We start from the raw sequence: 72,089 nt of genomic DNA on the forward strand, positions 1-72,089 counted from the left end.
TCTGGTCTCCATCTGGTAGTATATGTATGCTGCCACTACCACTGCTGGACTCAGAATGCCTGACCTTGAGGTTAAGCTCTTTTAGACTGAGTTCATGAGCCTGAACTAGTTTACGTTCTGCTACAGCTCTTTCAGCTTTTCTTTCCTCAGCCTCCATTTTTAATTTTGCTAACTGCAGCTGGAATTCCCTCTTCTTTCCTCTAGGATCAAGCCATGACTGGAAACACTGCTTCCTGTGCCCACAGGTAGCTTAGATCCAGCGGTGTCCCCCCTAACTGGTGCAGGTAGATCCTCGGAAGAGCCATTCATGTGCCCTCCCAACTCATCATCCTCTTGGAAGTGGGACTCTGCCCAGGACCTCAGCACCGTTTGAAACTCCACCTTCTTGGTGACTCCTCTGGCAGGTACTCCCTATCCCTTTGCAAAAGCTTTTCAACTGGTTAATAGTATATTCTTTCAGCTCAGCGAGCTCAAGCTCCATGGCTCCACTTGTAGAACCATCCAGTGACATGATGTATAGGGTGTATTAAAAATGCAAAGCAGTGAAAATTGCAGAAGAAAAAATGTGAAATGATCTTTAAATGTGGATAGGTAGTGTGCACATAGCTATTGTATGGCACTGCACAAACACAAGTCCTATTCCACTGCTGCCACCAATGTTAGAAATTGGGTCTCTAGTTGGCAGAGGTATGCACCCTGTCCAAGTAGGGATCACAATCCAAGTCAGGGTAAGTCACAACATAGCCTAAATTATCCTGTGGTTACCCTCTGGTATCTTGCCACTGAGCAGGCAGGCTTAGCTTAGAAGGCAAAGTGTAAAGTATTTGTTGTAATAATTCATACAGTAACACAGTGAAAACACCACAAAAAGACTACACACTAGCTTAGGAAAAAAAAGTAGGATTTTATAAATAAAACAAGACCAAAATACAAAAAATTGAAAATGTAGATCCTGAGATTTGCAATTTGAAAGATTTAGGTGAAAATAGCACCTAGAAGCACAAAGCGCCAACTGTGGTTATTTGGTCCAGCTGGACCAGGACAAAGTCGTAAGTTCAGGACGACAGTGATGGAGCATGGCCCAGCAACTGGGACCAACTTGGGCCTGCTGAACACAGTACCTTAAATCCTGGTGGGCGGTCTGAGCGGCATTGCTTTGACAGGCTTTGCATTGTCTGGCATCGGTTCCAAGAAGCTGTGCAGCATGACTTTGCAGGGATTGGTGTCACTTTGCGTTGATCCTAGGATGCTGTGTGGTGAGGATTTGCAGGACTTGGTGTTGCTTTGCATCAATCCTTTGGAGCCGTGCGGCAAGGCTTTGCAGGGCTTGGCATCACAGTCTGTTCTGATGGGCTGGCAGCTGCACAGCAAAGCTTTGTGGGGCTTTGTGTCACCCGGTGTGGAGTCCGGTGAGGCTGTCAGCTGCATGGGGAGCCTTTATATTGCTTCACAGAAGTTCCAATGAACTCCACAAAAGTAGAGCACCTTAGGTCCACTTCCAAGGCAGGACAGACTCACAGCTTGTAGAGTTCAGTTGCAGAGGGTTCAAGTCTTTCATGTCCCTGAGACGTGGGAACAGGAGGCAAGCTAACAAGTCCTTGGAGATCACTTGTGGTGGGAAGGCAGAGTCCTTCCAGAGGAGCCAGGGAAGCAGCAAGCAGCAGGGCAACAAGCAGTCAAGTTGAGTCATTTGAGGAGCACTGCAGTCCTTCTGACAGTGTCCAGTTGTGTGTCCAGAAGTGTCTAATTTTAAGTGGGAGAGAATTAGAGTTCTAGTACTTATACCCAAATGTGCCTTTGAAGTGGGGGAGACTTCAAAGAGTGGTTTTGAAGTGCACCAGTTCCTCTTTCAGCCCAGACTGCCTGTTAGGAGATCTGTGGGGGGGTTATCAGTCCTTTGTGTGGAGTCAGGCTACTACCCTTTGAAGTGTAAGTGGGAGCCCATTCACCCTTTCTCCCCAAGAAGAGCCATCAGTATGCAGATGAATGCAGGTGCATCTGAGTGTCCTGTGTTTATGGCTACCAGGATGGAATGCACAAGGGGAGCCGTCACCCAGGACAGACCAGACATGGATTGTACACAGGCTGTAAGGCACAGAGAGTGGTAAGAGCAGAGAAATGCCTACTTTCTAAAGTGGCATTTCTAAAATAGTAATGTTAAATTCCAACTTTACCAGTAAGCAGGATTTCTCACAACTGTTCCAACCATACCAAACACAACAATGCCACTCCTTTCGGATTGATTGCAAATTACCAATTAAAGGTTATATGAGGGAATTTCCAATGCTGGTCCAGGAGAGGAGCAGGCTTCACAAATCATGAAAAATGGCTTTGAGAGTTTCTCACTACCAGGGCATGTAAAACGTACAAGTACATGTTCTGTATTTTAGATACACGGAACCCTGCCCTGTGGGTCACATAGGGTCTACCTTAGGGGTCACATATGAAATAAAAGAGGAGTTTAAGGCTTGGCAACGGGTTTTAAATGCCAAGTCGAGGTGGCAGTAAACCTGCACACACAGGCCTTGCAATGGCAGGCCTGAGACATTATTAAGGGGCTACTTATGTGGGTGGCACAAACAGTGCTGCAGGCCTACTAGTAGCATTTACTTTACAGGCCCTGAACACATATAGTGCACTTTACTAGGGATTTATAGGTAAATTAAATATGCCAATTGGTTAGGAGCCAATGTTACCATGTTTAGGGGAGAGAGCACAAGTACTTTAGCACTTCTCAGCAGTGGTAAAATGTGCAGAGTCCTAAATCCACCAAAAACAAGATCAGAAAAATTGAGGGAGGCAGGCAAACCATTGGGGGAAGACCACCATAAGGCTGTCAGGTCTAACAGTAGGAATCACAAGGTTGTTGTGGAACTTGTGATCAAGGATGGGTTCTTGGGCGTAGATGCTTAAAAACCTGTGGTTCTGGTATGATGTTTGATCTAGGCATGGGGTTTCTATGGTTCGAGGAGAGTTGCTTCCCAGGTCTTGCGGGAACAAGTGGCCTAGCCTATGTCAGAAGAGGCATGCTGGAGTGATAAAAGCTCACAGATGTGGTTGTCTCAAGAGTGGTACTGGAGAGATGCCATCTTCAGGATCAATTGTGGCAGGAAGCATAAGCACCAGGCCAGCAGAGTGCCCAGGGTGTTGAGAGGCTATACAGGAATGTGGTGAAGAGGTGACAAGAGTCCCTAAGGTGGGTCCGGTAGAAATGTAGCATGTATGCCATAGACTTGTTCAGTACATCATTGTGCTTATGTTACCTTGCAATGGGGATCGGTCTGACAAGTGGGCATTAGGACACCATAGCAAAACAATCTTTGCAGTGCACTATTATGGACAAGGATAGGCAAATCATTCCAGTCTTGTACAGGGCTCTATCTTCAGGCTGTGGGTCTGCATCGCACTACTTCACAAAAGATGAAGCACGTCATTTTTCAGAGGAGTGCAGACAGGTTCCCAGCTTGCATGACGGATTACTCCATCATCTTCAAATGCAAGCAACAGCAGGGTGTTCTTTGTCAGTCTTGGGAGTCTACTGTAGACTCCTATGGTGGGTCAATTGCTTAATTTTAGCCAGTGGTTGCTGGTGCTCAACACCGGCACTTAATGCTCTTGTGGCTGTCCAATGCATTGTGGCACTGTTATCTAACTTTGAGATGAGACAACAACAATGTTTTATAAGTCAGTATGCATTAAGAATTAATAATACCTGCTGCTCATGTCATTAATATAGCTTTGGGAGCCTGGAGCCTGGAGCCTGGAATAGTCTGAATTGCCACACTTGTATGAGTGTGATAGTTAGTAGTTGTATTTGTACTGTCATTGGAAGTGCTGGCAGGGGCAATCGGTGGGGCAGACTGCACTGTCCTCCTGAGAAAGGCTCTGGCATTTACCTTGTTACAAATTAAGCACTGGTTTGGACAGAGAAGCTTCCCGACTTGGGGCAAATCTTTTCCCTGGTGTTGATGCACAGATCTACACTGAACTAGTGGATCAAATGATATTCTTGCTTATAGCTAGAGTTGACAGGTGTGGTTCCAGACCTACCAGCCACTCAGTGTTTGTGCAGGGATCCAATCAAGCCCAATTACATTTACCTTTAGTTCACTCTCCTGGTTATGAACATCATATAATGATCAAAGTCACTCTGGCTTCATGGTGATGACAGGCATCTCACGATGTAAGCAAGGAATTCTTGTTGAAAAAGTCACTCATCTAATCAGTTGTTGTTGCTTGGGCACTAGCTCTTTGCCAGAGTTGAACACAGGATGTGAGAACGGCCAGGTAACTCATCCCTTTTATTCAGATCATAGCAGTTTCTTTTTCTTTGGCCACAGTCTTTTCTCAGGAGTTTCTTCGCTCATACCCAGGCTGGTCTAGGTCATCCAGTGAGCAGTTCTCTGCTCCACTGAATGCTTATTTATCCAAACCAGGCATTTGAATCTGGCTAAAATGCTTTGTGCCGGGAGAGGAGAAGAGAAATATGAAGCGCAGCATTATACAGAGGGGACAATGGAAGAATGTTTAACATTGCCATCCACCATTTACTTGGGGAACCCCAGCCGAGGGTCAGCCAACTGCTTATTTACACAACATGCCACACTTACCTCATACATCTCTCACAGTCAGTGGGATGCGAGGAAGTCCATTTATGAGAATCTGACAAGATTTACAAGGGAAAGACAGTACGCAGACTCCTCAACCCAGGCGGTATACTATGACTATCAACTTGATGACTGCCTAGTGCTGTGCACTATGATCATCACTCAACTAGCACCAACCATGGGTGAGGTCAAGGCCCGGGCACAGAACAGCAGTAACTCATGTTCAAAGGCAGTTCCAGCTTAGGTTGATTCCAACCTGTAGTAAACACATGTAGAGCAACTGCAATGAGTCTCATCTCACAAGTCTCTTATGCAGGAAATTGTACTAGGTCGGTGAGAACGATGAAATGTGAAGCAGTGCAGCACATCACTGCAGCACTTAAGACTGAGCCCGCAACCGGATTATGGTTTATCAATCACATTACTATATAAAATTAAAGTAGAACCTGCTTAGGCTACTTTGTTGCAATTGATTTCTAAGACATACATTCGCCAATTGCCTGGCCTCTTGGCACTTCTGATTCAATATGTGGGCTTTGTGTTGCACCCACATGCAGATTAGAAATTGGTGCACTAATTAATGTTAATTTAGGGTATATAGGTAATTGAAGATTATCCCTGTAGTCCGGGTTACAGTTTTTCAAAAGGTATTTAAGGTGAAAAAGTGGCTGAAATAAGTTGAGTGCCAGTTAAATGGCTCCTGGGCCATAAAAACTTATCTTTCTTGAGAATAAAAATATTTTTACACCTAGAAATTGCATGGTTTCTTCTTTTAGTGGTAAACAAATTTACATGCAACCTGCCCGTATCCACATGCTCAGGATGGATGCCCAATACGCACCGATCAGAAGAGTCACCAACAGTGGAAGGTGAGAGGTTCAGAGCACCAACTACGCACTATACAGCGACAAAAAAAATAAAACATTTATTTAAACGGAAACAAGAGGAACATTTGGTTTAAAGTGTCAATATTGAGAAATGTCTTAGCAATCTTTTAGGCCATGGTTCTTATTTTCGTCATTTTGAACTATACTCGGATAGTTCCCCCCATTAATAGAGCAGAGTAATTGGGAGCAGAAATGCAGAAAAGGGGTTGTTTTTTATCCGTACAGAAAGTGCTGCGTGTAGGAGTTCTTGATGGCTAAATAGAACTTTGGGCTTCATTTTATATTCAAATATGTAAAATGAGGAATTTAGCATACTGCTACTTTCTAGTCAGCAATATAATGTCCTCTGCTCCTGATTATAGTTGTTGACACAAGTGGCTTAAATATTGTCTTGAGGAAAAAGTTTTAGAATTGCCATTGGCAGGGAGGACCAAGTTAAACAGAAGTTCAGAACTAAACATACACTGCACCAGCCTCGGGACAGGAGCAGCTTAAAGAATGAGCACAAACTTAACGAAAATTCAAAACAGTCTTCTTTTTACTTCAGCCCATTATGACTATTTTGAACCAGCTCTTTTTGGCCACTGGCAATATATAAATATTTGTCAATTTTCCTGTTCTTCGTAGCGTTTAAAACATTCCCGACAAAACTGCTGACTTTCTAAAATAGGGTAGATGTTTTTGCAATAAAGAACACTAATCAATATACAACTGAGTGAAAACTGAAACAGATGTGAGTAATGGGACCACAGGACCCTGCCTTTGCCCAGAAAATTTTATTTTAACTGTTCTATATGTCGGGCTATGGCTTTTGTGGGAGATGCATTCTTGGCACTGAAAATAAGTTTCAATTTGTTGCAGCGTTTTTTTTTTTAAAAGGATTATTAATCAAACCCAGCTTTTTTGGGGGGGCTAGGGGTGATGCAACAGTTTGAGGAATAACTATTGCAGTGGACCTAAACAATGCATTTATTCATAACTCACTTCGATTAAGTTTTTCCCCCGCATCTTTTCGACCTTTCTACTGGTAATTGTAACTACACTTGTAAGACCTGCATACAATTACACATATAAAGCAAAAGTATTCTGTAATCTGCAAAGGTTGAGGTGAATTGTGGGATTTATATGGTTTTCATTCATACATTTGCTTTTTTTTCTAACCACACTTTTGGTGTACAGTCATCCCTTTAATTTTTAACTACTCAAAACAGTACAAATAAAACAAATACAAAAATAAAGCAAGTGCCTTCTCTCACAATAGTATATAACCTAAGCAATCTGCCCCTTGCTAGCATCTGTTGAGTCTGAACAATTTGCCTAATGTTTTGTGGCACATAATGTGTATTTAAGTGGTTACACATGTTGCTTTTCACATAAAGGATCTGATATAGCAGAGTTCAAACTCTTCTGGGGAGCACGTTCATCCAACAGTATCGGCACCGTAGCAGGCTCGAACTTTGCGTGTTCCAAAACTTGACTGACAAGAGCAAAACAAGCAAACTCACTTCCCAATTACAACTGACTTTTTATTTTATATTTTATCTTCCATTGTGGCCGATGCCACTCATCTCTTTAAAGGTTGTGTTTGTAACCAGTGAAATATACAAAACAAAGAAATATGTACATTAAATGTACAGAATAAAACAGAAAAGAACATAGAAGATTTACATATCTGGGTGACAAGTAAATTATTTTACATTAAATATTTTCCTCTTAGTATCCAGGTTGTTGTCGCAGCGGGTTTAAAATGTGCAGCCACTGAATAATAATGAACCAACATCTGGAAATGGATGTCGGCCATTTTGCTTGTAGGACAAAGAATGGACATGTTACCATTTCCGAACTAGTGCTTACAGGTCCAATCCCAGGTTTGTTTTAGCTGTGCTGCACACAGAACTCGGTATAGAACTTGGGTTGTAAAATAAATTAAAAAGCAATTAAAAAGTGTAATCTTTTTAGGAACACTGTTTCTTTAAAAAAAACAAAAAAAACAATTGAACTAAAATTAATCAATGCAATAGCTTCACATGAAAAAAAAAACACGAAGAAGGGGTTGAAGTCTTAAATGTGCCAAATGATACTGGTTATGGTGAAAATCCCTGCCAAACAAAAAGTCTAAACAGAGCACTCACAGACATACTCAACCGCATAAGTAGGTGCTGAGAGCCCCCCCGAGATTGAGAGAAAAGAGGTTAAGTGTTCAAAGTGTGCTGGTGAGGTGAGACTTTAAGTGTCTATATTTAACCCAACAATCATTGGTAATGCCCTTATTATTAAAAAAAAAAAAAAATAGGAATAAGAAGAATTTAGATTTTAAGTGCATTGTAACCCGGTGTGACCGCAACCCACTCCGGTCAAAATCATGGTCAAATCACTGTTGCTCATATTTGATTACGAACGACCGTGGTTTGTCAATGACACGAGAAAGGTGTAAGCCTCTGAGCACGAGTCTGTGCTTATAATATCCAGAACAACCACTTTGAGACAGGACTCTTAGGTTTATGCCACAAGATTTTAGAAGGTTGTGATACAAAATAATCCCAATCCAGTAATATTTCCTAATGCAATAAAATTAGAAAATTGATCCCTAACTACATTTGTAAATAAACACAGTTTTAATCTCTTTCATTGCCTGTAATGGTATGTGTGTGTAATATATATATATATATATATATTACACACACCCACATAATTTACCAGAAACCAGCAGACCACGTTGTTCCCCTATATGTAACTGTTCACATAATGCACGAACAGTTTAGTGTATAGCTATATGTAAAGCGTGAGTATTATGAGAAGTTAGTACACAGGATACATTGTGCTGATGCAGGGTTCTGTAAAATGTAGCCAGGCTGCTGTTTTAAAATATGAAGCTCTATTGTCACAGCAGTTAACAGAACTTACACGCAGAGAATTGAGTTGTGATCCACTCCTTGCCTCCCTGCAACCCACATGGCCACCAGATACAAAAGCCTAGCAATTAGGAGAAATTGAGCACATTTAATTTGGCACGGCAAGGGGCCAATTGCTTTCTTTTCTAAAATGATCAACAAAAATATAGCACAGTCCTCCCATTTCAAAATGGCAGCAAAATGAAATCAAGTGGCCGATGTCGTGTGCTCTGGAACATCAAGTGCATAATAAAACCTCACCCTGGATTTCACCAGTTTATGGCATTTAGATGCATAGTACTTGCAGGTCCTAGAACGTAAAGGCCTTTACCTGGCCGTGGTGCTATTGTTCAATGTAATAAGCTTTCACCCTTTGACCCCAAAGCTACTAGGTAATAGTTATTTTTGTAACACACAAAACAAACTTTTTGCTTTCAACATTCATCCATCACTAAATTCTATCCCTGTCACCAAATTTCAATATACAACCTCTCCACAAAGAGCATCACTTAGACAGCTGACCAAATGCAGTGACATTTTTAAGCAGCAGGAGTGTGCATGTGCGTTTTACTTGGTCTGCAGATCAATTATGCACTTGTGCATGATTGTCATTCTGTTCAGATGGAGTTGTGCATCCTCCTGTTATTGGCTATTACACATGCACCTGGCAGCCTGTGTCCTTAGATCCTAGTTACTTTCTTTACTTTGAAGCAAGCCAAGAACGTCTTTTTTCCAAATAAATAGCTTTGTTCAGGTTCTGTCACCATCTCTGCTATACAGCAGTTCTCAAACAGGCGAATATAAAGTTCCTGTCTCCCAGTCCGTCCAGCCTTGCATTGCCTGAGCTCCATAAATAAAGTGGATATACAATTGTCCCGGGTTTTGTATACAAACACTACTTACACACAAACTGGTCCACAATCTCAGTGCACTTTTTGCACTTGACATAGCAACACCAGTGGAACTTGCAGTGGCAGCGCTCAGTCTGCACGGTCTTAAACTGGTCATAGCCCCGTCCACAGCACATTAGTTCGCAACCGTCCATGCCCTCTGAGGTCTTGTTGCAAAGCCGGCCCTGGGTGCCCATTGATCCTGTGCTCTCGTTGCGCACACAGTAGTCAGGGCTTGGGTCCACATAAACCAGATCGTTCGTGGTGGGTGGGTTGAACCTGCTATTCACCTGCACCAGCTTCCCCCGGCTGTTCAGCTTCATAGAGGCAGCACTGTCGTACTTTTCCTTCAGGAAGTCCCCCACCTTGCGGAAGTCAGCTAACTGCAGCCAGCAGGTCTTCAGGCTGCAAGAGCCAGAAACCCCATGGCACTTGCAAGCCACATCAGCCAAATTATAGACTGTCTAAAGAAGTGAGAGACAAACATTAGTGAGGATCCGAACAGTAAATTTATGACCACTTCATATTATCATAAATGTTATAAAGTAAGAGTTGAGTCACTAGCTAGAACAAAAACATTCGATTAAACTGGAATTATTTTGTGACTTGCAAAATCTGAACTCCAGATAAATCCAAACTCAAAGAAAGATGGGGCATGAGCAGCACCACAAAGAAGTGCATAATTGTAGGACGTCAACACACTGACATCATTCATCTTTAAGAACTGTGACTTTAAATGAGAATAAGAAACTGGTATTTACTAGGGAAAGGGAATTGTGAAATATAATGTAGTAATTGTTAAGAAAAGTGAAGGGAGCTGAAGAGAAGATGAAATTTGCTAAAATACAAGAGGATTAAATCCATAGTTGGACGTTGTATGTGCTTTACTGAGGAAGTGGGCATTGATAGTTAACTAAAGTCTAATTGCCACATACATGATAGATAATGCTAGATGGTCTATCATGAATAGATTTTAAAATTGATGTTAGTTAATAGTTGATTAGGGAGGGATATAACTTAAGTTATCTTTTATATTTACGTGTGTAGTGTTGTTTCGTTTATCCGTAAGAATGAACTTGTAATGTTTGTGTGCCCATTTTGGCTAAAAACTATAAATAAATAAAATTTATAAAATGAAAAAATGTAAATCAAGTTTTGGTCCTGCATTGCTTTTTCACAATATCAGATGTATTCCATTTATCACTGTCTCTATTTGTGATGACAGTACTTCTTAGTACAGGTAGACCACTTTAGGCAAGGAAAAGCGTGGGCCTTCTTTAAGGACCTCCAAAATGATTCAATAACAATGCATAAAAGTACATTCCAATCAGGATACAAATAAAGAGACTATCCAAAAATATTTTCTATGTATCAAGAATATACTGCCCATCACGTCATATCTACATCCTCAAATTTAGCACAGTGTACATTTATTAATCAAACAACTAAATAGTACAACCACATCACTTTATTTAGTGTGCCTACAGTCCGAAAAGCGTCAGAGTTAGAAGCAACTCTGGCACTCTCTTGGGTATATATTCTTAAATGATCAGAGTTGTAAAAGTTAAATGGGGAATACATTTTACCTCTGCAAACGAAAACCATCCCGAGGCCAACAGAGTAAGCTTTCTAAAGCTTCGCCTACCTGGGAAATACCACTGTTCTCATGTGGAACTTCCCACAAAAACAAAACCATCTTTAAACGTACTTATTTATAAAGTCCTTCAATGTGACTGCCCAACAAAATCAACTTTAATAATCAACTAAGAATACTTAATCCAATCTTTTGCATTCGGTCTCAGATTAAAAAAAATATATATTTTTTTTTATTTCAAGGGTAACATTTTCTGAATGCTCTCTATTTTACGTGTAGCTTTGTGTAAATGAGCAGGGCTCACTCTTCCTCCACACCTCAGACTTATCTGTGGTAGCTTGACTACTTCTCTGCAGTTTCTTTCTGATACAGAGCTGCACTGCATCTAATAGCAGATTGTTCCCCTAAATTACTGCACAGGTCACGGTCCTGTTTACCGCACCTCTTTGTTGAACTAAGTCCCAAAGCAAAAGCTATTAATTGACAACAGTTAGTGCCCTTGCATGCACATGTCCAGTGCGAGGTTAAAGCTGAACACTAAATATGGTCTGTAATTTAAAAGATGGCTGGGGGCTGGGCTGCTGGGTGGCCGCCATTACATGCCTGCTAGCCTATTCCATTACACAATGCACCACCTGTATTGGTTTACAAGGAATGACGTTAACAGAGCCATCACATGCTAATCCACTCACATTTTTATCCTCGCCTCACAGTATTAAATATGAATTAAGCTGCCGTGTTAGTGGATTTAAATGTGATATTATCCTGTCCACAAACCACAACGTTAATGCAATTTGCAAAGTGCAACGCAAGATCACCACCATTCTGATGCACTGTTTAGAAGTCTTTCCAGAATGAAAGACAAGTAAGGTTTGCATTTTTTAAACGGATGATATTTTAACTAATAATTGTTGCGATTTTTTGGCTGGGGAAATGGCCACTCTAGCAATGGGCGTTTCATTCCCTTCCACGCTTCAAATAAAGAGGCCATTATTCAATGCTGAAATCTTGACTGGCAGTGATGTCAGAGAAATAATGGAATGTTTTTATTGCTAAAGTAAATAATCCGCAAGATAACGCCTTTAAGGGTTCCTTCCACGTGTGAACACAACTCTTTGTGTTAATCCTATCGCTGGAAGCCCATCAAGATTGCATTATGTGCGTATTCGCCGTATCAATACCTGATGACATCTTTATGAAAAGTCAACATGGCTGATTAACTTCGAAAGCTAGAATATTTAGAGAAACGTTAGTTACCTGAGCCCCTGGCACAAAGCTTTAAATGGGCCACTGCCTCAACACGGAAGCCCAAGTTACAAGGCCTTCTTGGTCACAACGTTGCTGTGTAGTAAGGTGGTGCAATGCTTTTGAATGGTCAGGGATTTCATTCAGTGCCTTTGGTACCATTATAGAAATTAGCTACAGCTTTTGAACCTATAGTTCACTGCTTTAAGTGGAGCATGGTGCTGCAGTCTGAACCCACGGTAAATGAATTTAAAAGGTCATGACTTGTAGAGTAGGTCAATGGGCTGGTATTTATTCGGGCCTCTGCATAACATGATGAGACCCCAGGCACAATGTTTTTAAGATGCCACTGCCTTTCAGTGTGAGACCATGGGACAGTGCTTTTAAAAGGGATGCAACCTTAAAGTAGGGACCCAGGAGGCAATTCTTTAAATAGCCAGCTACACACAGCACGAAACTGTAGCACAGTGGTTTAATGCTTTCATTGGGTAACAGCATTGACAAGAGACTCCGCGCCATATTGCTTTTAATTAAATGCTTTACATTAATCACAGGCGTAGCACAGAAAACCAATGCTTAAATAGTTACTGACAAGAGTGTGCGCCTGTGGCACAGTGCCAACCATAGATCCTACCTTCAGGTGGAAGCCCCCCTAGTACAATAATTTAAATAATCTTATACATGCAGCATGGTCCTGCGGCACAGTGCTACAGGTTGGTCCCTATTTGAACAAGAACAGAAGTCCCCATCTTAACATGGAAGCCCCAGGGTACCATGCTCCAGATCATCTGCTACATACATGAAGCCTTACAATGTGACCACACTTTAACACGGATGTCCCATGGCACTGTGCTTCAGAGAATAACTACAAACAGCGTGAACCATGCAGCCTTACAGTGTGTCCCCACCTTAACACGGATGCCCGTGGGACCATGTTTCAGACAATCTACTACATACTACATGAGTCACGCAGCCTTACAGTGTGTCCCCACCTTAACAAGGAAGCCCTGGTAACATGCTCCAGATAGTCTACTACATACAGTGTGAGCCATGATGCAGCCTTAGTGTGCCCACGCCTTAACACGGAAGTCCCAGGGTACCGTGCTTCAGATAACTACTACATACAGTGCAAGCCATGCAGCCTTACAGTGTGTCCCCACCATAACAAGGAAGCCCCAATAACATGCTCCAGATAGTCTACTACATACAGTGTGAGCCATGATGCAGCCTTACAGTGTGAAGCTAAATAACATTAGTTATTTATTAGTCCTTTTTAGGTGGCGTGTGCATCTTGCTTCATTGTGCCCATACTTACTCTTCTTCCGGCTTCATTGTTATGAAGATTCATTAATGTCCGTGAACTCTCGTAGGACCCTTTCTGGTGTATTTTTTCTCTTTCTCTGGCATCAACAAATTCCTTTGCGAAGCGGTAGCCATAGTCCAGGTTGTCCCCGCAGCCCCCCCAGAGCCAGTCCCTTTGCAGGTCCTTGGGTCGAGCAGCCCTGCTGCAGCCACATGTGGAGAGCTCCCCCTCTCGGCAGGCACGGCTTACTGCATTCACAACCCCCGCTGCACTGATGGAGTAGGTGAAGGCAGTCTCCCTGCTACCTGTATGAGGAGAATTGAACAAGTTAGACACCGATCTAAAACTAGAGGGCAGTATACCTTTTTATCAAAGACTGTAATCTACTTTTAAACGCTAGTACTGAGTAACTGAACAGTGAAACCTTTGTCAGATCAAATACAATTTATGTACAATCTCCAGGTTAGCGTGTTGGCATTAACAACTATTGGATGGCAACGAGCGATTCTGGGAAATTGAACGGAACTAAATGATGCAAATGTATGTAAAGTAAGTGCCTGTATTCAATCTTCATCATTAAAATACCACACCTCAAAACCCAAAAAATCACAGACGAGCACACTAAGTGCACCAACACAACATACTAATACAAAAACAGAGTGTATATAATAAATACACACAAAACACTCAGGGGGTTATTCTAACTTTGGAGGAGGTGTTAATCCGTCCCAAAAGTGACGGAAAAGTGACGGATTTACCACCAGCCGTATTACGAGTCCATTATATCCTATGGAACTCGTAATACGGCTGGTGGTATATCCGTCACTTTACCGTCACTTTTGGGACGGATTAACACTCCTCCAAAGTTAGAATAACCCCCTCAATGCCTACAGCACAACTCAAAGGTACAAATGGCATCAATATAATCATTATTTATTGCCCACCGAAGCCTATGTACATTTGGAACTTGAACTTTCCAAACGTACACCTATCACCATCCTAGATATATCACTATAATGCAGTCAACTCAGTTTCGAGGGTAAGGTGTCACCCATCAACATACCCCATAACTAGGGTACCTCAATACATAGACGAAAACTATGAACTCAACACAATTGGCACTAAAGACAACCTAAAACCCAGGAATTATAAATTTTGACTCTTTAGAAACAGCAGTATAATCCAGAAGCACCAAGACAAGATTCTCATGCAGTCAACACAACACTGGGGCATACAAATGGCAAGATGTCACTCTAAGAGCAATAAATGGAATCAGAGCATTTGCTAAAAGTTACGTAGGATCACACACACACCAGAAGATGACATAGGATCAAAATACACAGACTTCAGATGTACCAGTTCAGGATTTACTCTACCACCTATAACCAACGCATGCCCATTTCCTTTCTTTCAATTTACCATAGTATTAAGGGGTCTAAAAGAATGGCAATGTTAATTTCTCAACAGAACACCTACTGTTCTCCTCAACACAGCAGTATTTTGCCTCACCAAGACAAACCTAACCTTCCTCTGCATTCATGCATGCATGCCCAAATACACAGCTGGATCAAGGGTCAGCCAGTTGGAAATGTGCCACTTTAGACACAGCAAATACATCTTGCCTCATAAACCCTGCCCCACTAGAAACTCTACCTTTTTATGAGACTACATTCTAACACAACTAAACTCAAGATTAACAAGTCACTTGTACTCCAGTCACCAAACATCTAAGCACAGAAAATAAAGCACATACTTTGAAAGGGATTCAATGGTGGGAATGCACTTAGTAAATGCAACATTCTGCCTATCCAATTGAAAACCTACTATCAATAACATGTCATGCATGGTCACATATGCATGAGATAACCAACATACCCCAGGTTCCTGTGACTGGATTTTAAGCCTTTCAGAATGATGCAGTAACACACTCAAACATCCTACAAAGAGCAAGTATGCATTCAGGCCATCATCACAACACATGCTACTAGGCCACACTAGTGGAAGAAACAAATACCAGATGCAATTGAACATAACTTGTAATATTCTTTGGGACAAAATGAAAAACTATAGGAAAAAGAACATTCACTTCCTATATCTTCTTTGAATCCTCCTGTGCAGGCAGTGCTTTTTAGGTCTGGCATTAAGAGAGCTTTAGCTGTCGTGCTAGCCTTGTGATTTCCAGATAACATCAAACAAGAATGCATGCATATATGGGGTACTTAACTGACGCTCTTTCACTGTTAATCTTCTCAGAGGTCACTGAAATTATGTTTCCCACAACTAAAAGTATGTGTCAGACCAGCCCACTTTAGCCATTTTGTGCTCTCCCTTTGAGTGACAGCATTTTGGCCTTGCACGTGTATACATCCACTGTACCACTAGCCACTATGTAAAGTAGGGTGTCATCACCCGTTCCATAACACTCAAGATATTAAATGTACGTTGTAATGTTGACCGATTACTATAAATTAGCTTTAGTATATTTATTTATCTTACAGAACATAACATTGACAGACTTGCTAGGGACCTTTAATAATGACTTTTGGAGCTGCAACGTTGCAAAATAATTGTAATGCTTTTACATCTGGCTGGGTGGGGGGGGTGTCTAGTAATGCCTTGTGATACTACAACTCTGTGAACCAGCTTCGAAGATTTTTATCTGACTGAGAAGACTTCTAATAACAACTTGAGTAAGCGCAATTTCATGAAAGAATTTTAGTGCTTTTGCATGGGACTGGAGAGGCTCCTTTAGTAATGACTTCAGAAAATGCAGGATTGCGAGTGTGTACATATATGTATGCAAGAAAGGAAGCAAGGAACTCTGGGTATTTCTCAAGTTAAAGTGGAGAGCAGCTCTTTTATATGGAACACCCTACAACACCACTGGAACTGAATCTACTCACCTCAAATGTCTGTTTTTCCAGCAGAGTTTTTGAGCATATGATTGGCTCAGTGCCAGCCATGCAGATCTAGAGAGTGACAAAGCCTATTGCCATATTTACAGTAGTCATTAAGAATAGAAATAGCAAGGGCCATTCAGGCTGAGCTGAACTATATACTTCAGCTCAGTAAATCAGAAACGACCAATATTCCATCTACAATGGTCACTTGTAGCCATCCTGCAATTGACCTTCACCATCGTATGACACTTCACAGCATGAGGGATATATCAGAATGATTTGGATTCCGTCTGAAATGAAACCTTTGAACAGTGCACATTTCCATCACAGTCATAGTAATACAAGACTACTCCAATGATAGTTTTGCATTAGCATAACTTTGTGACTTGGAATTGTGAAAATACGTTGTATGTACGCCACTTGAAACGAGGTGTGGGTGCTCTTGCAGTATTTGAATACAACTTTTATTAGGTCCCTAATACATCAGTAGGCAAAATATGGCCACTTTGCAAAGGAAAATGCAACAATAAACAGGAGTTTACAACTGAAGTTACCTCTTTTTTTTACCAGCTGAGTAGAATTGACAAAGGCTATCCTGGCAGGTGTAAATGGTTTTACAGATTTCACTATGAGTGTGGAAAAATGTTCTAGCTATATACTGTTTCTAGTCAGCAAATTAAAAAAAAAATTGTGTATATTGCACACAAACTTTAATTGTACAAAGATGGTTTCCATTCTTACCTTTTGCATTGTCAAGTACTATTTCATGGATTAAACTACACAATGGGCATGGTTTGTGTTGTGTTGGTTACTGGCTGAGTTTTCATGAAGAATATCATTAATAGTGGTGAAAATGTAAGGTTACAGGCAGAAGTCGAAGTGGATGAATTAGATCGGAGAGGAAGGAGGTGACATTTTTTTCATTTAAAAAAAAAAACAAAAAAACAGCTCCAATATTTTTTGTTAAAACACATCAATCCCAAAACCATTTATTCCAACAGTTGGGCTAACGTTGGTTGAAAGGGAAAGAGGGGCTCCTGTGCTGTGGAGCCAAGGGAGGGACAGAGAGCTAAATAAGAAATAAATCTTCTCACCAGGATACCTGCAACCTGAAAGAAATGTCAATTGATTAATCTGTTAAGGGCTTCTCAGGAGCCAATGTAGGCTTTAATTGATGGTCATGTTATGATTCAGGGTGACAAAGATTTATTCTTTTTGAGAGCTAATATAAAAAGGTGTTACAAGCGGAGCTATGGAGTGCCTGCTTTTAATAGATTATTATTAAAAATGCTTGCTCTAGGTACATTCTGATCGTGTATTACTAAAAACCATATTCTGAAAGCACGTTTTTAGCTTAACCCTAAATCTTTTTGTGCATTTTGGGGCAATCTCTCTTATACTGTCTGTGGTGTAAGTTTAACTTACTGACTTACATATTCCTAGTGGTTTCTCTCACAAGCTGGGACCTCATAGCAATAAAAATACACAAGTCACTATTCTCCACTGCACCAATCAGGATTCAGTTCTATGTCTCTCTCGTTATACACACATGTAGCGATTGTATTAACCAATAAAGGTTTCATAACAAACTAGTGCATTCCCATCTGATTTCTCTACCTTGCATTTATTTTTCATTAAAGTGTGTTTTATTTTATATGCTGTTACCTGAAAGTGAAATACCAACAAAGTACTTATTTATTATGCTGTTTTTTATCAGCCATGCCTTTGAGCCCCCCCCACACTCTCACATCACATCCATTGCACTCAGGATCATAGTTCCCATACCTCTTTTTAATTGCCATCGACTTCTGAGTGTATCTTTTATTCATAAACGACCTCTGCTGAGGTGCTTCGTTAAAAAATGCTCATCTTTGGAATTACTCATACAAGAATCACCAAGAAGTGACTGTGCAAAGGGAAGAGAAAAAAAGTCCACCCAAAAAAAGTATTTGGCCTTGTTATGCATTGCTCTAAACATTTTTCTGGAGGCAATTTTAAAAAAGCGTTGGGTTCTGTGCCAGAGCATAGGTGACCTACCGCTTTGTGTACTTCAAATTGTAGTGAATCCTAGTTTGTTTTAATGGGATAACAGGAGTTAGCTTAGCCATAGGCTTGTAAACTCGTGCCCCCGTCACCCAGTGACTTTTAACCTACTTAGCTTGCTCTGTCTTAGCCCATTTAATTATTTATTTCCTTTAAAATGGCGGCCTTGTTTATAGTTAGGCCACTTGTTATGGGTTCTATTATCGGTGTCACTGCGCCAAGGTGTCAAGATCAAGCACGAAAGACAAACATACAGTAGACATTCACACTTAGGGATTTTCCCTCTCTATACTTTCGAGGGATTGTTGATATTAATTGCCGTCCCAAGCATGCCTGTTATCTATTGTTATGAATAACACTTATATCAGGGGACCTTGTAGATCTGTATAAATACAACACACTTTTAGACAGATAATTAGAGGGATTCCGACCAGAGGGCATCGCCACCATCGCTGATACCGATGCTGCAATCATCTTGACGCTGACCCAGTCTTCGTGTCCCTGCGGAGTCTGAGATAGAGACCTCATTCCAAGGTAACGAGGGTTGGGGGCTCCTCTCATGGACACGGCTTTGGCAGATTAGGTTTAACGAACCCAGCTCTCCTTTTTTTAGGTAGGAGGTTAGACCTACTCTCCTTAAGGTATTAGGGCTTATTCCATTTTTTAAATATACATATATTTCTTTCATATATTGCATAATGGTGGGGGTCTTTATAACAATGACTCTCCTCTTCACAATACTGTTGCTTGGTATATTCATTATCCTAATCATTGCAGTTCATGCAACTTATCACAAATAGTTTTTATTCAACATAACTGCAATTATAACTTCACTGCATCTGTGTTATTGCCTTTGTTTGTATGAGACATAATAAATCTGTGAGAAAAGGGTAATTTCCGTTTAACCACGACAACCCTGAGATATCTTATTTTGAGTCCATGCGTAAGCGACTGCTACAAATCACCTTTTACTATTGTGTTTCTGGTGAGGTACTGCTAGTAAGCCGGTAAGGTTTGGACAACAGTTACAACTAGTTGTAGGAAGAAACTTAGTCACCTACAAACGAAAGTACTGTCATCCTGAGACCCGCAGTCTTGCTCAGAGCAAGAGTCCAAACTACGAAAAAATAGTCTAGAAGGTACAGCCTAACCACTACACCACCCCACCCCGCTATTCATATTTGTAATCACCTGAACACTTATTTTGAGTGGTTAAAAACCAGCCGGTCACACTGACGGAGGCATCAGATTGTTTTGGTAGTTCCAACTGGCCGCCTTCCAAAACCTGCCCATGGGACCAGCAGTCAGTCTTACCTGACTTAGCAACCTACCTGAAAAGGTTAGGCACAAGAATAGGAAAAGAAGCTGGAATTGGAATTTAGGAGTATGGCAATTACAGACTTCCCATATTCATGCTCACAAAAGACATTTAGGCTAGGAGTGTTCGCCGTCTGAATTTCTGAAAGTTGAACCAGTTTCATTTTCCAGTAGGGCCTTTAAATCCCCTTATCAGACTGTTTATTCATTTCAAATCAGGCTTTCGATTAGCCTCTTTTGTCTTGAATACAATAGTTATGGTCTCTGTACCTCTACGTAAATTACAGTAGACTCCTGGCATCGAAACTCTGGAATACGTTGCCTCTTAATAGAAATATTTCTCAATAGTTCATTAGAAAGTATATTCTGTTGTCCTATGCCAAGTGATTTGTGTTAAAATGTTCAAATATACCTAAATAAATTAAATACATAACATTGCTTTCAGGGGAAAAAATCATTTTTTCTCATATATATGCTAGCAACGCTACCCCTGAAAAGTCAGATTTCACCAAGTTGCAAATGCAGTCCATACATGACTCATAAGCATGGCAGGACATCTCTGTATTTAGCTCCAGTTCCGAGCTCCACCCTCTGACCCACAAAGCTGCAACAAGCAAACTGCCAATTCAACCATGTAATTACATCTCAAACGTTTCTCCCAAGTACCCTGAAACCGGACCTCTGGGCCCCTGCCACAGGCCCTGCACTGGGACAGACCATCTACTCTCTCCGCCAAACTCAGTATTTGCTGCTCTCTGTAGTTCATCTCAAAGGTCATTGGCCGTGAATTTTAGAGGTCATGTGAGCTTATCATTTATAGGGGCTACCAGTACAGCCAATTAGAATTCAAAATCTATCTTATAGTCTCATAGATCAAGAGAAGCTGTCCAATAACCGAGGATACCTGTTCTATGAGCTTGAAGGAAGTTGAGACATTTTACTTCACTATCAAACAAATTCGAGTTGGAAAGGTGCGTCAAGGATCTGAATATCAGGATGCATATCTTGCAATCCTGCCAGACAGGTTAAAATGCATAGTGGCACAGCCACACACCAGACAGAAAATCCTGGTACACAATGGGTGAAACAACAAGAAATGCTGGTGCACAACCCAAAAAAGGCTAGCCCAGAAAACATCAAGACACAGCACACCATTTCCTATTAGGGAACTGCACCGAGGATGAGCTTACTCATGCCTGGGGATATACCTCCATACAATGGGCACAGCGTGTAACATTCACAGACACTACTAGACAAACGTTAGGGTAGCTCAGTTAACAACAAGGCACCAGATAACATGCCCTGTTTAATAACAAGATGCAATACAATATCATGGTGCATAACTTCAAGACATGATTAAAAAAATCTTTGACTCACAACTCAACACATGATATACCCTCCCGGTGCTCAGCCACACATGGTGTAATGCACCTTCCTACACAAGAAGACAACTGTTGCGTGTAAAGAATCCCGCTTCACAGCTAACATAGTGTAGGATCAACTGCTGCATGATTTTAGGGGCAAGTTCAAAGCACGCCGTCCCCTAATGTAATCTCTCTGTGGGCTTCTAACCATGCCCATGTCACGTCAGTCCCTTACATTGGTTTGTGGGCTTGCCTTTTAAAATCCGCTTTCTTTCATTAGTGTAAGGCATGCATACGTCATGCCTTTTCTGGTGTTTAGCCCTCCTTGAGTGCACCGACCAGCTACTGGAAACATACAAGGCTCCATGTTTTCCATATGGTTTCTGGACTTCTTTATTTCTCAGCACGATCATTTTTTTCTCCATTTGATGTGGCAAGAACAGTCTGATTAGGAGTTTACAACACTGATAGCTCTAACTCAACGAAACGGGAGACCTGTTGCATTGCAAATGCTTGTTGATCTTTCCTTCTACATATATTCCCAATGCAGATGACGGCACTAAGATTGGGATAAAAGGTAGAACCGTATACATGTTCTGTAAATGAATGTGTTACTGTGGAGAATATATACAACTTGTCTTCGATCTCATCAAACATTAAAAAAAACTCCAGAAACCTAGCAGAACGTAAAACAAGTTGTATTCCTGTTCAAACTGCATACAAAATATGCCCTAAGGACTCCCATTCCTCGTCGATGAAGGTAGTACACAGCAAATCTAATTTTCTCCATAGCAATCAAAGCAAAAATATAATAATATAGTTCTCAATTTACAAACTAATTTGTGCAGCCTTGATTTACTTTAAAAAGTAAGTGGCCATAGGTTTCCATCACTAAACGTCATGAGCCAGTCTTTCAGTACTGCAACAATCTATTAATGGTCTAGGACACTTTGGAAGAAGTTTCTTTCAAGTTGAGCCCAAACTAGAATAGAGTGTTGCATTTGAAACCAGAGAGAACGTTTGAAGATGTCAAATGTAATGAACCTAGGCCTGGTGAATTTTACTGGAAGGTATCCTCTTACTGTCGCAGTAAAGGTGAGACTGGTTATTGCATAGTATTTATTCCCTACCATGATTGGCACATTCTACCGATCCCATAACATTTCTTAGTTTTTATTGTTTAATTGTAATGAATCTTTTCATGATTATCTTGACCCGGTAAACTTATTTGCCAATTGTTATTTTGCATTTACTAATTCAAGAACAAAAATAAAATTATTGTTTTAAAGCAGCTGGCGAAAAATCGAACAGCGACTAACACTGGTATTTTACAAGTACAAGGATAAACATTTCAATTATTTTATGCGGTTTGACTTTGGGACTGTTTTAGGTACGGATGACAGTTTAAACGTGGCTAATGGCCGATTCTTTCAGCGCAGGCTTTAGCAGCAACCTCTTATTTGGGTGGAGGGGGCGAGGGCTGTGCGGCCATCTTAGGTCATGTTTGGCACTTATCAACGACTGCACAGCAATCAGGGAGTTGAGTTTGCTGGAGAAATATGTGCCTCCGTGTGAAATAAGTTGCATTTCATGGACTAGCAGAGCATTTTATGTCACTTCGAATGATGCCTATTTTAGGCCTACACCAGTGGCGCAAGAAACCTTGAGAAGGGAGGGCCTGCGAGGTATTTGGAGGGAGCCCCCCCTACCCCTGGACCTATTCAGGGGCCTGCCCCTCGTGCACAGTCTACTGTGCTGAGGTGGCCTCCTGGAGCTGCCTCCCTCCCCTACTCCTCCTCCCCACCCATCCCGCGGGGGCCTTTGTTAGGCCACTGGCCTACACTTGGGATGAATGCGAGGTTCTATATGTCACACATTAAAGGTGCAACCCCACATTAACAGGGTAACAGACTAGCTACCTGTAGACAGACCTTTTTGTTGAGGGGAGGTGGCAATGCATAGGAGGAACCACAAATGGGGTGGTGGAAACTATTGAAACCTTAAAAATGATAGTATACATTAAAAAAATGGGGAAAATAATGGGATTAATGCATGAATCATTTTAACAGGTACAAAAAGTGAGGCAAAACTGGTCTTAAACATTGCTGCTATCTTCACAATTAAGAGTCAGTGACAGGTAGCAGCACCTCCTGAAATGTAGGCTACCATATTAAAATAAGGTTTGAAAACAGCAAACAAAATGAGCAATGTAGTACCATCAGCGTTGTTGTTTTACATATGCAAGAATGGATACAATGTATTGCTCCACATTTCAAACGTGAAAAGGGGACTGAAAATGTCCTAAAGTACATTTCCTAACATTCAGGATATCGAAGTTTGAAAAAAAAAGTTGCTGGATTTTTTTTTAACCTCATGTATATATTTTTACAGATTCGTTTTTATCTTAAGCATCCTTACATAAAAAAACTGCTATAAAAATTAAAGTATTAAAGTATTAATAAGCAAATTGGTGTATCATGTTGCAAAGGTTTTACAAACTGCATTCTTTAACTCTTTTGCACAAATATATCATAGGAGGGAAAACTGCTCGCCCTATCCTTTATCACGAGTAGCAGAATGGATTTTCTATTTTTTTTTAACCTTTCCAGATATTCATAATATGCTTCTAAGAGGGGGAGCAACACAGCTAGATGGGAGAGGGAGGGCTACACAGTTAGATGGGAAGCAATATAGTTAGATGTGGAAACAATCTGGGGGGGGCAACATTTCCAACAGGTTAAGGGGGTGGGCCAGGAAGCATTACTGAATTGCAAACAAATAGCAGATGTAAAATGACCATAACGGCCCCAGATGTATCAGTGCATCTCTCAGCATCGGCCTAGGATACTTAAAAATAATTCTGGTGCACTGGCTCTTACCTATCTGCATAACTCTGCCAAACACAGAGATGTTGTCCACCGTGCTGCAGTTCCATCTTCTGTGCCTGAACTGGTACTGGCACTCCTTGATGCCGGTCTTAGCCCCTTCCCCAATGTACTGCATGTGGTCTTGGTACAGCTGGCACAGCTTCTTCTGCCCAGGGGATAGGCCTGCCAGCTGACTGCAGAGGGGCTGTGCCCCCACAATGTAGGCCTCTGGAATCTGCACGGGGTTCATGGCCAGAGACCTGTGGCAGAAATACACGGTGTTACATACACACCAGTATATGCCACTATTACCGTGCTACAGTCACTCCAGTACTGCATTACATTCAACTTTATTTTGTAAAGTAGTACGCAAGCGTCACAGTACATTCACACTAGTAATATCTTATAAAAAGCTCTAGTACTACTTCAAATTCACACTCCTTTTTCACAATCACACTGTTATCTTACAATCTCCCCAGCAGTACATTCCATGTACAGCAGTACTACGATAGAATTTCACTAGTGTGAGCTTAAAATCAAACTAGTACTCTCTTATATTTTAATAGTACTGCGTTACATTCACACTAGTACATTATTAGCACATAAACAAATACCTTAGTAGTTGTATTCACACTAATGCGATTAAAAAATTACACTACTACATTACACGTCGTATTACGTTACATTCAAACCTGTAATACATAATAAATTACATCAGTATTACATTCACACTATTACCACATTCCGTTTCACGTGTTACAATCGCACTAGTGCCACATAATATTTACACTGCTGCAATGACACTTTCCCAATAGCACTGCATTGTGATCACACTGGTACATGTACTGGAAGGCAAGCACATTGTAAATACTACAAGAGTACGGAAAACAACATATTTCAGTGATCTAGGGGAAAGAAAAAAAACAAGAAGATGAAAGATTCTTTCTACAAGGTCTCAATTTTAGAAAACGTCACAGGGAGGTCGGTTGACTCCAAAATGTTGAAAATTATTTTTTCCTGTACACATAAAATATATTTTCCAATGAAGTGTGCCCGATATAGACGCCAATGGCCGCACCTAAACGGTGGAGTCCTAAGGGGCAGAGTGCATACACTGAGGTAGGTGCACAAATCACACACAAAAAAAAAAAACTTTCACAAAAATGTATTCGTCAACAAAAAACGACAATATTGTGGTGCAATAAATAAAACAGCCTTTTCGATTCCATATCCTCGTCTCTATTAAAAGGAGAAACGAATGTGGTTCAGGAAACTGGGAAACCACCTTAAAATTGTTTAAAAGTATAAATCATTTTGTTTTCCTTTTCCTGAAAAAGGTGGCTATAATATTCTAAACATTACACAATTTATGAATTCTAACTGCTGACCTGCCGCTGGTATTAAAAAAAACGTTTTTTTAAGGATACGTGACAAAATGGTACTGTCAAAATATTTCTTAATAAACCCCAAAACTCGGATTTGTTTCGACAATATATAAGGAATGCTATTGTCAAAGTATTTGTTGCTCAAACCCAAAACATTCAACTAGGTACTTAATAAAATTCAACTTAACACATCTGTCGTTCTACAAGCTAGTTCACGGATAAATTAATCTTACAAAATAATGACAAAAAAAAAAAAAAAAAAAACGGCAAAACTGATAAATCTAAGCTTCATAAATATAATGAAATGGAAAGTTTTCTGATTAAGTAAAATCTATGTAAATAAACATAAGTTCGAAAAGTCATAAAAAGTCCTAAAAACGTGTGTTCTAAAATTTGGGAGACAAGCGATTATTTTTGTCCAGTTGATAAATACCATAGTGCTGATAAAATAAGCCGATTACCTATTTATACACACAGGACTCTGAAGAACTAGAAGATAACAATCACTAATACATAAATTACAACTGCACACACACAACACATAGACATCGAGCGCTGCTTGCGGCCGGCACAGTTTGCAACAGAAATCAGAGGTCGTGCTTACCACCAGGAGTTGGCTTCAATGTCCACCTGCAGGAAGGAGGCGAGCAGCGCGGCGGCGAGGGTCAGGTACCTGGAGGCCATCCCGGGGCGGCGGCAGGAACCTGAAACAAGACGAGGCGCTCAGTGTCTGCTCGAAGAGCCGTCCCCCCCTGAAGTCTGCCGTGTCTGCCCCCCGCCCTGCGCCTTTCTTCCCTGCGAGATTCCGCCTACTCCTAACAACAAACACGTTTCACCGGCATCTGAAGGGTTACCCGCCTCGGCTGACCATGCTTCCTGCCATAGCGCTCTGCTTTTATAGCGCCTTACGCACTAGAATGTGCCTGCGCCACAACTTCACATTAAACCACACAATTACTATTCATTACAAAAATCAATACTGGTCTTTGGCAGTGGCTTTTCGTTTACAAATCCTATCAATATTTCAAGGAAAACAACCGGCGAGGCAAATATATACATTTTTGACGTTTATAAAGCGGCTACTTTAAAGCGCTAAATATATTATGTACGCATGCACATCTCTACCGCCATTGACACGACTCACAAAGAAACAGTTTCTTTAGAGTGAGGAGAACCAGGACGTTAATAGGTTTGCCTAAAAATGGTTGAGTATTTTTGGAAGGTATGGGGGAAGGGAATGGGGTTTTATAGAGGGATCGTTTTCCTATAAAGTTTTTTCCCTTTCCAATAAAACAATAACACCGGCTGCACACATGTAGAAGGGCACAATTAGTTCGTGCTGAATGGGTCTTTTAAAAACCCCTTCATCAGTACAACGTTCCTTTCTGACACGTTCGGCCAGAGCTCCGTGTGATGTCACGCGCACACAGGGCGCCGAATTGCTAAATAAATACTGGCTATTGCCCGCTTTCGGGACTCCCTTGTAAACGCACTCTTTTTTTTTTTTTATTCCAGGCGCAGCAGCAAGTCACGTGCGCTACACTAATATTAAAATAATATTTGTAACCACTAGCCGCCTGGAAGGATTCTCTTGGGGGAGATTTATCTGAATAATAAAAAAAATCCGGTCTTTAAATGGAAAGAAACCCAAAGCATTCCCCTGGTCAATTCCCCAGTAGGCAGCACTGTTCAGAGCCCGTCCTGACCCTTCTCCACCTCATCGACCACAACACCTTGAGGCAGGGGTGTCCTGAACCACGACCCTCCCATTAACAGCTAGGGGTGATCGTTATGAGCCTCTTGTGTCCGCAACTGGGCAGACCAAAGCTCATCTTTAACCATTGGTATACAGGGTCAGTAGAAGTGCAAGCAGGAGTAAGGAAAAGGACAGCTGGGTAAACAGAACAGGAAAATCAATCAGGAATATTAGAAGAAAGGGTGAAAAGAAGAAAGTATCCATGAATGAGTGGGTGGATGAATGAGTGGGGGAAGGATATGAATGATAGGTGGATGGACAGGTGAAAGAATGACAAAGTAAAGGGATGGATGAGTGAGTGAATAAGTAGATGGACAGATGAAAGGATGGCAGATTAAAGGGCTGAAGGACGATGAGCGAATGGATCGGTGGATGCACAACTGAAAGGATAGCAGAATAAAGGGATGGGTGGATGGATGGATATGTGGATCGACAGGCAAATAGGATGTCAGAGTAAAGGGATGGACGGATAGGTGGTTGGACAGATGAAAGAATGGCAGAGTAAAGGGATGGATACATGACTGGACAGGTGAAAGGAGGATGGCAGAGTACAAAGATAGATGGATGAGTGGATGAAGAGATGAGTGAATGGGTGGCAGATTAGGGGATAGATGGCAGGGTAGATGGTTGGCAGGATGAAAGGATGGATGGCTAAGTGGATGCACTGCTAGATGAGTGGCAGTGGATGGGTAGATGGATGGATGGTAGAGTGTCTGAATGGATGAATGGCAGAGTGGATGGCTGGAAGAGGTTCTACATGGATGGATCACAGAAAGGATTGATGGATGATCAAAGAGTGGATGGATAGAAGAGTGGATAGGTGGAGGGATGGCAGAAAGGATGGATCAATCGATGGATGGATGGATGGATGACAAAGTGTCTAGATGGATGACTGCAGAGTGAATGGATGGATGAAAAGGTGGATCAACTGCAAAGTGGATGAATGGGTGGATCTATGGCAGAGGAGATGGATTTAAAAGGGGGAGATTGAATGAAGGATGAAAGAAAGAATGGATAACAGGATGTAAAGGTGAAATAGAGGATATCAGCAAGTGGATTGAGAGGTGAAAGTATGAATGGATTGATGGATGGAAGAGACAGGGCAGCTGTTCTAGGGAGGGTTTATCTCAGTTGCTTTGCTTGGTGGCATCAGCGCTTTAGTTCAAAGTGGGGGCAATTTTAATTTTCTGGCTACTCCCTTGCTACGGGGTTACAGCTGCCCCCATTTGCGAAAACACACACACTGGTGAAAGAAAACTCATGCCCCCACCCCCTCTTATGATACTGATCCACATCACTAAAGTCCCACTGATGCACGAGTAACGCGTGCAGTTCAAGTATTTTCTTTGCATTTCGGGACTCGTAGTCCTGGGTTTGTGATGGAATAAGTGAAACCGAGCTGCAAACCCTTGAATAAAGCCCCGCCAGAGTGTGATAGTAACTAATCACCATAACAACTGACCGAGTACCCATAACTAGTAACCCGTGCGTTTAGAGGCCAGCCTGAGCCCAGCTAGTGGCGCAGCGCAAATATGACAGGGCCCCTGCGGAATGTGGAAAGGGGCCCAGAGTCTCTAAAATCTCGCCACTATTCATAGGCTCTGTTCTGAATGGTGCCCCCTAAAGGATTAGGGCCCTCTTGAAGGTTTGGAGCTGAGAAGAACACAAGATACCTATCAAAATAAGCACTGGACCCGTCCTCGAGGGAGCTCACTGCTTCTCTTTTGGAATTCTCGGGCCAAATGTTAACAACAAATGTGAAGAATCGTCGCTGCATTTGGCAATTACGGCAACTGCTAAAGTCATTAGACGGGGGTGAGAGAGGTAGAAAGCCGGGGACGAGGGGTCGTTGGCAGAGAGTGAACGGTAAGGGGACAGCGGTAGAAAGCGAAGGGAGGTCTCTGATAGAAAGAAGAGGACGAGGAGTCTGTGGTGGGCAGTGAAAGGCGAAGGGTCTGTGGTAGAAAGCGGACGGCAAGGGGCGGGTGGTACAGGGTGGGACTGGCCTATTTGGCATTGTGTGCTTTTTACGGTTTGTGAGCCCGTATTATGGCCAAGTGGGCCAGTGAGTTTTTAATTTTGTTATCCCCGATATTAACAAAAATCATTGCCCTTAAGCAAGCACAAATGCATGCAGTCTCCCCATGTCTTGCAAATCACAACATACACAATGTGTATTTACAAGTTCAAAACGGACCTATGTGGGCCTCTTTCGTAGCTATCGGGCTCGTTGAGGGGGACTTTTATTTAGGTGCCTGTGCCTATTTTCTGCCCCAGCCTGGCAGTGTCTGGTAGAAAGCTGACGGTGTCTGTGGTTGAAAGCGAGGGGGGTGGGGGGAAGCGGGTCTATGGTTGAACGCAGTGGCGAGGGGGGTCTGTGGTTGAAAGCGGAGGTCCGGGGTCTGTAGATGAAAGCGGAAGGCAAGTCAAACTCATGACGCAGTCTTCATGAAGAGAGCAGTGCATGGAAGTCCTACTTCAAAAGGTCTGTAAGAGGCAGAACCACACCCAAAAGAAAACGTCCCTTTTTACGGAAGACACGCATCCAGATGATACACATTTTTCGCCATCTAATTATTGCATTTCTAGGACCAGAAAAAAAAAAAAGAAAAAAAAAACATCCGGGGCACTCCAATACAAGAATCCGTTTCAAAACGGGAATACTTGTGAACTGTAAACAATGTTACATGGCAGTATGGCATTAGTAGGATTGAGGGGGACTACTCACAATCTACATGTCTTTCCTGTGCTTAATGAAGTGTTATTTTCACTGCTATAGGAACGCGGACTAGGCGCAAGAGGGCGACAAAGAGCTTTACATTTGGGAATTTTTGCAGCGTCACAAAAAGTCCAAAGTACGGGGCCTTTGAACAGCGCCACCTGTTGAAACATCTCTTCGAACCCTTCCATCCAATCGCCCTCTCGGATATCAGTCAGGCTCTCAGCCTTGTGCCTCCCGCTCTAAATCCTTGTCAGCCATCTCTCTGCAGACCCTCAGTCCACTCATCTGGAAGGAGGAGGGAGCGTCAATTATTGAGGGGGTACTTCCGAATACCGGCCTTGGCACAGTGCATCCCTAATCCATCAGGGCACGGTTACACTGTCCCCGTTCCCACAGAGCTCTCTCTCCATGTGTCGTTACCCGATCCCCGGCCCCTTTGCACAGGGCCCTGGCCTACTAATCCTCGCAGGCACACTTCACACTCAACCAATTCGATCACACCGAGAGAAAAGTACGTGGTGAGAGATGCCAAACGCATTGATCGTGGAGCATGCCTGGTACTGTTAACACCCCATCCGCCCTCAAGAGAGCACCCCGCCGCCATCGTCCCACAGGCAGGCCACGCCGCTCATTAGCACGTGTGTTACACTGGGCGTTTCTAACACTGCCATTGCAATGTGGGATTTGCAGTTTCATATGAAGTGCATATGGGTAGATAAATCCCATGATAGAAAGTGCTTTCCCTCCAAAAAAGCCAAGATTTGTTGAGTGGCCCTGACATTACGGGCTATTTGGTGGCTAAAGGCTGGTGCCACACAATGCTAAGTGCCAGAAAGACCCGTTGACGCAAGTGCCCCAGGTGGTATTAATGCATCTGCTCAAACTTTATCCCACTCCTGGAGTGGGGTGGCCAGCACGAAAATAAAAACTGATGACTGCTCTAATGAAATGTGGACCACAGGTACGTTTGAAAGGTCGAAAACCGGGGGATGACACACTCCCCAAGCTCTATTGGCCTCTCAGAAGCTTCTATCTTCAACGACATCTCTCGATTTCACTCTCATCTATACTTCTTGGACCCAACACGAGCTCCCACAGAAAGGCCCTTTTCCTTGGGAAAACGCAAGCTCCCTGAGAGGCGGTTTCCAAGCACGTCACAAGACTTGACAATACCTCTTCCTGTCCCTAGAGGGCCACCGACACTGATGGTCTACAGAACCACATGGCTAAATAGTAACCCACCCGCGGTTTTGGCCTTGGACTTTCCCTGTTAAACCCCTCGTGCCTATAACTGGGGCTGCAGAGACAGACAGCCCACTCATCTCCAGTGTCCCTAGGGAAGATGTACGGCCTAAGATGTTGGTAGGGCGTGTACCCAAGCCACCTTCAGACAGTCTGTTCACAGCAGTTTCCCCAGTGCCTACTTCAGGTCCTCTCAAGTCTCTCGTTCTCATGATTGTGAATTTCCCAACGTTAACGATTTCTTTTTGCATTCCACAACCTGTAGGTCTATTTATCTCATTATAAAATCAGAACTGCAAGTACAACAATGCAAGGACAAAGTCCCCATTAATTAAGTGCTCACTCGTGGGCCTGGGAACATTGAGAACTCAATTTCCAAACTCCAAAGCACTGCTCTCAGCGGATGACTATCCTGCTAAAGATGCAGCCATTGATTTAGCCATTCCACTACTGGGTTAATGAGCCTAGCTAGTCATTATTTTACACCCCAGTCAAAATACTAGCATGCCGGAAAAGAAACAAGTGTTTCATTGCCAAGCCCCATATTTTTTTTTACTTTTGGGGGAAAAAAACAGTTTTAACGTTTTGAGGGAGTACATAGGCTGGTGTGGTACAGATATGTGGTTCTTTGCTCTATAAAATTTACAATTTAGGTAGGTGCTGCTCACGTACCCTCAATGCTCAATACAGAGATAGGACAGTTACATGTCTCAACCAAACACCAGCCTCACTGGGCTGCAAACACAGTAGAAGCGACTGGGGTCAAATCTAGGGTGACCTGATGGCTCCAGGTCACTAGGACACCGCTCTTCCATTACTGTACTTCACTTTTACATATCATTGTTATCAGACGAGTTGATTCAGTTTGCCCAATTACAATGAACCAAGACTACAACTTACAGAATGCACTGATAGGTAAAAGCAAAGTCCAAGAATGAAAATTGGTGCTCCAGGGACATGGAGCCACTTGGTCACCCTAGTCAAATCACACCTGCCAACATCTCCATAGAGCTGTGAACCACAAGAGCATTTACTTCAAGCCAAGAAGCTTCCTTTCTACCACAAGAACAGTTACAGCAGCCTTAAACCTCTCTTTGCATCAAGCACAGTCACCTGTGAGCTCCAAAAGGCAGCTGCACCACAAAGGCAGCCACTGAAACCACAGAACCCCTACCCACAAGAGGCGCCGCCTCAGACCCCACAGCCTCATTTGCTTCAACAATAGTCATTGAATTCTCCACAATCTCACTTAAGGGCCAGAGGCAGAAAACTTGCATACTCACTGTGCATCAAGAGTAGTTACCACAGGGCCAGCACCCCCCTTTTTACCACAAAAACAGTTACTGTGGTCCTGGACCACATGATCCACCATGTCAGACCCCCACAGTCCTCCTAGGTCATAAGGACAATCTCCTCAAATCTTGTAAAGTCCCTAGACTACAGTAGCAGTCATCTCAGAGCTCAAAGGACCCCCTTCATTGACCACAAGAGGAGTCACGTGATACCCACTACCACCCTCGACCACAAGAGCAGCCACATATGTCCTTGCAGTTCTCATGCATCTGAAGAGCAGGTACCTTAGTTCTCACAGGCCACCCTAGCCACCAATCCACCTCACAAGACCACAAGAGTTGTCACCTCACCCCACAGAGTCCCACGCTCAGCAGGTAAGACACTTCTCACCCACAGTCCATCAGGTCTATATTTCTCACACCTACAACCTACCAGGACTAGTTATCCTGGACCCTGAGCCACGAGGACTAGTTATCACAAACCCCACTGCCTACCAAGACTAATCAACTCATACTACATAGAATATCAGGATTAGCGATATCGTACCCACAGTCTAGCTGTAGTAATCTCACACCCCACAGCCTACAAGGACTAGTCATCTAATACTCGCAGCCTGCCCAGGCTAGCCACCTCGTACCACAAAGTCTACCAGGATTAATTATCTCAAACCTGAGAGCCTACAAGGACTAGTTATCTCACACACACAGCCTACCAGGACTATTCAGCTCATACCCTACAGCCTACGAGGATTAGTCACAGTCACCTTATACCCCACAGCCTACCAGCACTTGTCATCTACACCCACAACCTACTAGTACAGGCATCTATGCCCACAGCCTACCAGCACTAGTCATGTATAACCACAGCCTACCAGCACTAGCTACCTATACCTACAGTCCACCAGCACTAGTTACCTATACCCACTACCTACCAGCATTTGGTCATCTATACCCACATCCTGCCAGAAATGGTAATGTATACCCACAGCCTACCTGCGTTTGCCACCTATACCTACATCATACTAGTGCTGGTCATGTATACACAGTGCTTAGCAGTGCTGATCATCTATACACACATCCTATCAGTGCTGGTCATGTATACCCACATCCTACTAGAGCCGGTCATGTATATCCACAGCCTACCAGTGTTGGTCATCTATACCTACATCATACCAGTGCTGGTCATGTATACCCACATCCTACAAGCGCTGGTCATGTATATCCACATCCTACAAGTGGTGGTCATCTGTACTCACATCCTACCAGCGCTAGTCATGTACACCTGCAGCCTACCAGCACTAGGCATGTATACCCACAGCCTACCAGCACTAATCATGTATACCCACAGCCGACCAGTGCCAGTCATGTATACCCACAGCCTACCAGTGCCAGTCATGTATACCCACAGCCTATCAGTGCTAGTCATGTATACCCACAGCTACCAGCACTGTTCATGTATACCCACATCCTACCAGTGCTAGTCATATATGGCCATAGCCTAACAACACTAGTCATTTATACCCACAGTCTACTAGCGCTAGTCATATATACCTACAGCCTACTAGCACCGGTGATACTTACCCACAGCCTACTAGCATCGGTCATACATACCCACAGCCTACCAGCACCGGTCATGTATACCCACAGCCTACCAGCACCGGTCATGCATACCCACAGCCTACCAGCACCGGTCATGTATACCCACAGCCTACCAGCACCGGTCATGTATACCCACAGCCTACCAGCACCGGTCATGTCCACCTGCAGCATACCAGTGCTAGTCATGTATACCCACAGCCTACAAGCGCTAGTCATCTGTACCCGTAGCCTACCAGCACTAGTGATGCATACCCACAGTCTACCAGCACTAGTCTCAGACACTCAAACACAGCCACCTGATTTGCAAGGCTCGTTGCTTTTGCAAGCCACAGTCCTCTGGACCTCCAGGTTTGCCTCTTAGACTGCCATGCTGCCTGGATCAGAACACCCCCATATCTTGCCAAGACCAGTCACTTCATTCTCCTCACACACTGGATCATAAGGCCACTCACCTCTGAGCTGGAACTTTCCCCACAATTTCCGAAGAGAAAGCTCTCATATATCCATATCTCAAGCTATCCATCAACCACCATCTCCCAACCCATGGGAATTATCTAGATAGGGATCAGCTCGAGTACTTTTCATCCTTCATTTACAAGCTTATTGCAAGCAGATCAGCAGGCGTACGTTTGCAACGCAGGCTCCAGGGCTTAATAAATCTTTATAAAATGACTCTCTCTACAGCACACGTCTCTCATTCATTTTTTAAATGCAAAATGCCAGCAATTTTCTATCCAGCATGTTGTGCGGTACTGCGCCGTGTGAATTGTGAAGTGTACTACTACCTCAACACTTACTCCATAGAAGGGCAAGTATTCCTTGCTGATGTAATGCGCTATCTATCATTTAACAACGCTTTCTAAAGGTAGAATGGAATGGACGACGAAATAAATCTGCATGCGCTCCTAGCAGGGGTGAGTGGGGGTCCTTTCGGCCACCGCAATTCTGAAAGACGCCATTTTGTGGGAGTGAACAGTGCTCGGCATACACCCAGGTGTTTGCACCGGAGGAGGGCTGCTTTCTTAGGGTACTCCCTCGGTGTCTGCCGAGACTACTCTGAACCTCGCAGCTCTGCGACACGGGCTACAGGGACTACTCTGAGCCTGGCTGCTTTGTGAAACGTTGCCCATCTCGGGGTACTCCCTCCATGTCTACAGAAGACCTGGGCTGGGTCCGGTCTGCAGGGACTACTCTGAAGCGTGCTGTTCTGTAACACACTGCACACCTCCGGGTACACCCGCAGATGAGGCAGGCCTGCATGGGCTACACCGAGCCAGGTACTTACTGGACGTTTTGTGTCGCTCAGGGTACGGCCTCAGTGTTTCCCTACTCAGAAAACCAGGACTCGGTGGGCAACATGCATGAATACACAGAGCCTGGCTTCGGTAGGCGAGGAGTACACTCCCCAGGGCGCACACTCGTTGTGTAGGCTGCGGAAGGCCTGTCTGCAAGGGGTACCCCCTAACCTGACTCCGAAGTTAAGGACTGGCTCCCTCAAGATACACACTAGGTGTCTGGAGAAGGCCTAGCTAGCCCCGAGCCTGACTACGGCCCCTCACAGGGCGATCTCTCCGTGTCAGAGGGCCGAGGCGGAGGTGCCCGCATGGGATGGGCACACTCAGCCAGACTCCTGTATGATTCACGCACTGTACATCACACTTCCCACATGAAAAGAGCCCCCTCTAAGGGCGGGAAGCCCGCGTTGTCTTCGGTGTATGCGAGGGCACCGCCTCGCGTGCTTTAGGTGTGCTTATAACTCAAAAGGGTTGATTTTGCGGCCGCAAACGTTGACGCATGGACAGGTCTGGCAGCTGCGCCCGTGCGGAGGGTCAGGGGAGCAGACATGGTGAGGCAGACCACACGGACAGAGTTGGTAACATCCTACATACACCCGGGTGAAAAGAACTATACCGGATATTTTTTTTTAAATGAGACTTTCGTCAGCGAGTAGCATATGTGTGTGTACAAAAGGATAATTAAACACCATACAGTCTATGCTGGGCATTAAAAAAAAGTGATTATGCAAAACAAAACACAGGAATACAATATTAAAATAGATAAAAATAAAATTAAAAAAAATGTGTGAGCGCACAGACATACACCCGCGTGCCTACACGCATACATTTGCACGGCGATTTGGAGATACATTTCAAGCCGATAGACCATGTAAACATTTTTTTGTTGTTGTTGCGTACAACCTTGGCCTCTTTATTATTAATTATATTTGCACAGCGCTGAATGGACAAAGCAGCGCTTGACGTTTGACCAGTTACCCCAACACATTACAAAATTAAGGGTGCACAGAACTTTGGTGCTGCGTTTACACTTACAAACAATAAAATAATCTCGAACCGTTTAGCAATGCTTTCTTTATTCCCACACCTCAGAGGGGAAACCACTTAAAACCTTTCCTAAAAACCAAACCCGATTTCTTCTCGTTCATTCTTCTTTCAGGCATCCTTCCTACCGCTAAGAACCCCGATTAATCGTATAGCGCTTAATAAACATTACGTAAAATGTCTAACCCACACATAATATACATATATATGTGCAACAAACGATACTTTGAAATAGCCGCAGATCGTTCCAAATGGTTCAGACTGTTGGCTTCTTTCGCAACTTTTCACACCTTCCTGCTCAATAGTTGATTGAAACTGAAATTTCCCACCAGTTCAAAGGTACAATTAGGACCAGATGCTGTCATTAAGTCTAAATTAACCACTTCTGAGAGATGAAATGCATATTTATGTGCAGGACATGCAACAAGTGGGCCTTTTTTCAACGAATACCGAAATAATGAAAATGGCCAAATTTTTTAAAACCGCAAACTCTTTTTTTTCAGGTAATTCATTTTTTCCATTGATCGTTTTAAAGTGCATTTAAAGTGCATGTTCCTCTCCAGTTTTAAGGCACAGAATTCAGTGTTTTAATGCCACTGTTTCTTTTTCGTGCAGGACATAAACATGACTCAATCAGTCAGCTCTCCGAAGCAACTGACAGGGGACACGTAATATGAAGAAAAAAAATAATAATAAATACACAGTTCATAGGATCCGCGACCCTAAGCACACTTCAAGCCGTCCGAGCACAAGCAGCTTCACGCAGCCCTAGGGCTGGCATAAGACAAACGTCACAAGTGATGCCTGTGGTCTGCTTCTTGTTTCATGTGTTGGCAGCCATCTTCAGTGCAGCACTAATGAGAGAATCTGAAATATGTGGGGCGAGAGAACACCCAGGTACTAGAACTTCAAAGGATATTCGCACATTTCTATACTTTGATTTTTTATTTCGACGTTAAGACTGGCTTGGCATTAATATTGCAGTGAGTGAACGTGATATATATATTAGACAATAATTTGGTGAATCGAGTGAGTCTGTTCCCTGGGTCATTTGCAGCAGTTCTGAAAGGGCCTGCAAAGGGAAAATAAATGGTTCGGCCGATCTCGGTTTCAGCGTCGCCCCAGGGACTGTCCCGAGCAGAGGAAAGTAGGTGTCACCATTTAAAAGCATAAGCAAGGCAGCCGGCCCAGGCTCTGCCCCATAGACAGGAATAAGCGAGACATTTATCAAAAGGCATACGACCCCGTCTCAGAAAACGACCCAAGGGTCTCAGGGTTTGGTGCCTGGGGAATCAGCGTCAAACAGATCCGAGGGGGGCTTCTCAGAGTAAAGCACCCAGGAGGGCCCATCTTAAAGCTGGACCCTATAGAGATACGTCTTAGAGCATGGCCCCTGGGGATGTAGGTGAGAGAAAGCAGAGCTGTGCCACATCCATACAGGTCCCTGAGGTTCCATCTCAAAGTAAGGTGTACCCACATCACAGCAGGGACTAAGGGGCCATCTTCAGAATAGAGCACGTGGGGATATCCATCATAACACTCCATAGAGACACATCCATCTTAGCGTAGTGCAATCACCTCTGGTGGGTTGGGGGGGGGGGGAGGAGAGGGTTCAGAAGAGGGAAGAGCAGTAGGTGGAACAAACGTCTGAGGGTAAAAGCTTTGGAGGGGGGGGGGGGCGGCTTTGCGGTTGGAACTGGTGGGGATCCCTGTCACAGTATGGCATCTTAAAGCTGGACCTTAGTGAGTATAATCTCAGAGCAAGGTCCTTGCTCATGGCACCAATTGTGGGCCATATCAGATCATGTCCCAGGTGTCATTCACCTTAGGTAAGGTTGTAGGAATCCTTCTTAGAGTGGGGACTCAGTGGATAACTACATGTAGGCACTGGGGAAGACCATCATAAAGCATTGTCATGGGTGTCCCGTCTTAAAAGTAGGGATTTGAGAGAACAGCATCTCAAAGCTGCAGCTTCACAGGCCCATCCCAGAGCATTAAAGGCAGGATGTTAAAAACCATGTCAGTGTTGGGGTCCTTGCAGCCCCACCACAGTGCAGAGCCCTTTCTGTTGGGGCATTTAGGAGGACTCATTTCAAAGATGTGTCAGGGGAGGTATCTCAGATAAGGGCTTTGGGGACCAATCTCAAAATACGATCAGCAGGGTGTATCCTAGAACTTGAGGGAAAACTCCTTAAAATAAGGATCTGAGAAGCGGGGATATCACAGCTGGGACCTGCCTCGGAGAATTGCTTCTGGAAGTCCCGTCAAAGGTATGTGCTTAAAGGGCCCATCTCAGTATAAGGACACTTGTGGTCCCTCTACAGTCTAGTGGCCTACAATTACCTCTTTATTATGGCACCTGGATGACCCATAAGAGGGCATAGCCTTGTCGACTACCATGGAAAGAGGGTTTTGAGGGACCCACCTCAGATTAAGGCCCTGGAAGACTGATAGGATAGTAGGGTGGGTGGGGGCGTATATCGAATAAGACAGCCTCGAAGTTCCGTGTCAAGGAGGGCCCAGAGAGGTACCCATCTCAGAAAAGGAACCCGGGGAGACCCCTCTCCATGCAGAGTACTAAGGAGTAGAGCATCTCAGAGCAGGACCTCTAGAGCCCAACACCAAGGAAGCCGCACACACTGGGGCACTGTGGTATTCATGCCAAGGCAGGCTCCCTTAAATACAAGACTCGTCCCCGAAAGCAGGGGCGTGGGTCCCATTTGAGAGCAGGGAATGATCTTAAAGCAGAGCTTCTGGCGTCCAAATGAAGGCAGAACATTTCCGGGCCCGGTCAAATGGGACTATCACAGAGTCGGGTCTAGAAAGCCCCATCCCACGGTGGCTTAATGGAGACCCGATTTCGGAAAGGGACCAAGAAAGGGGCTATCTCGGAGCAGGGCTGACGGGGCATCTCAGAGGGAGGCCAAGAAAAGACCTCTCACAGATAGGCCAAGGAAGGATCCATGTTTCAATGGAGGGAGGGGCATTGAACAGCAATGAATGAGGCAGGAAAGGACCATTCAACTGCACGGCCAAGGTAGGATTCATCTCAGAGTGGGGCCTCGGAAGGAACCATTTCTCAGCGGGGCCCAACTTCGCAACGTATACACACAACAACAAAAAATAAAAAATTCAATCAACGTTGTAACGTTTAATCATCTCCTTAGACATCACGGGGTTAATGCCACAAAGAAGCAGAAATTAGCAGTTTAATTGGGACATGTTCAATGACTATGTAATCGAACGAAAAAAGGCGAAATTGTTAACTAAAATTTCTTAAGGAAAGATGCCTATGGTTCAGACTCATTTGCTTTCATCGCGCGCCTGCAATACTACCGCGGATTATCTGATTTGGTCATTCATACAGGTCTCCACCTCCTGTCACTGCCTCGGCGGGCACCTCAACCTGGTAAAAAAAAAAGCGAGCAGACTTTCTTTTCTAGCGACTGAAAGCGACGTCTATTGTCTAAGGTAAAATATTTACATTCCCGGGAAAACCTCACTTAAGATAATATATTCGAAAGTCGTTTTGATGCGAATCTCCTTAAGGCTTACAATAAATTAAAATATATAAATTAATATATTCAGCTTGCATAAAATAACCCCCAGCTAGACCATTTAGTTCACAACCAGTCACTAAAACCAAAGTGTGTCGATATATCTGCGGCCAGAAGGGGGCAACCTGCGCTGCGAGATATTGTCTCGCCCATGCACCACCTCTGCTGATAAAGGCAGACACCAAACCAAGGGGCGGGGCTTGCACTACACTTCTCCCAGACCTCTGCTGGGCCTTAGGAATTCCGACACCTTAAGAACTTACACCTGGGAGCTATCTTGGCTCCAGGTCAGTTTTTTTTTTTCTTTTAAATAACCTTGGTACCTCCTCTTCATGGACCAGCACTGACGATAATAAGTTTTCCAAAGCATTAATAACGCACGCCTGCAGTTTGTTAGCGCTGTAAACGACAAGATGTTACTTGTACCCTATTGAATAGTGCCCAATTTTCCGAGTCCCTAAGAACGAAAGGCTGACTTGGCCCAGTCGTGACTTTTGGAACATTGCAGATGTCAGCGGCGAGTGTTAACTCCCTGAGCTGTGTTGAGCATTGCCCCACAGTGAAGCAGTCGCAGCATCTCTTCTCTGAAACTGAGTGGCCTTTCCCCACAAAGCCGGGAGTCTGGGCACTTGAGTTTGGGTATGTAGCCCCCAGGGGGGCTGCACAGTCAAACATCAGATCCCCTCCCAGTCTGAGTCAGAACAGCTGCCCCCAATCCTGACCTCTTTATCGCAGGGGATAAGCACCTTGTCAGCAATTAGTCACCCAAGTGTTGAAAACGGATTCCCATGCAATGCGTGGGTGAAACACGCTGCTGGTGCGAGCGCTTCAAGTGTATTTCGTCACGTCCAGTCTGCCCCAATTAAACAATGCCTGGGGTCACGGCGTCAATACCCTCTCTGACAACATACAAGGATTTTCGGGAATCGTTAGTTTTTGTGATGGCGTGTGGTGAGTGATTGGGCAATGGGTTTTCTTTTCTCTCTCTTCTGGCGCTTTTTAATGGCCGGTCCCTTTAAGAACAGGCTGCGTGATGTTGGATACAGACGTCTGAGCGCAGAGATGTGTACACGCGTGTTATTACCGTGTAGGATTTTAATACAGTGTTCCTTTTCATGCGCCTATTAAACCTGTGCACCTAGGGTTTAACGGGGAATGGGGTGGGGGGTTTAGGATGTCAATCGGAAATGCAGCATGTGTTTCTCACTTGTTAAGGTTTGTCAACCTGATCTTTGACATTAATCTGCACCTCCCCTCCTTTATTGTAAACTTTAGAACGTGCTGAACGCAAAGATAAATCCACAGAGCGCCCAGACGCCTCTTTACTGCATGGCAGGCGCCCTGTATAGCATCAGTGACAGTAAGAGGATGGCTGTGCAGCCCCACTCATCACCAACAGCCACGCACACCGTGCCAAACCGAGGACAAGCCTGGAAAGATTTGGAATAAGTCGGCTTCTCGCCCCATCACTCCTTCCTTAAAGTCAGAGGCCATAACGAAAAACTTGAACATTTCAGAACTCGGTCCGTGTGACCTCCCTAAAGAGGTGGCAGCCTCGGCTCGTTCGCACCAGAGAAGTACCGAAGTGCACGAAGGCCTGACTACCACTCTGCGACCCTTTGGGGCACAGCATTTCTTGCCAGTAAAGAAACGTGTCCCGAGTCTCCTCGGGCTCACTTAAGCACAATATGCTGGATGGAAGAATATTTCAAGAGAACCAAAGACATAGAACATGAAATATCCAGCTCAGGGAGGGAAGAGAGTCGTACTATGTTTTGGTAATCTGGAGATTGCAACACAAACTAATTGCCAGGTGACCCTAGTTATTGCAGCCCTGGCTTTAGCCAGCCTCACTTACGTGCTGTTTATTGGGCCACAACTCCCAGAATGCAGCGGTCTGCTGGCTAAAGAGCCAGGGCTCCCGCTGATGTCACCATGGCGTTAAGGCAGGATAACAGGACTGGAAATGAAAGGCGTTAGCAAAAACCTACAGATTTACTTCTTTCATGTGTTAAAATGGCCTGACACGATGAAGTGCACACAACCGGCGCCCAGTGTGGTTCATTTAAATACATTACAGTGTACACATCTACACTCAGAGTAATTAACAGGCGGCTGACGAACTTCGGGATTGTTTAGTGAACCTACCTTTTTAGAATTCACCAGCGACAGCAGCCAAGAATAATCCCAAAGTGGAACTGAAATTATAAATCCGTCCAGAGAAGGGTGCCGGTGGGCTGCTTACAACCAGAAACACTCGAGTGGCCTGGCGCTGCAGACCCTGCTTTCTCTAAATTGGTTCCTGCTGTGGTGTGAGGCAGCCTGGGCCAGGCTGTGCAGGGGGCGGCGGCCTCCCTGGCTGCTTCCCTTGGACCGGGCTCTGTACCGCTGTGGAAGGGGTCCCGGCGGGTGGAAGGGTGTCCCTTTTACTTGTTTCAGGGCCGGTGGCCTCCTCGGCTGCTTCCCTCGGATGGGGGCCAGGCGCCTCTCTGTGCAGGAAGTCCAGGCAGGAGTACAGTGCGTGGTTTCGAAGGTCTCTGACCTTCCGAGCGGAGGATGGTCTCTGGTGAAGCTGAAGGCCTTGGTGTTGTGCAGCAGGACAGCAGTAAAGCCACGGACTCCTGCGAGAACCCGAGGGAGCTGCGTCTTCTGCTGCACGCCCTTGGTAGCTGGAACGCTCTCGGCTTCCCTGAGGACCACACGAGCGCCTTAAAGATTCAGGACCCCTAGACAGCGACCAAGCGGTTTCGTGGCAGATGCCCTCGGGCTTTTGTAGGTGGTTTAGCAATGGGGCTACTGTGCGCCACACTCTCTCATAAGGGTGTTCTGAGTTGCGGCTTGCCAGGGAGTGCCGTCTCCCTGCGCTTAATTCCCCTTGATGTTTTTGCTTTCTATGCCTCCTGCTCCCTGGATGTACCTGTTCCAGGTAGTGCAAAGTCTCTCCACGTGCTGCAAGACTTCCGGACGATTGGTTTCGACGTGCCTGGTCGTCGCGCAGCCGGGTCCCCCAGACGTGCCTGCTCGCCCTGTACTACCCTGCCTGTGGAGTGTGCTGCAGGCTCCTTCGGTGTTCCTGCTCCTCGTGTCACAGGATTCCGTCCTGTGCCTCACGTCCTTTGATGGCTGCTCTCCGTGATGCAGATCCCCCAAGGGTGCTCCTTGATATGGGGTGGCCGTGGGAGCCTTTATCCGTACTCCAAGTGTCACCCCCGATCTCCAGGTCACAGAGACGTCAGTCCTTCTTTAGCACTCCTACCCGCAGCACTGCCCTCCTCTGCTAAACCACTCCTGCCCCCCCACGCAGCCCTCCTCCCCCGGGGGGCGGCCGCCTGCGGAGGGAAGAGTCTGTGAGGAAGCGAAGGCGATGTGTCACTCACTGCTAGGGTCTGAGCAGCCAACGATTCACCGGGTCATATAATATGAAACATCCAGCACCAAAGACATAGAAAATGAAATATCCAGCTCAGGGAGGGAGGCGAGTCGTGCTACGTTTCAGAACACCTAGCTCGGGTGAGGGGGTGGTGCAGAGCCCCTGGTGTTGCCCGCCCGTGTATTAGAGGTGGCTATCAGCTCCGGCTCCGGTGGGCTGCACACAAGAGTTTAGCCTCTTTCCGCCCATTTCAGAAGGCAGTGAAGCCCACTTTCCCAGTTCTTGTGGTTGCTCTGCTTCCAACTGAGCAGGTCTGAGAGCCGGTCTCGGATGGAAGTGACAAAAGTCGTGGGGGCACCCGTTCGGTCTGCGCGAATGTTGCACCCTGGTCCTGTGCTTCCCCGGGATGCTTCTTCGAAGAGGAGTTGTAGGCGGCAGCCTTCCCCCAGCTCCCGCTCTGCAGGGATCAGTTCCTCTCTCCTCCGACCCGCTCCCAGGAGTGCGCAAAGTTTAGCAAAGGCGGCTGCCGACTGGGGAGCTGCGCATGCGCAGCTCGCTGATTTCGCTATAATGAGTCTGCCTGTGAAACACGGCTGCTGCCCCGCAGAAATATGCTCGGCTCACTGGACTGCACACCGGTACTCAGTATCCGCACTTCATCAATTTGAAAGACATAGTACTGCACTTCTAAGCACTGCTGTAATACAATTGATGGGAGAGTGCCAGCACGTCTCAGCACTGCTGCACTACATATTTCGTGGGCGAATGCCAGCACTTCTCAGGAGCAAACATGTACTCTAAATAGCGAGTACCTCCACTTTCATCTGCCCGCGTGTCTAGAGCCTGTACCCACTCAAACTGTCAAACTCCTATTGACCCCTTACCCCCAATATACATCTCATGTACACTACTTGCCAGGTGTACTTGGAGCCACACGCTCCTAGGATACTGAAAGGCTGCTCCCGAGAGAGCGCTCTGTTCAGGTACAAATTTACAGACAGTCGACCCCGGTCTGAGTACAGACAGCGGCTCGTGTGTGTCTTTGTGCGTGAGTACAGACAGTAGTGTACTCTCTCCGGAGCTCTCGGGTCAAGGCACTGTGATGAAGCCCACTCGAGCTCAGTAACACCCTCCCACCCGCACCGCGGGCGGGAACTATCAGATCCCCTCTAAATGCAGGTGCTCTGGGGCCAGGGTACTGTTTGGGTCTACAAGGAGAGGTGCAATCCCTGTAGTGCGTACAGGGCCATGCAGAACCAGTTTTACCTTCAATTTAGAGCAGAGACCTCCAAATACACCCTCCGGCGGGTGGGTTAGGGCCCGACTGTGTGCCCAGCACCACCCACATGCACAGAAGCTGCTCTGAGGACACTTGTGTGAACAAACACCCACAGAACCCCAGCTGCCCCCGATTAAACGGAGCATGCTCTACTGCCCAGTGCTCCCAGATGCCAAACATGCACAGTCTCACTGTGCTCCAGAGTTACATGCAGAGACGTTTGATCTCCCATCCCCCATAGAGCCTGCTCTGTTCTGCAGAGCCTCTTGTCCTGATGACCTTGAATAATTGTTAAAAAGCATGTTTTAAATACCGTTTACGTTTACTTTATTTAAATGTAGGCAATGCGTGAGAGTCTAGTACAGACATTCTTCAGAGAAATGTTTGTTTCATGCAACATCCGTTAAAAAAGTTTATTTTGAATCAAAACATGACCTTTATGAGAAATGGAAGGGTGTCCTAAATATCATTTGCAGAATTAGTGAGCTGCTGCTGTGTTACAATATTGAAAATACACGCCACTATCCCCAAATATTAGATGTGAACACATTTAGAATTTGGACAAGTGTGCCTGTGCACTGTGAATGACCTGGCCGAAGAGTGTATGAAACACCTTAAATTGGATCATCAATTCTAAGCTGTTCTGAATAAAGGGCCCCCAAAATACTTTTGGCCCAGGGTCCAGAAATCCTTAAGATGCCCCTGGACACTAGTGTCAAAAACCACTAGCAACTTGAAATGCAGACAGGGTGTTGGTAGCCAAGTGTGTGCTGATGTGGGTGTGGTCAGAGAACACATCAGGCACCAGAGCGAAATATGCTCTCGGGGATGTACAAAGAGCACCAATTTCTCCCAGATGCCTACTGAGAATTGCAGATGTTCCTGCAGAGCTAGTTGATGGTCAGATGCAGTCAGAAAAAACATGCTCTCTAGATACCCACAGAGTTCACACAAATCCACAATTCTAGACAATGCTTTAAATAGTCAGTAACTGTCTGGTACAGAGGTTCTGCACTTCTTTAAATTGATAGGGCGAGTACTTGCACTTATGTCCTCAGCTTCATATTTAATGGGAGGGCACCTGCAGTTCTTATGACAAATAGGTACCCTGAACAGTGAATACTAGCAATTCTGTATTTCCATTTAAAACACAGGTTCTAGATGCACACAAACAGGGTGTCCGAAGGCAGTTTTGTGTTCGGGTTCACCGTTGGATGTCGATACACAAAGTAGAGTAGCCAGTGTGTCATGGGCTCTACTGCAAGGAAGAAATTGCCTCCCCACCTAGTTTTTGGATTATAATATACAGCAATAATCAGGGTTTATTTGGGCCCTGAGGCCTCTGTAACCCAGTGTTGCTGAAGTTGCTGCACCAATGGAAGCTATACCCCTGGAATCACACCTAGTGCTGCAGCATCAGGTGTGTGCTCGTGTACACCTAGCCACCACCAGCTCTCTCCTGATAAACACTGGTTGCCACAGTGCTAGTAGTGTCCTGGTGCTCAGACGGACCACCTTGTATGCATGACGATTGAGTCTGAGGTGGATGTGTGTTTGCAGTGGTTAATTTGTAAAATAATCAGCGCTGGTGCCCAGAGATTTGCTCAGAAGCCCACTTTGGTGCCATCAGTATCGGGGTGCCAAATACCAGTCTTGATTCCATCTTATGCCTCTTCCATCCACTACCAGACACTCCCTGCCCTTTTCTCTCTCTTGCAGGTTCTTTTCACCCCTGCTCTCCCTATTTCTCACTATCTTTCTCTTCCTCATACTTTCATCCATTTTTCTTTTTCTCTATTTTACTCTGATCAAAATCTGTTGAGAAAAAATAAGTGCTGGTGGCCAAAACGAGTGCCAATGGGCTCCACCCACAACCACTTGCTCAAATTAAAGATTGGTGTTCTAGCAGACAGAAGCTACTTGCTTCCACAAGACTCAGACAGCTATCTGTGTTTTCAGGCATAGCTAAGGACCATCAGCTCTATCGAAATACATAAAGGATTTCCTCGGGCCATATATATCCTCATGTAAACCCATCAACCAAAAATCCATTATCATGGAGTGACCCCTGACCTGATTTTAGGTCGGGTTTCACTCCTCACGCCATGCAGCTCCTCCTGACTGCCTCTGTGGCCACTACCCTGCCCTCGCTGCTTCTGCAAGTTCGAGGTCCTCCACCACCCGCAGGTACCCACCTGCGCCTCATCCCTGGTGTCTAGTGGTTGCCGTAAGTATTGTGTGTCTGTCCTGTTATTGTATTTCCTTTTGTGCCTTTTTGCTTTCTACCTTCTTTCCTTGTGTTTTTTGCCTTTTTACTGCTTTTTTCCTTCTTTTCCCTTGACTTCACTTGTTTTTGGCTTTTCAGCCGCTCTCTCCTTTTCCCTTTCCTGCCACTGCGTCCTCTGTGGCCCTCATTCCCCCACCACTCCCAGCCGCTCCTCCCTCCCACCTCCCCTTCTTCATGGCAGGCAGTGCACACAGTGACCCCTGACTTGATTTTAGGTCGGGTTTCACTCCTCATGCTGCGCAGCTCTTCCTGACTGCCTCTGTGCCCTCTACCCCGCCCTCACTGCTGCTGCAAGTTCGAGGCCCTCCACCACCCGCAGACACCCGCCTGCGCCTCATCCCTGGTGTCTAGTGGTTCCCATATGTATTGTGTGTCTATCCTGTTATTGTATTTCCTTTTGTGCCTTTTTTCCTTTTGTGCCTTTTTGCTTTCTGCCTTCTTTCCTTGTGTTTTTTGCCTTTTTACTGCTTTTTTGCCTTCTTTTACCTTGCCTGTGCTTCTTTTTTTTTTTTTTTTTTTAAGGGTTTTAAATTGTTTTTTTTATTTGTTTTTCAGAGGAGCCGTACATTGTATTGCATACAAAAGTCATTGTCATTGATATCATTCTGAAATTGGTTACAGTCTGTCGTCAGGCTCTCCCATGTTAAAGTCTATATGTAACAAACAACTAAGAACTTGTGTGCACTTCCCGGTCCGCTAAATCTACCCAGCACTTCCGACATCTGTCGCCACGTAGGACAAAGCGTTCAGTTGCAATGTGGTTCTATTGCCGCTAGTGACGGGGGCCCTCGCCGCCACCCGGGGGAGGGTAGGGGGCAGAGGAAACAAGGGGGGGGAGGGGAGGGCAAGGTGAAAGGATGTGGCACAGTGGATCATAGCGCTGGTGTGTATTGGTTGAATGTGCAGGCCTTTTGGCGCTGTTGGCATATGTGCGTCGGGGGGGGGCTGCTGTGCTATCAGTGTTGGCGAGGCATTGCTGACGGATATGTGTGCATCCCCAAGTGTAGTATTGCCTTTCTGCCGGGGCTAGGCCCGCGGCCTTCCAGGTGGGTGTAGCTGTCTGTAGTTCAGGGGGGTCTTTCATCGTTTTTGGCTTCTAATCTGGACACTAAAACGCCCCAGGCCTCGCAGCCCGCTTGTCGCAGTCCCCTACATGCTAAATTTGTTAATACCTGATGTTCAGCGCGAGCCCAGTGAAGCGTGAGGGCAAGCCAGGCTTTTAAGTCAGGTGTATTGCGAGCTTTCCAGTTCATTGCTATCAATCTTTTGTACATTACATACGCTAGATCTACAAACCTATGCAAGTGTTTATTTCCTTTCGTCCTTGTCCTTAGTCCGAGTAGACAGGATTTGGGATTCGTGTCCAGGTTGAGCCCTGTAATTTCCGCTAAGGCTGTGACCACCCCTGCCCATTCCCCCCCGTAACCACGGGCACTCCCAGACCATGTGGTAGAACTGTGCTGCTGGTGTTTTGCATCTGGGACAGGCTGGGTCCGACCCGGGGAACATACGTTTAATCCTGGCTTGCGCGAGGTATGTCTGATGTAGATAATTGAACTGTGTATATCGGAATCTGGGGTTTCTTGAGACCTCGCGTGTGTGGCTCAGAGCTTTTGGCCATTCTGTCCCTGAAATCGGGGTGGGCAATACGATGTTCCACCTCTCCCAAGCTTTCTGCAGGTTGTCATCCAGGGGTCTGTTCAGAAATTTATAAAGGTTTGAGACTGCTTTTCCTTGGGGGTCCCAGTTCAGCATGTGATGCAGGGTGACTGAGATATCAGGCTCTACGTCCCCAGATGCCCATGCTTTCCTGATTGCTTGACATATCACATGATATGCCAGGAATTGCCCCGGATTGATCTCTGTAAGGGCCTGTATAGCTTCAAAGGTCATTAATTTCCCTTCCTCAAAGCAGTCTCCTACTGTACTTGTACCCGCGTCTGACCAAGTTGTTGGTGAGTATGAGCCGGCTTCCACCCACCCGGGGAGCCGATCCAATGGGAGAAGCGGTGAGTAGGGTAGTTTTTTGACTGCCTTTTGGATATACTTTTTCCAATATGTGTGTGCCGCTATCATCAACGGATTTGTGCATGTGCTTTTAGTTTGCTTATCCAACAGCCATACTAGAATGGGAGCACCTTGGAGTCGGGATTGCAGCCAAATAGTTTCTGCTGAGCTGGGTCTATGAAGCCAATTTAAAATCCACTGCAGCTGTGCGGCTGCAGAATAAAGCTAAAAATTTGGGGCGCCCAGGCCACCCATTGCCACCGTATAATGCAGCGTGGTGAGTGCAACCCGCCTTCTGCCCTCGCCCCACACCAATTGTAGTAGGATGGAGTTCAAGCTAGCGAAAAAGCTTTTGGGGATAATGATTGGTAGGGCCGCAAAGTAATACAGCAGTCTAGGTAATATCAGCATGTTTGCTATAGCTACTTTACCCAGTGGTGAAAGTGGTAATTTATTCCAAAAGCGTACTGAGCTCTTAACAGAGGACACCGCTTTCCCCAGATTTCCATCCCTTAGGACTTCCGCGCTGTGGTAGACGTTAATCCCTAGGTATTTAAATGTATCAAAGCACCATTTTAGGTGGCCTGGTGGGGCACACTCTTGCCTCGCAGGGGGCCAGCTGGTTAGTGGGAATATACAGGATTTCCCCCAGTTAACTATTAGACCAGATACCCTTCCAAACTCAGACACCAGCGACATGACCGGAGGCAGCGATTCCTCCACTCTGCGTATGTATATCAAGGCATCATCTGCGTATAGTGATATGGAGTGGAGAGTACCGTTCCTTGACACTCCCCATTCTTCTTTCTTGGCACGGACACGTGCAGCTAGTGGTTCCATCGCTAAGGCAAATAGGGGGCAACCCTGTCTTGTTCCCCCTGCTAATCGGGAAGCTTTCTGATATTACTCCTCCCGTCTTCACCCTAGCCTGTGGGGCAGTGTACAGAATGCGTACCCAGCTTGTGAATTTTGGACCGATACCCAGTAACTGCATAGTGGCAAACAGGAAGTCCCATTCTAATGTATCAAACGCTTTTTCTATGTCAAGCGATATCACCGCTTCCTCGATTGCGGTTGGGAGGGTGTCACCCATCACACTTAGTAGCCTCCGAATATTTAGGAAGGTGTTGCGTTTCGGGATGAATCCATTCTGGTCCTCATGTACCAGGATATGCATGTAGGGAGCTAGTCTGTTCGCCAGGATTTTGCCAAGTATCTTACAGTCTAGGTTTAACAGTGAGAGAGGTCTGTAGGACCTGACGTCAGTGGGGTCGCGCCCCTGCTTTGGAAGGACCACTATCATTGCCTCTCTCATTGTGGGGGGCAGGATACCGTTGATCCCTGCTTCTTCAAACGTTTTTAGGAGATGTATGTTAAGGTGTGTCGCAAAAGTGGAGTAGTATTCTGATGGCAGGCCGTCTGTCCCTGGGGCTTTATTCCCAGGTAATTGTTCGAGGGCTTTATTAAGTTCCCCTAATGTGATGGGGGCTTCTAGTGTCTCTCTGTCGACGTGCATTAGTTGGGGCAGGGGAGAGTCTGCTAGAAAGGACTCAAGCTGTTGGATGGAGCATGATGTGCTTTTGGTGTATAATTGTGTATAATATTCCCTAAACGCATCATTTATTTTTACCTGCGTGGTAGCTATTGCGCCTGCGCCTACTCCTATCGCCCTGATTGGAGGGCACGCCGGTCCTCCCGCAGCAGCCATGCGAGCAGCCTACCAGATCTGTCGCCTTCCGATTGTAGCCTAGCCAAGTGGTGATTTTGTTATCATGAAGGCGTAATGTGGCATCGGCCTTTGCATGTTCCGCACACGTTTCCTTCAGAGCCGTGTATGGCGTTTCATTGCGGGCAACTGCATTTTCTAGTGCTCTTAGTTTCTTCTCCAGCTTACTAACCTCTGCGTGGACTGTACGCCTCACCCCCCATGAAGTGGAAATACAATGTCCACGGATCACCACTTTGTGTGCGTCCCACTCCATTGCTCTTAGTTTAGTGGTGCCGGTATTTAATTCCCAATACTGTTTTAGCGCTGTTCTCAGGGAGTCTGTAAATGCAGGGTCGTGTAAGGCTTCCGCTTGTAGCCTCCACATTGGGATAACCTGGCGCTTCCTGCCCCAATCCAAAACTATTTTAAGCGGTGAGTGATCTGATAGTGTCTTGGCTAGGTATTCTATTCCGCTGGTCACTGTGCACATCTCCTGGGTGCCCCACACCAAATCTATCCTGGTGTGTACCTTATGTGGTGCTGAGTAGAATGAATATTCCCTGTGTTGTGGGTGTTTTATGCGCCATATGTCATGGAGGCTCATGTTGCTAGCCCATGTTGATTATGGGCGGCTGAGGTGTCTAATGACTGTTAAACGTGTGGGGGGATTTGAACTGTCCAATGCTGGGTCCGGCGTGCAGTTGAAGTCTCCTCCCCATATGGCGGGTGTTTCGGGGGTTCGTTAATAACGCTGGAGTGAGTGTGCTCAGGAACTCAGGCAGCGCGCTATTGGGAGCATATACCCCTATAATTGACAATTGTTTACCGTCCAGGTTACCCTCCACTACCACATACCTGCCTTCCTGATCTATCTTATGTGATGTTTGGATAAAGGGGACATTCCCTTCTATCCTAATGAGGACCCCCCTCGCGAAGGTTGAATAGGATGTGCCCACAATCTGACCTCCCCATTTACTGCGTAGGTCTTGTAGGTCTGGGTCTCGCAGGTGAGTCTCTTGTAGGATTGCAATATGTGTGCCATGGCGTTTGAGTCGTGTATGCACCCTGGACCTTTTGCCTGGAGTCCCCAGTCCCCTAACGTTCCAGGTGACTATGTCATATTTGTATGTGCTGTGGGTTGTGGATTGGGCCATGTACAGTTTGTGAGTGTGTGTCTTGCACCCCGATTCCCGGGAAAGCCCATTGGGTCCCTCCGCCCCCGACGCCCCCGCGGGCGAGCCCCCTACCTCTGGGCGCATGTCCTGTGCTGTGAGCAGACTGGTAATGCACAAACTAATAGTTACCCTCTTTCCCTCCCCAACTGGATCCCAACTGTGAACTTGCAACAAGCTACACACCCATTTTAGGTGCGAACTGAGGTGTATCCATATGGATGTCTGCGGGGGAGCAATGATACTATCCGGATGCGGCTCATTTTAGGGTCTCGCATCCTTCTGCAGACACGGTCTGCGAGTGGTTTGGGGCACTCCCAGGGCACGGCCATCCGCCCCCCCGCTCTACGCCACCAGCCGCGCACAATATGAGTAAAGGAGTTATCTCCAGGAGCAAATGTGCAAGGATACATAAGTTCAGGTGATGTGACCGCCCACTTCAATAGGGGGTCGCAAAGTTCAGTTCTGTACTCCGACTGTGGCGGTTGGTCCCCCCGGGGGGATAGTTCAGTAGTGTTTGTTCAGAGTGTGTCTGCGGACCTGGGGGTGACCTCCGGGCCCCTCAGTGCCTCCATTAATGTGGAGTCCGAGCTGATCGAGTCAGACTCTGAGCCTTCCTCTGGATGGGTCCTGAGAGTCTCAAAGGAATTCTGTGTTAGTAGGGGGTTTCTTTGAGGGCCCTGGCTCTCTCCTCTGCAGCCCCTTGCCTGTGCTTCTTTTTAGCCACTCTCTCCTTTTCCCTTTCCCAATGCTGTGGCCCCTGCGGCCCGCCCCCCTCGCGCCCCCATTCGTGCACCACTCCCACCACCCAGCTGCTCCTCCCTCCCACCTCCCCTTCTTAATGGTGGCCCCTGGCGTGCCAGAGGTGCGACAGATGCAAGCCCGTCTGCGCCGGTCTGTGCCTGGACCGTGCACAGCGCCCGACCTCCTGGCCCACGCACTCTCCACGCCACCAGACGCTACTACAGTGCCCGCAAACTCCACACCCTCAACCCAGGCCGCTCCACTGCCTGCTTCCAAGCCACCCCGGGGCACGACACTTCTCCTGTCAGATCTGCAGCTTCACCTGCCCCCAAGCCGCCAAGTGCCACGCCAGAACCACACGCAACCTCCTCAGCTGCATTTTCCTCAACACCCGCTCCGTGCACAAGCTCGCCGTCGAACTCTGGGACCTACTCACCTTATCTACCCCAGACGTTGCCTTCCTCGCCGAAACCAGGATGACTCCCTCCTCAGAACCGGACATTGCCATAGCCATCCCCGAAGGCTATAAGATCACCCGCAGAGACCGCACCAACAGACCAGGAGGAGGAATCGCCATAGTCCAAAAGAACACCATCAGAATCTTAACTAACACCAGTGACACCCTTGATGCCGCCGAACACTTACACTTCCAGATCCACATCAACGCCAACACCTCCTTTAGAGGAACCCTTGTCTACAGGCCTCCATGCCCCGACCTCAGTTCAGCGACTCCATCGCCGACATGATCAGCACCCAGGCTCTTGCCTCTACGGACTACATTCTCCTCTGCGACTTGAATTTTCACCTCGAACACCAACAACAGCAACTCCACGGCCCTGATCGCCAACCTCTGTCTCAAACAACTGGTCACGATGCCCACCCACTCCACCGGCCACACACTTGACCCCGTCCTCACCGCCAGCAGCCAGGTCACCTTCAGCCATACCGCCTAACTCCACTGGACCGACCACCGTTGTTTCCATTTCACCTTCCAGAAACCTGCCACTCACCACCACCCACAACAAAACTCCTCGCCCCCCCCACTACCACCTCGGCCACCACCAACCCCAACGCACCCAGCCACACATCAAAACCATGAGCACCATCCACTCCGAATCCCCCTCCAAACCCATGCCCCCACCATGTCTTCAACAAAGCGAGCCCCATCATCGCACCCCAACTCCGTATGATCATCAATAGCTCCTTCGAGACTGCCACCTACCCTGAGAGCTGGAAGCATGCCAAAGTCAATGCCCGCTAAAGAAACCCAAAGCGGACCCAAAGACCTACCGACCAATCTCCCTCCTTCCCATCCCGGCGAAGGTCATCAAGAAGATCTGACCCACTTCCTGGAGGACAACAACACGCTGGATATCTCCCAATCCGGAATATGCAGGAACCACAGCACCGATACCGCCCTCATCACCGCAACTGACGACATCAGGACCATGCTCGACAAAGGCGAGACTGCGGCCCTCATCCTCCTGGACCCCTCAGCTGCTTTTGACACCGTCTGCCACCACACCCCCTGCACTCGTCTCTACGACGCCGGGGTCCGCTACAAGGCCCTGGACTGGATAACATAATTCCTCTCCGGCAGAACTCAGAAAGTCCACCTCAATCCCTTCCTGACGGAAGCCACCAAGACCAACTGCAGCGTCCCCCAAGGGTCTTCACGCAGCCCAACTCTTTAACATCTACATGGCACCGCTCGCCAACATCGTCCGATACTTCAACATCTTCTCCTATGCCGACGACACCCAGCTGATCCTTTCACTTACCAAGTAACCCGCCACTGCCAAAACCAACCTCCATGACGGACTGCATGCCCTCGCCAACTGGATGGAGAAGAGCCGCCTCAAACTTAACTCAGACAAGACCGAGATCCTCATCCTCGGCTCCAACCGCTCTGCATGGGGTGACTCCTGGTGGCCAGCCACCCTAGGAACCGCACCAACACCCACCACCCAATCTAGGTTTCATCCTAGACTCATCGCTCACCATGATCCAGCAAGTCAACGTCGTCTCATCTTTCTGCTTCAACACCCTCAGCATGCTTCGCAAGATTTTCAGATGGATCCCCACTGAAACAAGGAGGACGGTCACCCACGCCCTCATGAGTAGCAAACTGGACTACAGAAACGTGCTCTACGCAGGAACCACAGCCAAGCTCCAGAAGAAACTACAACGTATACAGAATGCCTCCGCACGCCTCATCCTCAACATCCCAGGCCACGACCACATCTCCGCCCACCTCAGAGACCTACACTGGCTTCCCGTTACCAAGAGGATCACCTTCAAACTCCTCATCCATGCCCACAAAGCTCTTCACAACACGGGCCCTGCCTACCTCAACGAGCGACTCACCTTCCACACTCCCACCCGCCAACTCCGTTCCGCCAACCCTGCCCTCGCCACCATCCCTCGCATCCATCGAACTACAGCTGGCGGCAGATCCTTCTCCCACGTCGCCACCAAGACCTGGAATACCCTCCCCGCCCACCTACGACAGACCCAGGACCTCCTGACCTTCAAGAAATGCCTCAAGACCTGGTTATTCGAGCAGTAGCAGTCCTTCCCAACCCCCCTTTTCAGCGCCTTGAGACCCTAGCGGGTAAGTAGCGCACTTTACAAATGATTGATTGATATGGACAACAATGTGCTCTAGAGCTAGTTGTGTGGTCAGTTACACCCATAATCACCAGCCTCAACCAAGTACACACAAGGTACTTCAAAGGGAGTTATGTGTTCATGTAGACCCGGAGGCCAGCAGTTCCTTTCTGAAACATTCTTTGTATTTATTTAGTTACATGCAGCAAAAATGTCATGAAAAATATATGTATCATCGATGATTGTGCACAAGAAGTGAATGTTAGCTTTTTGAAGTTGGTAGAAGTTGCAATTTGGGTCTTCAAGATTTGTGCCATTGTATGAATCTTGATGGGGAAGAAAAACCTACACCAACAAACATGCCACATTGCTAGCTAAAGGAAGATACAATCATATCACAGGCGTGTTATTTACATCTGAGTGTGTGGTTAGCCATCCTTGGTTTCTTGTTGCAACAATTGACTTTATTTGTGATTTAGAACTTTTGAAGTGAGTGGTGGCATCAATGACAGATAGCAGACAGTTCTAGTGAATGCAGCTTACATATAGAAGACCTGAACCTTGAATGTGCTACAGGATAATTAACCTGTTGTCTGAAAGTTGTGATTGGTGGCTCCAAGGTTTTGAGATGACACGTAGCAATAAAACGTATTGGCAAGAGTGTGATGATTAGGTGGTTTATTGATTTTAAGTATTGCTAGTAATATTTATTCACTGTCAAAAACAAAGGTTAAAGTGGCATTATAGTTAGGTAGGGTAGTAAGATCCTATGCATTTGGAACATGCCCGGCCTCCTTTTGGACCTTGCATGTCTGAATGATGGGGGCTCTCCATGAAGAAATGTCCATAGGGAAAAGATTGTGAGTAGCAGGGGCTTCACCACCAAACAGGGTTAGAGGTGATAGGTTCTCACTGTAAAAGTGTGCACAGGGCAAGAGCTTTGTGTAGTAGAGCGTGGCCAGCTAATATGTCCTGGGTGTCTAGAGAGAGTGGCCTCTCAATGAAGACCTGTGCACAGGATGAAGGCTGTGCATGCTAGAGGATTGGTTGCTTAATGGGGCTTTGGTGTCTGGAGGAAGTAGGGTCCCTGTAAAAAAGCTGTGCATAGGCCAAAGGATTGTGTAGTAGGGGCTTTGGCACCTAGTGTGGCTAGAATGTCTGGAGGTAGGGTATTCGTCATGAAAACCTGTGTGCTTGGTGATGGATTCCCATAGGAGGAGCTTGTACACCTTGTGGGACCAGTGTGTCTAAAGGTAGTGAGCCATAGTGTAATTAATTTATATAAGTATATATATTTGTTATTTATGCTTTATTTGACTCTGTACCATTTAGTCCTTTTAATATATTTCAAAGACTACAATGGTTTCTAGATTAAATTGAACAGAAGATTAGTGGATGATGTCATCAGTGATTGCTTTGCTTTTTCAATGGGAGCTAAAATTGGAAAACACGTCTTTTTTTTCTTTTTTTTAATCTTCCCCTTAACTTTTCTTTGCCCCTCTGCACCTAACTGCCCAAAATTGGCATGCCGGACCTTCAGTAAACGTGCCAAATTTGGTGCAGATCTAGTCCTGGGGTCTAAAGTAATAGGAAAAATATCCTTCCAATGGAAAGTGCTGATGAGCTATGAAAAAAAATGGTGACCACCACTGAGTAATAGTTGCACATTTCTACATACACACACTGATTCTCTCTAAAGACCTGCTACCAGCACATTCACAATTATCATAAATAGGACTGGAACACTTAAATATCAACATTATCTCAACTCTCTCAGATCCCCTGGAAATTCACAATGCCAGTAAGAATGCAAAGAGGCCAATGAATCAAGCATTTGAACGGCACACAACAAGCCAAGGCGCCACAGTTCTAAAAAGGATCATACTGACACAAATAACATAATCCATCCTATATCCAGAGACGTAAACACGCAGGCCACAATTCACTAGCTGGAGTAATTGAACATTCTTGCATGGAAAAAGGCAGGCTGACTACAAAGACATTGACGGTATTAATCAGCATGTTGGCGAAAAAAGTGATGGGGACTGGAAGCTCACAGAAAACAGGATCAAGAATGCAAGGTCCTTGAAAGAAAATGTACACACGCAGAAAAGGAAACACAGCGAGAATGTGAATAAAATACATATATTGAACAACGCCAATCGGTTGCAGAAATTGTGTACATTGTAATTTAACCAAAAAAGCACACCCAGTAAATGTAACATATTAAACAGATGCCATCTCATAAGCAAGGCTAATGTCTTCTTGTTACACTTCTAGAAATCCATAAGAAGCAAGTGTTCAGCCATGTAAAGTGTTTTTTGTGTAGCACATACATACCTTACAAATCTGTTCTTGGGTCTGTTCAGTACCTCAGAGGACCAAATGATCAGCTGTCCCACTGAAGGACACTTTTATGAGGTGTCTGATCCCAGGTTCTTAGACCCTGTTCCAAGTGTGTGTTCTTACAATCAGTATAATAGTACGATTTGCCCCTGACAACACTTCCTCCTGTTTGTCCTGAAGCATTGCCTTTCTTTCAACGTTTGTCGTAGGTAGATTAGGTGTTCTGGTTGTCATTTTGTGATTGGATTGATAGCTGCAAGTTGTAGTTTATCTTCATGGGTGTTTTTGCAGAGAATCTGGTCATTTGAGTTTTCCACCAAGCCCCCTAGCTATATTGTGCCAAGGAATGTTTGCCTGATGTTTGAATATCGGGTGATTGTGATGTGCTGGTCAGTATCCTCTGTTGCTTGCACCATCAGACACAGCTTTTTCACAGGATCCTGCGCAACAAAGATCTATGTAAATGCTGCTTCCCCTGTGTTCTCTTTGTTGTTTTGGAAATGGCAGCGTTGGCTGCCATCAATCAAGGGTGGTGCGGCGGATGGTGTACCTTGGGGGGGGTTGGGGGTAGGGATGGTTAAAAATAACTGCTCCCAGCCTCTCCTCCATTGCTCCTCTCTTCCCGGCAGTCACCGTGGCACAGGCTCTCAATCCAGATGCTGCTCACATGTTATACCAAGTATAAGAGCAGCGCCAGGATTGGCCTTAACGTGCTGGTTTGACGCTCACTCAGGCACAGGGGGTTGGAGAAATGTAAGTGTGCATGTCTGTTTGGCTGGTCTAAGACCTCCTCCCTATGTCCCGGCCCCGCCCTAGGCATGCATGGCTCAGACACTGACAAACTGATAATAAAAATACTTTATCATTTTATTTGTCACTGCCGGACTAGGCAGGGGGGTGAAGCTCCTCCGCTATTATGGAGGAGCCGTCCCTGGGAGAGAGTGCTTTGAAGTATTGTGATTTGGGTGCAAAGAGTTCCCTGAATCCTGGCAGATAGGAGCATCCATATGCTACAACCAAGGTCTCCAAGGCCAGTAGCGGTTTTCAGTTTGCGCATCTGTGTGCCTCCCTGCTTTATGTAGTCTGCAGGTCTGTGCACCTAAAAATGTGCAGTGCACAGCTCCAGATCCAAAGACTAACAGGTCTCCATGGCATGATGGTGCCCACCCCTACTAAATGTACACCTTGGTATAATGATAGGTTGTAGTTATTGGCATAAAGTGTGTCCATGGGATGATGGTGTCTAACCATGATAGAATGCCAGGGCTCGCATGATTGTGTTATTTATTGGTGTATTGTGACGATCCACAGTATGATGGTGTCCATCCAAAGTATTGCTCTCCCAGGCATAATATTAGCAAGTCTTAGCATAAGGTGGATCCTCAAGGCATGATGGTGCCCATCCTTGCAAAAGAGTCTGTCCTGGCATATTTGTGGTTATTCCTGGAACATAGGAAGTATACTCAAAGTGCTCGACCCAAACCTTGGCATTTTGCAGACCTTGGCATAAAGGTGTACATTTTTGGCAAATTGTACACATCAGTAGCATGATATTGCTCTTTAATATTTAATGCCATGTCATAATAGTAATAATCTTAGAAATACAGTGGGAGTCTATGGAGTGATGTTTCCTACCCCTGGTGTTGGTGTTCCCTGCCTTAATGGTGGAATTGCTTGCAATAAGGTGGTAATAATATAATGTTGTCCACCACACAAAAACTGGTGACTCTGTAATCTTGATTGCAATTATTAATATATTGGGGTTATCCGTGGAATGGTGGTGGTCCCTCCTAGTATAATGCAGGCCTTGGCATAATGGGGGACATTATTGGTATATTATGGTCTTTTATAACATGCTGTTGCCATCCTTGATGTTGCCTGGCATAATGGTGATAATTTGTGTCATAAATTGGGAATCCATGCAAAGATGTAGCCCATTATTGGGGAAATGTCTCTATTTATTTTGGTCGTGATTCTTGACTTGTTCTTGGCATTAATTGGCAAGTGTTGCCCACCCTTCTATAATGCTGGCAAAATTGCGATCATTCTTGGCATATTGTGGGCTTCAATGTAAAGATGATGCCTACTCCTGGCAAAATAGTAGTCCTGGCATATTGATGGGAATTCTTAGCATATTGATGTCTCCCACCTTTGGTATTGCTGGCCATGGCATACAGGTGGAAATGCTTTGCATAATGTGAGGAATCAATTGCATAATGCAAACCGCTGGCAAACACCACCTCTGACATATTGATGTGAAATGTTTAAATATTGGTGTCCATCACTGAAAAATGTTGCTAAACTTAGCATAATGGGAGGCAAGTTGTAACTGTTGTAATTCCTTGCTTCTTGTTGTTGGTATACATGACTTTTATGATTCCCACCCTTGGGATATCGTTGATCTGAACATTATAGTGATGTATCATGGCATAGTGTTGGCATCCATGGTATGAGCTAATGATACATGACGTTCATGGGTAGCAGAAATGCACGAGAGCATGGGATGAAAATGATAAATAGACGTTTGGCGTCCAAACTTGTATTTACTAGATATGTAAAGACATTTCAAGCAAACTTTTTTATATTTTTTATGGAAATGATAAGCTTTTGCTTATGGCTGTCATGTTTATATTTTCCAAATGAAAAATGTGATAGAAAAATATGGTTATCTTCATAAATTGATAAACTGATGTTTCGGGATGAGATGACTGCATTTCAAATATTAAATCAAGAAGTTGAGTGGGAATCAGTACCACTCTCTGAGCTTCTTGGGCCAGGGAGGCATCCAGTTTGGATCCCGCCCTCTCCAACTCAACCGAGTCAATGACAACATAGAAGGTCTCTAATTTGGCTTCATCACACAGGCCGTGTTTTTTCAAAATACAACACAAATATTTCATTATCGAAAATCAGCTCTTAACAAACAATACATTTATCACACTGTCAATACAAGATTTAAAAAACAGATAACGCACCTTTAATCCTAAACTAACCACACTGCAGTATTTATATTTTATATCAAGAGCAGTCTCGCTGATTGCTTGTTAATTTTAACAGTAGTCGGGTACTGATTTCCATTCTATCCACCCAGGCAAAACCTCCTGTATGTTGGGTGGAGAGGTGATACCTGACATCTATCCAATTGAACATCTGTCATGGTCCTGGCAGGAGGTTACCTGGAGAAAAGACAGGTCAAGTTGGCCTCTCCAGTAAATAACACTTACCTTCTGCGAGGTAATCCGCTGCTGCCTTCTTGTGCGTTCTCTATCCCTACCTGACCAAACAATCTAATAAGTGGGGGGTAGCGGCACCCATGGGCACCTAAATCCTAATGTACCTGCACCTATTCAGGGTGAACTTTTTCAATCCTGTTTAATTAGTGTAATCTGTGTGCTATCCAAACCCACCAGATTTCTAGAACCTGAGTGTAAGCAGTGCTGTATGAGATGCAAAATGTGTCTAATTGTATGGTGTTATAAATAGGGGTTCTGGTTGACTAGGGTATGCACCCAAGCTAGGAAGAACCCACCTCTATAATCAGGGTAAGGAAGCTACACACTCAAGATAACTCTTGCTCACCCACTTGGTAGCCTTGCCAGAGCAGTCAGGCTTATCCCATAATGTGTAAAGTGCTTGCACAACACACACACACTAGTGACACCATAAATACACCACAAAATAAACTGCAGACAATATTTATAAAAAATATAAAGTATATTATGCATAAGTCATAGACCAAAACAACATAAATCAGTAATTCCTTTGCCAACAAGTCAATTCTCAAACCATCATAGTTAGTGCAATACGATGAAAAATAATAGGTTGCACATGTCATGACAAACACACTACCTGTGCATCCAAAGCAGATCCGGTAATATGCTTGTTATCCTGACAATGCAGAAACGACATATACTTTAACATCCGGTCATAAAATGCAGCACAAACACTGAGGGAAACTAATGGAGGTTTGTCAGAGAAAGGCATATGACTGACCATATGCAACCATTTAGCACCGAAACAATGCGTAGTGCAAATAATGCCAGTTGATTTAGAGACAAACACTTGCATGACTATCTAGGAATACAGGTAGGTAAAGTGCCCTTCCTTCTATTAGGGGCCTTATAGGAGTCCTGCTATAACAAAATGCAATGGTCCTGGTTGAGCATCATTAGTAGAAATTCAGGATGTGCCACTTTAGAATGAGGGGGGGGGAGCGTGCTTCCCTCTTGGACCTGCCATGGAGGCCTCTGCTCTAAACAAGTCACATAACCAATATATAGCATGTCACGAGCCCTCTGGCGCCACTTAGACCGCAATTCCCCAGTGCAACCAGAGCTGACCATAGCATGGGGCGGCTACACTAGATTCCAGGAATTCCCTGTGGGTCTCTTGGGATGGGGAGCCAGAGGCAGCACCAGCCAACGGCTACTCTCCAAGCAACTGCAGGGACTACACAAGTCTACCGGTCCCAACACAATACCTTCCTCTGAGCAAGTGGAGCCTGCTGCCGCTGGGAGAGCTCCAGATACAGCTTTCCTGTTTGATGTCATCTTCTCAGTGCAGTGGCTTTCAACTGTTTGTCTGTCTCTTCTCTCACATACAGAGACTTGCTGAACGGGTTCTCTTGGAGAGGCAGCATTGCTACAGGCAGAAGAAGTGTGCCTCAAAATGGCATGGCTCCCAAACAGGTTGTTTGTCTTTGTCTTCTGGGTGGTAGGGGCCAACAAAGCTTGCCCGCCCCATGCTTCACTTCTTTCTGCAGCCCCAGATGGGATAGAAGTGCACGGGGGAGAAAGTAAATGTTCCTTCTCCCAGAGCCCTGAAGATTCTTGTAGATTAAGTGAAGAGGGGAGCACTCCTCACACGCTCACCCTGTGCTAGATCAAGAGTCAAGGAGCAGGAAAAACAGCGATCTCTCTGTGCAAGGTTGTAATATTAATGCACTCTCTAGGCGCTAATGATCATGGTGGCCGGGAGCAATACCCAGCGGTCGCCCTGTGCTGGGCTCCTGGAAGAGCACTTGGAGGGAAGGGAGACAGGCAGCCAGCACACCAAAACAGGTAGTAGGGATGGTGGTTCTTCCTGGTAGTCCGTGTGGGGCCTTAGTGCTCAAGTCAGGAAGAAGCTAGGAATATGTCCTACGTTTTACATACACTGCACCCTGTACATCGGGCTATCTAGGGCCTATCTTAGGTGTAGCTAAAAGGGTGTTTTAGGCCTTTGCAAGCAGTTTGACTTGCAAGGTCAGTGTGGCAGTAAACTGTGCATGCAGGTCCTGCAGTGGTTTGAATGGCTACTTCTGTGGTTGGCGCAATCTGCGCTGCAGGCTCACTAGTAGCATTTACTTTACAGGCCCTAGGTATATGGGATATCACTCTACAAGGGGCTTACAGGTAAATTAAATAAACTAAACAGGTGTAAGCAAATGATACCAAGTTCAAAGGAGAGAGCACATGCACTTCAGCACTGATCAGCAGTGGTAAAGTGCCCAGAGTCCTAACGCCAACAAAAAGAGGGACAGAACAGGAGGAGAAAGGCAAAAATGTTGGTGATAACCCTGCAAAAAGGGCCAGGCCAAACATATGGCATTACTGATACTGCAGGGTTTGTATGTAAATATTTTTTTTTTCTAACCTGTCCCTTCCCTGAAGAGTCTTCGGGCCAGATGTATTAAAGGGTTTTACCCATTCTGTGTCTATGGGAAAATGTGTTCATACATTTGGCCCTTGGTCACACCTGTGCTTGACATTGGACCAAACCTGAGTTCTTCATTTAAAACATATGTTTATTTAAACCATAGTCTTTAAAACAATTTCTGAAAACAAAACACACACAATTTCAATCAATTGATTAAAATAAATATACCTTTAAAACAGTAAAATCGGAATATTTAAATATAAATGTACATATTCTAAAACATCCCGGTTTCTCAACCCCTCAGGTGCCTTGGACACAACGGTTACGTCCTGGGCAGCACAGCTCGGGTGCCCAGGAGGTAATCATTACGTCCAAGTAGGGGCCCTCGGGGGAAGAGCTAGCGCTCCACCCGGAGGGCCTCGCACCCCCTCCCCCTCCCCTGGGCAGGGATGGAAGGGGAAAGGTGTTTCCTTTCCTTTGGTGTCTTTCTCAGCATTTCTGCTGCCCAATCGCAATGCGATCGGGCATCAGAAATGCCCACTAGACATCAGGGAGTTTTTTTTTTTTTCTTGAATTTACTCATAAGGGGAGCGGCCCCTTGGGCAAGGACCACTCCCCAGGGGGGGCAAATTGTATTTAGGCCATTTCAGCCCCCCTGGGGGGCAGATCGGCCTATTTTTATTACGCCAACCTGCCCCCCAAGGGGGGCAGAAGCCACTAGACATCCCGTTTTTTTTATATATACTTACACATAAGGGGAGCGGCCCCTTGGGCAAGGGCTGCTCCCCAGGGGAGCAAAATATTTTTAGGCCTTTTCTGCCCCCCCGGGGACAGATCGGCCTATTACAATTAGGTTGATTGGCCGATCTGCCCCCGGGGGGCAGAAACCCCTAGACACCAGGGATATATATATTTTTTTTTGTTGTATTTGTTTTTATGTATCGGGAGCGACCCCCTAGGCAAGGGTCGTTCCCCTGGGTGCAAACTTATTTTAAGCCATTTCTGCCCCTTTGGGGGCAGATCGGTCTATTTCTATTAGGCCGATCTGACCCTGGGGGTCGCAGAATCCACTTAGGCACCAGGGATTGGTATGTGTGTGTATGTGTGTGTTGTTTGGGGTGTAGCCCCTTGGGCAAGGGTCGCTCCCCATGGGGACACATTACTGTTGGCCATATCTGCCCCCTTTGGGGTCATATCTGCCTATTTTTGGAAGGCCCATCTGCCCCAAGGGTGGCAGAAAGCCCACCAGAGAAGATTTTTTTTTTTTTTTCTTCATAATAAGAGGGTGGGGGTATGGCCATACGCCCACCCCAAATAAATGGTGCCAAAGTTGTTCTGCCCACCAGTGGGCATATGGGGCAATTACCCCCAATCCATATCCCTGGGGGGGGGGGGCAGAAAGTCTACTAGATGCCAGGGAATAAAAATAAAATATATAGTGTGGTGGTGGCTACCAACCAGTATGGGCATGGTTATGCCCCCACCCCAACTGAAGGGGGTAACAGTCCTCCAGCTCTCCCCGTACACTAAAACCTCATATTCCACAGCAAGCAAGAGGACATTTGATTATTTTGGGTTTTGGTTTTACATTTGGGCCATGAGAGCTTGACTAACTCTCAAAATCGTCTCACTAGGAATGATGAGGGCTGCACTTTTGGGATTTTAGGACGATGCCATGTAGAAAAATCCAGATGACCTAGACCCATCTGAAAACTAAACATCTGGGTGAGATCAAGGTGGTCTGCTTCACATGCACCTGCACCATTTTCTCACCCACAATGCCCTGCAAACCTTCAACTTTGCTGGAAATCACACATTTTTTCCACATTTTTGTGACGGAACCTTCCGGACTCCGCAGGATTCCACAAAATTCCTACCACCCAGCATTGTCTCATCTGTACCGATTTTATTTTTATTTTTTATTTTTTTGCCCCACTTTTTTAAACTGCCCTTTTGGTACCGCTTTGGCTCCCCCTCAATTTTGACATGTTTTTGGCTCTTCCCTGTCACGGGCACTTAGCCAACCTACAAAAGTGAGGTAACATTTTTACTGGGAGACTGAGGGGAAAGTTGGGTAGTAGGAAATGTGTCCCGGTGCAGTGATCCAACACCGAAATGAGGGAAATGTTGTTTTTTTTAAAAGTTTTTTTTTTAAGCTAATTTGAGGTTTGCTACGGATTCTGGTTAAGAAAACATTGGGGGACCCACGCAAGTCACACCTCCCTGGATTCCCTTGGGTGTCTAGTTTTCAGAAATGTTTGGTTTTGGTACGTTTCCTTATATGGCTGAGGGGCCCATGAGAGCTTGACTAACTCTCAAAATCGTCTCACTAGGAATGATGAGGGCTGCACTTTTGGGATTTTAGGACGATGCCATGTAGAAAAATCCAGATGACCTAGACCCATCTGAAAACTAAACATCTGGGTGAGATCAAGGTGGTCTGCTTCACATGCACCTGCACCATTTTCTCACCCACAATGCCCTGCAAACCTTCAACTTTGCTGGAAATCACAAATTTTTTCCACATTTTTGTGACGGAACCTTCCGGACTCCGCAGGATTCCCCAAAATTCCTACCACCCAGCATTGTCTCATCTGTACCGATTTTTTTTTTTTTTTTTTTGCCCCACTTGTCAACCTAAAAATGAGGTTTTTTTTTTTTTTTTAAACTGCCCTTTTGGTACCGCTTTGGCTCCCCCTCAATTTTGACATGTTTTTGGCTCTTCCCAGTCACGGGCACTTAGCCAACCTACACAAGTGAGGTAACATTTTTACTGGGAGACTGAGGGGAAAGTTGGGTAGTAGGAAATGTGTCCCGGTGCAGTGATCCAACACAGAAATGAGGGAAATGTTTTTTTTTTTTAAAGTTTATTTTTTAAGCTAATTTGAGGTTTGCTACGGATTCTGGTTAAGAAAACATTGGGGGACCCACGCAAGTCACACCTCCCTGGATTCCCTTGGGTGTCTAGTTTTCAGAAATGTTTGGGTTTGGTAGGTTTCCTTATATGGCTGAGGGGCCCAGGACCAAAAACACCCCCCCCCTCCCCACAAAAACAGGTAGTTGTTTTGGGGCATTTCCTTTCGCGGGCACTAGGCCTACACACACATGTGAGGTACTATTTTTATTGGGAGACTTGGGGGAACGCTGGGTGGAAGGCAATTTGTGGCTCCTCTAAGATTCCGAACTTTCTGCCACCAAAATGTAAGGAAAATGTGTTTTTTTGGCCAAATTTTGAGGACTGCAAAGAACCTGGTGAGAGCCCCACAAGTCACCCCATCTTGGATTTTCCTAGGTGTCTGGTTTTCAAAAATGCACAGTTTTGGTAGGTTTCCCTAGGTGCCGGTTGAGCTAAAGGCCAAAATCCACAGCTAGGCACTTTGCAAAAACAAGTCTGTTTTCTTGGGAAAATGTGATGTGTCCACGTTGAGTTTTGGGGCATTTCCTGTCACGGGCGCTAGGCCTACCCACACAAGTGAGGTACCATTTTTACTGGGAGACTTGGGGGATTGCTGGGTGGAAGAAAATTTGTGGCTCACTCAGAATCCAGAACTTTCTGGCACCGAAATGTGAGGAAAGTGTTTTTTTGTTTTTTTTGCCAAATTTTGAGGTTTGCAAAGGATTCTGGCAAACAGAACCTGGTGAGAGCCCCACAAGTCACCCCATCCTGGATTCCCCTAGGTGTCTAGTTTTCAAAAATGCACAGGTTTGGTAGGTTTTCCTAGGTGCCGGCTGAGCTAGAGACTTTCCAAAAAACACATCTGTTTTCAAAGTAAAAATGTGATGTGTCCATGTTGCATTTCCTGTCGCGGGCATTGGGTCTACCCACACAAGGGTGGTACCATTTTTATAAGGAGACTTGGGGGAACACATAATAGCAAAACAAGTGTTATTGCCCCTTGTGTTTCTCTATATTTTTTCCTTCCAAATGTAAGACAGTGTGTAAAAAAGATGTCTATTTGAGAAATGCCCTGTGATTCACATGCTAGTATGTGGACCCCAACATACAGAGATGTGCAAATAACCACTGCTTCTCAACACCTGATCTTTTGCCCATTTTGGAAATACAAAGGTTTCCGTGATACCTTTTTTTCACTCTTTATATTTCAGCAAATGAATTGCCGTATACCCGGTATAGAATGAAAACCCATTGCAAGGTGCAGCTCATTTTATTTGCTCTGGGTACCTAGGGTTCTTGATGAACCTACAAGCCCTACATATCCCTGCAACCAGAAGAGTCCAGCAGACGTAACGGTATATTGCTTACAAAATCTGACCTTGCAGGAAAAAGTTCAGATTAAAACGTGGAGAAAAATGGCTAGGTTTTTTTCACCTCTATTTCAATATTCTTTTTCTTTCAGCTGTTATTTTCTGCAGGAAAACCTTGTAGGATCTACACAAATTACCCCTTGCTGAATTCAGAATGTTGTCTGCTTTTCAGGAATGTTTAACTTTCTTTGATCCAGCATTGGTTCACACCCATTTCTGTCACTAACTGGAAGGAGGCTGAAAGCACAAAAAATTGTAAAAATGGGGTATGTCCCAGTAAAATGACAAAATCGTGTTGAAAAATGTGGTTTTCTGATTCAAGTCTGCCTGTTCCTGAAAGCTGGGAAGGTGGTGATTTTAGCACCACAAACCCTTTGTTGGTGCCGTTTTCAGGGAAATAACAACAAGCCTTCTTCTGCAGCCCTTTTTTCACTTTTTCTTTTTTTTTTTTTTATGACATTTTCGCTGTATTTTGGCCCATTTCTTGGTCTCCTTCACGGGAACCCACAAAGTCTGGGTAACTCTAGAATCCCTAGGAAGGATGTTAGAAAAAAAGGATGCAAATTTGGCATAGGTAGCTTATATGGACAAAACGTTATGACGGCCTAAGCACGAACTGCCCCAATTAGCCAAAAAAAGGCCTGCCACCTGAGGAGAAAAGGCCTGGCAGCGAAGGGGTTAAAAGGAGGCCTCCACTCTAATTAATTAACTTATCAGCATTTTACTGTAAATGTTTATCCACAGACATCAAAAACTTCCCCAAGGCACATGTCACATCAAACTACCTCATTTCAACCAATAATGTAATGGCTTGTCCCCTATTCCTAATCTCATATTTTAAAAACATAGGTTTTAAAAAGATCTTCCTTTGGGCTATAAACCATCAGGACGTGCGTTGAATTCCTTTTTATGTTGAGACCACATTGACATATTTTCTCCTCACTTAGGAGAATTCTCTGATTCCCTGATATGACAACTTGATTCAATCCCCATCTAAATCTGAGCAGACTGAGGCACATCTTAATATTTGGCAGCCTCTCTAAGTAGGGGAAGGACTCTCCATTTGTCCATCCACTTAATAAATGAAAGACTGATTGCTTTATCCCCAGGTAGGTGAGATCTACATCCATAGAAACCTGCCATATGACTTTTTTTTGCAGCAGTCTTACTCACCCATAGCTGGTTGATGCACTTTGCAACACTTATTTTTAGGTTTCTGGTACATGTTTCTATCCTAGCTCTAACCAAATGTGCCCAATGCAGTTCTCTGTGCATTCTCTTTTTTGCACAGTAGGGAGATTTTAGGGTGTTTCATACTATCAATTCTTGACCAAAATGTTATTACCTCTGCCTGTGCTAGGGACGTCCACCCTAATAGACCAGTTTTCAATCTAACTGCCTGCAGCATGGGGGGGGGGGGGAGAGAGAGAAAAGCAGTTTTTTTAAGCATCTTCCTTCCTCAAGGTCCCAAGTCTTTTTACCTTCAAGGCTGGCCACCCCGGGCCATACTGAAACTGGGGTCTTAACATGGCTTGGTAGGCCTTTAACACTGGGCGGCATGAAGGACCCCCACACCCCCCAATAGAAGGTTATTGAATTTCTTTAGAACCCCTACCATCGTCGGTGCTTTAATTTGTATCGCCACCAAATGATTCTTCCACCCCAAATTATGGGAGAACCATATCCCTAAATGTTTGTATTTATTAACTATCTCTAGCTTAATCTTGTTAAATACCCAATGAATTATTCCCCTTTGCCTCCCTATCTGTTGAACTTTAGTTTTCTCCATGTTTACTTTAGGTTTTTCCCCTTGCAGTAATCCCCCAAAACATCTAATTTCCTTTGAAGCCCAATTCCTGTTACATCAACAATCATGGAGTCATCTGTGTACAAAAGACAACTAATGTCTTTACCATTCATTTTTGGGCTAAACACATTTAGCACATGGCCTTAGGGAGATCTGCAAGGAACAGGGAAAACCATGTTGGTGCCAACAGGCACAGTTGCCTTAGACCATTTCTTATTTTTATTCGCTTTGAAAGGGATCCTTCACTATCCAGTTCAACTTTGGCCCAATTATCCCTGTGGAGATCCTGCAAAATTAAATGCAGATAATCAGGGATCCTATATTCTTTTAATATATCCCGCAACAATGTTCGATCAACCAAGTCAAAAGCAGAGCTAAAATCAGTAAAACACTCAGCCCAGCTCGATGCTTCTTTGCAACGGTCCACAGGCTGAAACAGTGGCCAATTGCTGAGTGAGTCTCCTTACAACCACCCTGTTCCTGAGGTACATTAAGTTGGTCACTGAGCAACGGTGGCATCACTATTATAAATCTCCTCTCAGTTTCTTCGTTCACACGGCCTGATGACTGTCTCTGGGGATTTCCTGTCCCATTCTGCACCAACTTCCAAAACGTCTTGAAATTATTCATCTCAAGGGCCTCTATCATGGCTATCCAGCAATTTGTAGTTTGTTCCCGTTTCTTCGTTGCAACCAGGTTTTTAAATTCTTTCTTTAAGTTAAGAAGGTACAATTACCCATTTTTATTTCTTAGGCGTCTTAAGTGCCTTTCAAGTTTCCGGATATATTTTTTTTTTATATTCTACATTCTTTATCATACCATCCATTCTTGGCATACTTCATAGATTCATTTTTACTTTGAGCAGAATTAAAAAACGTAACTTATTTTTTCTTCATACCATGCTAAAGGATCCCCAGCTGCCTTCCGTGACTTCATTCCTCCAATGTTAAGCTGGAGATCCTTCAATAAATGTTTCATGTTTCTGTGTGAGCCTCGTTCTTAGGCATTTAAGACAATCTACTTTTAAAGGTAAGTCCCTCATCTGCCTGGGAAGCAAATCCATTTTGAGTTTTGTACATAATGGGTAATGATCACTCCCCTCCAACTACAAGACCTAATTTCTCAATTTGGGCATAAACCAAAAGGGACACAAACACATAATCAATTGGATAATTTGGGTTACCATACTGGAACGTTTTCCTAGCAGGGGCATAATTTAGACTCATCAAACCATTTAATAAATGGAAATCTAGCAAGTCAACATCTCTCTGAAACTGCCTTAGAAGACACACAAACATGTTGTATATTGAAGGCACTAAGCAGCCCTCATATTTGCTATACACTGTTTCAGATAGCAGTTTGCGATTAAAGTCCCCCATCATGATCATCAGTTTATCGGGATACCTATAACTATATTAACCACATCCTCATTAAACAGTTCAATATTTTCCTTATAATCACAGGTACTTTGTGCATGAATATATATACATTTAGGGCAATAATACATTGCTGTCCCCTGTCTCCATTTGGCAATTGCATCCCACAGGCCAAAATCCACTTACATTATGCTTTGACCTGCCAAAGCCTAAAGGCGATTTTAGAGGGTAGTAACCTTAACAATCCCCCAGAGGGCCGACCTCAGACATTTCCTACTGCCTTTGAATAAACCTGTGCTCTTAGTCTTGAGTCTCTTCTAATGCTTTCCCAGGTAGATGCTAGTGGCCCTTACACCAACTTGTTAATTGAGGGCCTTGAGAGGGGGCCACTATTTGAACCTTCAGCCACAACACTTGACTTTTGTAGCACTCTTGATCCTTTGGAGGTTTCTATCCTTGTTAATCTTGTATTTTCTTCTTCATGTCTCACATGGAATATTGTTGCATGCCCTTGCCCTTGGTGGTGCTGTGCCAGCTTAACTTGTTGTGGTTGTTTCACTGCCTGGCTTTTTTTTTTTACCAGTAGAGTTGTGGAGAAGGACACAGTGGTGGGCATTGTGGACTTTCTCATGATTCCTGACAAAGTGATTGGATTGGAAAAAGTTTAGATAGTGTTAAGCACTTGTTATCATGCTACCTTATGGTAGGGACTGGTGAAACAGCACTTCATACATAGAAGATACATGCTACAAGATCTGTGAGTGATTGGGGTATATTCATGTAACCTGCAACCAAATGGTCAATGAGGCAGCTACAAGACGGGATGCTGTTAAGATCGTTTTTTCTTTGCATGTGAGGAGATGCCTTGCTCATGGAGGCACGTTCCTGCTAGGTACCTCCAGGACCTGTCCGGTCATTTGCAGGACTCCACACCAGGTTCCACCTTATATGCACAAGGACACCCCAGAGCAAGCACTTGATTGCCCAATGTACACCGAGAAGCCACAAGCCACCTATTCATACACATAAGAACACTCCACAGAAAACGTGCCTGCCTACAGTACTCGTGATTTGGTCTGGAACGTCCAGCTTCCCCACCACACATGAGCATTCATTCCAGAGCATGTGTGCTCATGGTACACCAGAGACCACCTCCTGGCCCACACAGAGGGGTATTCCGCTACTACGAGTGGCCGCTATATAGTCCGGAACCACTGACTTACAGTGCCATACACACTGTGACACTCCAATTCACGTGTGACGTGCAGCTGGTACACTCACCACCACCAGGTTCCATACTACCCACACATATACCTGCATCCGAGGTCACGTGCACGCCGATGGCACCCTCGTGCGTGGGTAATCCTCGTGAAGTGCATGAGTGTTCTGGTGGGCATATTTGGCACTGTTCACCGCCTCCCTGGGTGCGGCACCGAAAGATACTCATGGGTTTTCTACTCACGGCCACTCAAGAGATGTCCTAGAGGAAGCCGCATGCATTGTGTCAGGACACACTACACTCCCCACCTCCTCAGTGAGAGTGGATCCCATACCCAAGTCAACGCGTGGGGAAACGCAGGGAAATGAATTTAACCTACCCGTATTCAGGATTATCGTAGTCTTGGACTCGCCACTTCAGAAAAAAATCACATGAAATTTTGGAAAACGACAACCACTCAT

The 72,089-nt window shown here is 45.1% G+C and overlaps 1 protein-coding gene across 1 annotated transcript; it reads right to left on the bottom strand.

Annotated features, from left to right (window-relative positions):
• Window positions 1-6,999: 6,999 nt before the first annotated feature.
• WNT5A (Wnt family member 5A) lies at window positions 7,000-43,673 on the bottom strand. The gene is made up of 5 exons (XM_069206451.1): window positions 41,949-43,673; window positions 25,898-25,997; window positions 23,921-24,168; window positions 13,430-13,722; window positions 7,000-9,739 (listed from the first exon to the last, which is right to left on the bottom strand). Exons 2-5 carry the CDS (start codon window positions 25,975-25,977, stop codon window positions 9,281-9,283), a joined length of 1,080 nt encoding a protein of 359 aa, XP_069062552.1. The 5' UTR covers window positions 25,978-25,997; window positions 41,949-43,673; the 3' UTR covers window positions 7,000-9,280.
• Between the last annotated feature and the right edge of the window lie 28,416 nt (window positions 43,674-72,089).

The sequence above is a fragment of the Pleurodeles waltl genome, chromosome 9, assembly GCF_031143425.1.
Source record: "Pleurodeles waltl isolate 20211129_DDA chromosome 9, aPleWal1.hap1.20221129, whole genome shotgun sequence".
Taxonomy (NCBI): Eukaryota; Metazoa; Chordata; class Amphibia; order Caudata; family Salamandridae; genus Pleurodeles; species Pleurodeles waltl.

Coding starts and splice junctions, on each gene's coding strand:
- WNT5A (XM_069206451.1), bottom strand. CDS start 25,977: ATGGCCTCCAGGTACCTGACCCTCGCCGCCGCGCTGCTCGCCTCCTTC. Junction 13,723..23,920: donor TGGCAGAGTTATGCAGATAG/GTAAGAGCCAGT, acceptor CTCCTCATACAG/GTAGCAGGGAGACTGCCTTC. Junction 9,740..13,429: donor ACAATGAAGCCGGAAGAAGA/GTAAGTATGGGC, acceptor TCACTTCTTTAG/ACAGTCTATAATTTGGCTGA.